At 43.8% G+C, this 72,089-nt stretch overlaps 1 protein-coding gene across 1 annotated transcript; it reads right to left on the reverse strand.

Moving 5' to 3' along the window:
* Positions 1–9,260: 9,260 nt before the first annotated feature.
* LOC122934342 (oocyte zinc finger protein XlCOF22-like) lies at positions 9,261–56,815 on the reverse strand. Its single transcript, XM_044289743.1, has 3 exons — positions 56,709–56,815; positions 55,538–55,640; positions 9,261–11,159 (listed from the first exon to the last, which is right to left on the reverse strand). The coding sequence occupies exon 3, from the start codon at positions 10,960–10,962 to the stop codon at positions 10,027–10,029; it is 936 nt and encodes a 311-aa protein (XP_044145678.1). The 5' UTR covers positions 10,963–11,159; positions 55,538–55,640; positions 56,709–56,815; the 3' UTR covers positions 9,261–10,026.
* Positions 56,816–72,089: the final 15,274 nt, after the last annotated feature.

The following is a 72,089-nucleotide window of genomic DNA, read 5'->3' on the forward strand; positions in this document are numbered from 1 at the left end:
GCGCCCTTAAGACAATAAACGATATAAAATAATCTTGCGCTGTGCTGTATCTCGATCCACGAATCCCACACGTCTGTGTCTCGGCATAACGTTATATGCTACTTGGGGTTGGTATCTGACCCGATATAACCCCGTTAACAGACCGGGCTTATATCTAATGAGGAACTGGTGGCGGTATAGGCTCTCTCAGCTTGTCAGGGTTGTGAGCAAGTGTTGTGTCATGCTCAAGGTAGCCTGGACCACCCTCTCTCACTGCCCATGCCTCCCTGTGCCCATGTGGACAGAAGGTGTCTGTATAAACTGTACCAAGCTGACCTTACGTACTCCCAGGGAGGGTGTAACGTCACGTCTTAGTAACCAGTGACATCAAGCTGGGCTGTGAGGTGCGGTACCGTCTCAGGTGGTCCCAAAACACCTTGCAATAAATTAAAGAACCAACTGGTCCTACCTCATCTTGGGTGTCACTGGATCTGGAAAAGGTGACTGCAGTAATAGAGAAAAAAAAGAATCACATAAGGAAGGGATGCTAACTGTCCATGTTAAATATCTATTATTATTATTATGATTATTATCTATTATATCTATTTTATTAAAATTACTCTGTCACGAGGCGCTGTCTTCCCGTTCCCCCTCCTCAGTGCTGCCGGCGCCTTGCGGCTAGTACAGAGCGAGGACGTGCGCTGCGTCCTCGTCTCAACAGCAACGGGGGCAGGGGAGTCGCCGTCCTCCACTCCCATGGCAACTGTAAGGAGTCCAAGCCCCGAGCTGAGCACTCAGCGCTCGGCTGGTTGCAGGGGAATGAGTCATGTGGCGCTGGCCACGTCACATGACTCCTCTTGCTGGGAATGAGTCATGTGGCGCTGGCCATGTCACATGACTCCTCTTCCCCAATATATTTACAGGAAACCTGCTGGCCACAGGTTGCCTGTGAATAAGGTCTTATCCAGTGTTCCTTGTGTAATTCCGTGGGTTTTGACTCCTGACTCGTTGATCGTCTCCGTCCTTGCTTGCTCATTGTGTCTGCTTCGGTTCTCCTGGTTTGACTTTGGCTTGTTTTTGATCTGTCTTTGCTAATCCTCTTGTACTATAGTTACTTCCTGGTTCTGACTCGGCTTGTTGACCATTCTTTGTTTGTTCGTCTTGTTTGTCCCTCCGCACTTACCAAGGCCGCTCAGTTGTGCTCCATTACCTAGGACAAATAGTGCAAGTAGGCAGGGACAGGGGTGTGGGTGGAGTCAGTGGTGCACCATCCCCCCCCCCTCTTTGTGACATACTCCGAACCTAAAAGCGTGTGAATTACATTTAGTGGACTCTAGAGCTCAGGTCCTGATTTTAGTGCTCATTCACACGAATGTATGGTTGCCATGCCCTGTTGTGGACTGCAAATAGCAGTCCGCAAAACATGGGTACCAGCCGTGTGAAGCCCATATGGCGGTTCGGACCCATTGACTTGTATGGGCCAGAGATCTACAAAATACATCAAAAGATAGGACATGTCCAATCTTTTACGGTGTGGAAGCACAGACCGCAAAGTCTTTGCATAGGCTTCTGAGTGTTTCCGTGGGCTTCCAATCCGTGACTCTGCTCCGCAAAAAATAGGACATGTCCTATCTTTTGACATATCTTACGGATTGCAGGCCTATTCAAGTCAATGTGTAACCCAAAAGGAAACCAACGAAAACTACAAGTCATTCAGCAAAAATCAAGCCTTCATACAGCTCCATGGAAAGAAAATAAAAAAAAAGTTGTGAGTCTTAGGATCTGGTAAGGCAAAAACATTTTCTACTTTAAAAAAAAAAAAAAAAGATTTTTATTGTGCAACAGTAGTAAAACTTCAAAAAAATAAAAACGATTTGGTATCACTATACATCCAATAATGAATAAAGTTATGTCATTTGTGCCAAAAAATGAACACTGCAAATTTGATAGCGTAAAAACAGTATTGATGTTATTCTTCATCTTTCTCCCAGAAAAAGTTAAAAAAAAAAGTTAATTAGGAGGTCATGTGTACCCCAAAATGGCACCATAAAAACTACAACTTGTAACGCAAGTTGACAAAAAAAAAATCCTTTGGTAGAATTTTTTTTTTCCTCTGTAAGCTCCCTGCGGTGCAATTACAGATGATATCCTGAACATGACCGGCATATTGTCGAGTCGCTTACCCCCCACCCCCCTCCCCACACACACACACACACACACAAAATTTTTGCTCCTAACTCAATAATGACAGACTCAGCAAGTGTATTTTAAGGCCACAGCAGCCTTTTATTAATAATATAAATACAAATAAATAACATATATAATACAGAAACCCAGGCCTTCCCATCTGAAGACCACGCCCAAGAACCGTACCAATAACCTAGGAAATAACACGGGGAGGGTCCTTGGAGCCCCATAAATGACGGATAACGGCCCACCCTCCGTTAAATTACCTCTAGCCGATGAACGCCAGCTCAGAGGCAGGAACCGGTAACCAAGGGCAACCAACATGGGAAGCTACCCGCTATATCCCACCTTAAACCAGTACCTGGGGAGTCCAGAGCCTCCTTTTGGCTCCCTCCCCACCACGCCAGAACCACCAACTCCAAGGACCACCCACCGCCCACGATCCAAGAAGGTGAACACCTCACCTCCTTGCGTCCCGCCACACCCGCAGCGCCAATTCAATACCGTCCTGTAAACCAGAACACAAAAGATAAATTCCCACCCCAATCAAGTGTACCCCATCACTACTCCAAAATGCCCCCTTACCCGACTCCAAGTCCCTATGCCGAACCACAACGCCACCGTTCCGTGCAACAAACCTACCAACAGCCCTGTTCACTTTTATCCTCGCCTTATTCAATCGCTCCACAGATCTCGCCTCCCTCCAGTGCTGACGCGGCACCATGTCCGACCAGTCACCAGCTGCGGATACAGCGCCCACAACCGTAGCAGATCAAACTTAATGTCCCTTACCAACTCCCTGAAGGCACGCTCCCCCAAATCATTCCCCCCGACATGCAACACCAAAACACCTGGGTGCCTATCCAACCGCGCAAACCTGTGAAACTCAGGGAGGACCCGACTCCACAGCATGCCCCGCATCCCCAGCTATCGGATTATGGCCACCTCTCTCGAGAACGACAACTGCCTTCCATCCGGCCTGACTGCCGCTCGCAACGCTCCCCAGAACACGTGGGAGTGCCCCATAATCCAAATCAAGCACAGTGGAACACCTACAAAAACAAAAATACATATCAACCAATGACCGCCACCTACACCCCCCCCCACTCCTACCAAGTTCACCACCATTATACCCACGCGGGCCTGGCGTATTACCAAAACCGAAGGGACTCCCAACGGCCTATGCGCCGAATGACATCCTCATCCAACCCCCTCCGAGCCGCTTCCGTGGCTGCGCCTATCCGAAACGAATGACCCCCATATAACGAGGGGTCCTTACCCAATACCGACAAGCACGATCTCATAACCGCAACAAACTATAAACGAGAGAGAAAAGACCCGTCAACGTGGACGAACAACGGGCCAGCCCCCTGACCTCGTCCCTTCCCCAAAACTCCCTAAGGCAACGAACCGGGCACGTGTACGACCCCTCCACCTTGTACACCACCACCCGGCAACCCCGACCCTGTTGGTCCGTTTTGGACCGTCTGATGCAGAATTCCTATCTATCCTCAAATAATTCCACATCCTGTCCGCGAAGGCCCCCGGCCCGACTCTTACTCGGACTAACCAACTTCCCAATCCGCAAGGCTCCAAAAAAGACGAGCGAAAAAGTCAACTTGAACAACCGGACTTCTCCTGCCGACACGCAAGTCCCCTCCAACTGTCCCAACATATCCAACAACAAAGCGAACGAAACTGGATTATTTAACCTGGAACATGACCACCCCTCCTCCCTGCAGTGCCCCACCCAAAGCAACATCAACACTCCGTCCTCCAAACCACAACCCCAAAAACGCTGCCTCCAAACCTCCCAAAGACCCCATGCCATCGTACGCCATCCATGTCCCTGCCGACAAGGAACCCCTCACCAGATCTTCAACCGACTGAAAGGCAGATTCCACAGCTCCGGGGGAAAGCTTCGTTCCTTCCGTCTCCGCATCCGGCACCAACTTCCGAAAACGCTCATACTGGAAACGAGACAAAGCATACGCAATTGAGTTACTAACCCCGGGGACATGAGACGCTACCACCCACACGTTCAACGACAGGCAACCCAACGTCAAATGCTGAAGCAATCTCACAACTGTCGGCGACAAAGCGGAATTGCGATTAATGGCCTCGACCACCCCAATATTGTCGCAATGAAAACAGATCGCGAATGAATCCACCCCAAATGGACATCACCACCACGATTGGAAACAACTCCAGCAACACCAAGTTCTTCACCAAACCTTCCTCCTTCCAGACCTCCGGCCACTCCCCCACACACCAACGGCCACCCAAATACGCCCCAAAGCTGTGACCCCCCCGCCGCGTCCGTAAACAAATCCTAATTCGCCGCCGACACCCCTTCTGCCATCCACAAAAACCGCCCATTGTAAGTCTCCAAAAAGGACGCCCACACCGTCAGGTCGTCCTGCAACTCACGGGTGATCCGAACGAAATGATGGGGAGACCGCGTCCCCGCCAGATTCCTACAAAAAATCTGCCCCATGGGCATTATGCGGCATGCAAAATTGAGCTTACCCAATAGGGACTGCAACTCGCGCAGCCGCATTTTTCGCCCTGCCGCAAACTGCTGACACCTCCCACCATAAGTCCCCAATTTTATCCTCAGGCAACCTACACTCCATAGCCACCGTGTCAATGATTATCCCCAAAAAGTTCAACTGCGTTGTCGGGCCCTCCATCTTCTCAGATGCCAAAGGAAGCCCCAAAAAGGCGGGACATGGCTTCAAACGAATTCAGCATTACAGAACAGCCATTAGAACTTGGCGGCCCGATAAACAAAAAATCATCCAGATAATGAATGCTAGAACCCCAACCTGACCGTTTATGTACCACCCACTCCAGAAAAGTACTGAACTTTTCAAAACAGACGCACGAAACTGAACAACCCATCGGCAAACACTGGTCAACAAAGTACCCCCCATCACAGAAACACCCCAACAAGTGCTGACATTTCGGGTGCACCGGCAGAAGACAAAACGCCGCCTCAATGTCTACCTTGGCCAATAAAGCCCCTCGCCCGTATAACCTCACCCAACGAACCACCTCATCAAACGACGCATATACAACCGAACACAACTCAGGCGCAACCCCGTCATTAACTGAACCCCTTTTGGGAACGAGAGGTGATGTATAAGGCAAAATTTATTAGGCTCTCTTTTTGGCACTACCCCTAATGGCGACACCCACAAGTCCTACATCGTCAAGTCCCGAAAAGGCCCTGCCATGAGATCTAACTCCACCTCTTTCCGCAGTTTTTCGGTCACCACGTCGGGAAGTTCCACCGCCGAACGCAAATTCTTCCCCCCTGCCCCCCTCAACAAACGGTATACGAAAACCCTCCTTAAGACCGGTTAACAAAAATTCCGCCACATCTGGGTAATTATTTGGAAAATGCGCCATCTCGGCTACCCGAATAGGGGTCTGCCCCTTTTACTGCCACATCACCCCAATTTTTTCCCCTTATGCCCCCTGAAGCACCAATGTGCTCCGTGGTTTCCACCGTAGGAGGAACATTCGTGCTTAAACTTGCACGTGTCCCCTTATTTGCATCCCCCCTCTTTAAACAAAAAACAGAGTCCCTTAACCGAGGCCGCTTAGCGCTCCGACTGCCTAGAACCCCCGACGCCCCCCTGAAAGGGCTGCCTGGCCCTGACCGGTGTCATAACCCTCATCTACAGGCCAATGTCCTTATGGTCCCAGCGCATACTAGGCCGGACCGCTTTCCGCTGACAAAACTGTTCATCGTTCCTCAACCACCCCAGCCCCCCATAGACGTGGGTGCATCTATGGCATCCAGATAACAGAAAAGGGGGGAACAATTTTCTGGCACCTTCTCCCCGATAACACTGGCCAGAATCACAAAGGCCTGCAAGTTTAAAAGATTGTCAGAATCAAACGCAAGCGCCGCTTATCCTCCTCCTTCTTATCATCCCGCCAATCCCTGTCTAAATTAAAACGCTCCAGGAGAAGCAGCGAAAATATATCCACGTACTCCCTTTTCCAAATTTTTTCCCTAACCTCGCGCTTTAAGTGCGCCCCCAGGGGGCCCTCAAAACACACGTAAACCTCCCCTTTTGCCGCGTCGTCCAAACGCGGCTCCTCCCCATCCTTCTCCTTGGCACTGTCCGCCTCCTTTCTCCCATCCTTATCCCCCCCTGCGGTGTCGCCCCAAGAATGCCCCAACACCGACCTCTACTGCTCCAAATTAATAGTAACCCAAGGGATTTACGTGCACATTAGAAAATAACTGACACACACACACTGGGGTCAAAGCAAATTGTGATTTATTAAAGGCAGTACAGCAGTGTATAAAGTCATCAGAGGGGCACTCCCCCTGAGGCATGTGGCATTGTTACATTGGCTAAAATATGAAAAGAGATAACACTTAGCATCTGCCCATTGTGCACTGTTTTACTAACTGTGGTATGTGAACTATGTAAATATCTAGCTGTAAGCGCCATCTTGTAATGGAGTTTTCACTAACAACAAAAAAAGCATAAATGACGTAGCAAGGCGTGTTCTCTTCGGTAGGATGAAACCTTTGTGCTCTGGAGAAGATAAGGTGTTGTATGAGAGCTAGAGTATGTGGGAGCTTTCTTAGCTGAATCAAAGAATGTAGTCCATATCTCTATCACTAGTGTTCAGTGAAGCGAACCATCAGAGGTTGAATTCAGTCTGAATTTTGGGAAAAATTTGATTTTAACCACTTCAACCCCGCTAGCTGAAACCCCCTTAATGACCAGGCCACTTTTTACACTTCTGCACTACACTACTTTCACTGTTTATTGCTCGGTCATGCAACTTACCAGCCAAATGAATTTTACCTCCTTTTCTTCTCACTAATAGAGCTTTCATTTGGTGGTATTTCATTGCTGCTGACATTTTAACTTTTTTTGTTATTAATCAAAATTGAACGATTTTTTTGCAAAAAAATGAAATTTTTCGCTTTCAGTTGTAAAATTTTGCAAAAAAAACGACATCCATATATAAGTTTTTCGCTAAATTTATTGTTCTACATGTCTTTGATAAAAAAAAAATGTTTGGGTAAAAGTTATAGCATTTACAAACTATGGTACAAAAATGTGAATTTCCGCTTTTTGAAGCAGCTCTGACTTTCTGAGCACCTGTCATGTTTCCTGAGGTTCTACAATGCCCAGACAGTAGAAAACCCCCACAAATGACCCCATTTCGGAAAGTAGACACCCTAAGGTATTCGCTGATGGGCATAGTGAGTTCATAGAACTTTTTATTTTTTGTCACAAGTTAGCGGAAAATGATGATTTTTTTTATTTTTATTTTTTTCTTACAAAGTCTCATATTCCACTAACTTGCGACAAAAAATAAAAAATTCTAGGAACTCGCCATGCCCCTCACGGAATACCTTGGGGTGTCTTCTTTCCAAAATGGGGTCACTTGTGGCGTAGTTATACTGCCCTGGCAATTTAGGGGCCCATATGTGTGAGAAGTAGTTTGCAATCAAAATCTGTAAAAAATGGCCGGTGAAATCCGAAAGGTGCTCTTTGGAATGTGGGTCCCTTTGCCCACCTTGGCTGCAAAAAAGTGTCACACATCTGGTATCGCTGTACTCAGGAGAAGTTGGGGAATGTGTTTTGGGGTGTCATTTTACATATACCCATGCTGGGTGAGATAAATATCTTGGCAAGAGACAACTTTTCCCATTTTTTTATACAAAGCATTTGACCAAGATATTTATCTCACCCAGCAAGGGTATATGTAAGATGACACCCCAAAACACATTGCCTAACTTCTCCTGAGTACGGCGATACCAGATGTGTGACACTTTTTTGCAGCCTAGATGCGCAAAGCGGCCCAAAATTCCTTTTAGGAGGGCATTTTTAGACATTTGGATCCCAGACTTCTTCTCACGCTTTCGGGCCCCTAAAAAGCCAGGGCAGTATAAATACCCCACATGTGACCCCATTTTGGAAAGAAGACACCCCAAGGTATTCAATGAGGGGCATGGCGAGTTCATATAATTTTTTTTTTTTTGGCACAAGTTAGCGGAAATTGTTTTTTTTTTTGTATTTTCTCACAAAGTCTCCCTTTCCGCTAACTTGGGACAAAAATTTAATCTTTCATGGACTCAATATGCCCCTCACAGAATACCTTGGGGTGTCTTCTTTCCGAAATGGGGTCACATGTGGGGTATTTATACTGCCCTGGCATTTTAGGGGCCCTAAAGCGTGAGAAGTCTGGAATATAAATGTCTAAAAAATTTTACGCATTTGGATTCCATGAGGGGTATGGTGAGTTCATGTGAGATTTTATTTTTTGACACAAGTTAGTGGAATATAAGTAAAAACAAAAACGAAAAAATTTCCGCTAACTTGGGCCCAAAAAAATGTCTGAATGGAGCCTTACAGGGGGTGATCAATGACAGGGGGGTGATCAGGGAGTCTATATGGGGTGATCACCCCCCTGTCATTGATCACCCTCCTGTAAGGCTCCATTCAGACGTCTGTATGATTTTTACGGATCCACGGATCGGATCCGCAAAACGCATACGGATGTCTGAATGGAGCATTACAGGGGGTGATCAATGACAGGGGGTGATCAGGGAATCTATATGGGTGATCACCCGCCTGTCATTGATCACCCCCCTGTAAGGCTGCATTCAGACGTCCGTATGCGTTTTGCGGATCCGATCCATGTATCCGTAAAAATCATACGGACATCTGAATGGAGCCTTACAGGGGGGTGATCAATGACAGGGGGGTGATCAGGGAGTTTATATGGGGTGATCAGGGGTTCATAAGGGGTTAATAAGTGACAGGAGGGGGGGGTGTAGTGTAGTGTTTTGTGGTACTTTACACAGCTACCTGTGTCCTCTGGTGGTCGATCCAAACAAAAGGGACCACCAGAGGACCAGGTAGCAGGTATATTAGACGCTGTTATCAAAACAGCATCTAATATACCTGTTAGGGGTTAAAAAAAAATCACATCTCCAGCCTGCCAGCGAGCAATCGCCGCTGGCAGGCTGGAGATCCACTCGCTTACCTTCAGTTCCTGTGAACGCGCGCGCGTTCACAGGAAATCTCGGCCCTCGCGAGATGACGCGTAGATGCGTGACTCTGCGCAGGGCTGCCGCCTCCGGACCGCACATCTGCGTTAGGCGGTCCAGAGGCAGTTAAATGAAGCCAAATTTCCTTGAGCTTCATGATTACGAAATATTTTTTCTAACCCACTTGCTCGCGCAGAGGCAGTCCGCTCCTCTCTTGACTAAAAAAGTCCTGTCGAAGGACCTGCGCTCAATGTGATGATGTCACCAAGCTCTCCCAGCATAATCACGTGGTGAAGTCATCATGCTAAGTGCAGATCCTTCAGCAGGTCTTTTTCAATCCAGAGAGGAGCGGATAGACCCTGTGTGAGCAAATGAATGAGGTGAGTGATTTTTATTTATTTTTTTTTTAACCCAGAAGGCCATATTGCACTAGCATATTACCGTTTTTAATGGCTCTTAGATGGGTGCACTTCGGTCTAAGGGGCCATTAAAAATGGTCTCATTGATTGATACGCTGAATTGGGTTTTAGCATAGTGATTTGTGACAAATTAGTTTGGAACAAATCAAATTTCTTGTTGAATTTTGACCAAGCTAAAGAATTTTTCAAAATTTCGCTCATCTCTAGTGATCACATTATGAACATTAAAATCACGTCTTTTCAGTGTGAATTCTCTCATATTTAACAAGATTTGATTTCTGTATGAAAGATTTCCCACATTGTAAACAAGAAAATGGCTTCTCCCCTGTGTGACTTCTCTCATGTATAACAAGACAAGATTTGTGTGGTGTAAGATTTCCCACATTGTAAACAAGAAAATGGCTTTTACTCTGTGTGAATTCTCTGATGTATAGTAAGACGTGATTTTTGTGAAAAAGATTTCCCACATTCTAAACAGGAAAATGGCTTTGCCCCTGTGTGAATTCTCTGATGCATAACAAGAATTGATTTACGAGTAAAACATTTCCCACATTCTAAACAAGAAAATGGCTTCTCCCCTGTGTGAGTTCTCTGATGGGAAAGAAGAAGTGATTTTTGCTGAAAACATTTCCCACATTCTGAACATGAAAATGCCTTCTCCCCTGTGTGAATTCTCTGATGCATAACAAGAATTGATTTACGAGTAAAACATTTCCCACATTCTAAACAAGAAAATGGCTTCTCCCCTGTGTGAATTCTCAGATGTTTTACAAGAGTTGATTTACGAGTAAAATATTTCCCACATTCTAAACAAGAAAATGGCTTCTCCCCTGTGTGACTTATCTGATGTTTAACAAGAGTAGATTTATCAGTAAAACTTTTACCACATTCTAAACAAGAAAACGGCTTCTCCCCTGTGTGAATTCTCTGATGGATAAGTAGATGTGCTTTATCAGTAAAACATTTCCCACATTCTAAACAGGAAAATTGCTTCGCCCCTGTGTGAATTCTCTGATGGATAAGAAGAAGTGATTTACGCTGAAAACATTTCTCACATTCTGAACATGAAAATGGCTTCTCTCCTGTGTGAATTCTCTGATGTCTAACAAGATGTGATTTACAGTTAAAATTTTTTTCACATTCTGAACATGAAAATGGCTTCTCTCCTGTGTGAATTCTCTGATGTCTAACAAGATGTGATTTACAGTTAAAATTTTTTTCACATTCTGAACATGAAAAGGGCTTCTCCCCTGTGTGAGTTCTCTCATGACTAATAAGATCTGATTTAGATGTACATTTCCCACATTCTGAACATGAAATGGTCTTCTCCCCTGTGTGCATTCTCTGATGTCTAACAAGATATGATTTATATTTATAACATTTCCCACATTCTGAGCATAAAAGAGCATTCTCCCCTGTATGACTTCTTTGATGATGAACACTTCTTCTGTGGCTTTTATTTTGCTTAACAGTCTGTGATGAATCAGATGATTGAAATCCATCCAAAGGATCAGATGATAGCTCTTTGCTGTGAAAGGCTGAGGATACATACACAATAATAAATCGGAGTTTAAATTTTTTGAAATAATAGAACCTTAAAATTATAAATATTTTCTAAGAGTTCTATATAAAGAAAATCCATGCAAATTACAAGTAATTGAACAAAATTCAAATATCAACTATGGGAAAACAGATAATCTGACAGTAGACCAGTAGATGATGTTAGGTCACCAGGCTGTTCACTTTTACTTTCCACTCTTGTGCTGAAGCCAGCATTAACAAGGGATCTGTCAGTCAGTGCTATAAGCTGGTGTCCGTCTCACACTGACCGCTAACTGCACTTAAGCACAAAACACACCAGAAATTGAAGATGAAAGCCCACCTTCTATCTACCACACAGATATAGTAAATATAATATTGCTTATATGCCACATACATATAAATAATGTCTGCATGTACTGTACATATAATACTCTGTTCATATCACATTTATGGGCTCTAACATAAACACCCAGGATGTATACATTGAATTGATGTGAATCAAGTGAGAATAAGGAAGAAAGGATGTGTGGTTGGCGATGATACATTTCATTTAATTGATTGCGATTCAGCAGAACCGCCTACATAATACTCTAATGGTTCCGGACATAACCTTCCTTGGAATGCCTTTGGGACTTAATCTCTCCTAACCACCTCCTACGTTCTGGACTAACTAAGGACTAACTCTCTGTACGTTAATCCTCTCCTACATTTGTTGCGCTATCGCAGTGTGGTGGACTTGTGGATTTGTGCTCTTTTTCTTTTTTCCCTTTTTTTTTTCCCTTCCCCCGTCTTGACTAATGTTAAGAAAAACTGTTCTGGACAGATCTTATTCTAATACCGGTGGATTGCAAGTTATTATTGAACTTTCCCTGACTAACCAGGATGAACGTTAAGGTTAATTTAGACCGCTGGATACTGCTGCACGGGATGTAATGTTTAAAATAATCGGACTCTTGATAATTGTTACAGCGGGTTAGTTGGAAGTTTCCCCCCCCCCTCTTTTCTTCTTTCCCCCTTCTTCCCCCCACTCGTTTACCCTTCAGGTATCGACGCACCTTTTCCTGAGGGGTTTACATTCTCTGCAAGGATAATTGGGGTTGCTGAAGTTGTTGGATACTGGAATTAGATTACTGTGTTTTCAGGATTTGATCCCATTGCTGTAGTTATAAGTAACGGCCGGGGGTGGCAGAGACCTGCTACTGATATTGTGGCGGGGTCAGAGTGGGGGAAACGGGGGGGGGGGGGGGAGTAGTAGAAGGTGAGGTCTGAAGTTGGAGGGAGGGGAATAATAGTAAGAGGGGAGGGAAAGGAGATGGAGGAAAGATGTCTCCAAAGAAAAAAAAGAGGAACAACGTGCCCCTACCGGTGCCAGTAGTAGGAGGTCAGGGACTGGACTAGAGACTGGGTTGAAACAACAGGGTTTAAGTAAATTTTTGGCCCCAAGTTCTCCAGGTTCTAGCCCCTTACAGAAGCAAAAAAATACAGTGGTAGAAACTCAAGTACTGACACACGAAAATGGATCTCCGGGTGCGGTAAGCGACCAGGGATCATCAGGGGTAAACACAGAGATAGTGCAAAATAGGTCATTCATCATTTTTATATCTGTCTCGAGGATGGAAAAACTAATGGGGAATATGGTAATACAGATCGGGGCTGTGCAAACTGATGTCAGTGTAATAAGGGATGAGATGGAGAAAATGAGGCAGAGATTGCATTAGATGGAAAAAAAGATCCCCGCCCTGGAGTTTACGGTTCAGGACTTAGAAAAACAGGTCGTATCTCTAAAACAGACGAACAGTAAGATGGAACAAAAACTTATAAATCAAGAAGATAGAGCAAGGAGAATGAATATAAGATGTGTCGGGATCCCAGAACAGGCAGAAGGGGACAATTGTACTGAATTTATGGAGAGATGGATAAAAGACAACTCTAGAGAGGGCACTCTTTCCCCCCTCTTCGCTATTGAGAGAGCACATCGGGTTCCCACAAAAAAAGGGGCCACCAGGAGGATATCCTAGACACATGCCGATAAAATGTTTGTTGGCTAAGGACAGGGATAGAATATTGTCGGATGCTCGAACGTCCGAAAAATATCAGATACATGGCGAAAAGATAAGATTCTTCCCGGATTACTCAGCCGATACGAACGCCCGTAGAAAAGAGTACATAACTGTCAAAAAGAGATTAAGGGAAGCAGGCCTGAAGTATAGTTTATTTGTCCCGGCAAAATTAAGGGTTAAATATAAAGGAAGGCTGGAATTTTTTCAGACGCCACTGGAGGCCAGTGAATGGGCGGATGGGTTGGGTCTTTGAGGGCAGGGTGTGGGGGTGGGGGATAAGGAGCAATATGCAAAGTAATGGAGTCGCCCCATTCGCTGACCAGCGGTTTGGGGGGCTATCTAAGGGAGGGGGGAGGCGGGAGAGAGAAGGCGGGAGAGAAAGGGATTTTTTTTTTCCTCCCTCTCTGCTAGATGGTTAGGATTCTTTCATTGAATGTGAGAGGCCTAAGAGATAGAGTAAATAGATATACTATCCTTGAGTGGATGAAGAGGTTTTTGCCAGCCATCGTGTGCCTCCAAGAAACACATTTGGACAAAGAATCTTTAAGGCGGTTAGATAAGAGATGGATAGTTGCAGGATATCACTCGGTATATACTACCTATTCTAGAGGGGGTCTCAATTTTGGTACATAGTGGGATTAGATTTGAGTGTGTTACACACGAGGCGGACGACTGTGGTAGATACCTCTTTTTGCAGTGTAATATAGAAGGGGTTAAAATAGTAATCACAAATATATACATTCCACCACCATATAAGTCAGATGTCCTGTATGAATTACATAGATTTATGATGAATAGACAAGACTGTATAATGGTAGCGATAGGAGACTATAACGCTGTAATGGATCCACTCAGGGATAGGTTTTCTAGCAGAGGGGGAAGAACACAAAACGTGGAATTTGGCTAAATTGGCCTTGGAATTTAACTGGATAGATGTGTGGCGTTATCAGAACCCGGAGGAAATTATGTACTCCTGTTATTCAAAAACCTATCAAACTTGGTCAAGGATAGATATGGTGTTGGGGAACAGAAATGTAATCCTTCAAAATAGGATCAAGATAAAGTATATACCTATGGTCGTATCGGACCACAGTGCAGTGGTAACTGAACTTGATTTGAGTAGGAAGAACAATCTTCCATTGTTCAAGTTCACTGCGCATTGGTTGTCATTTATCGCAGATTTAGATAATATAAATCGAGGAAATAAATTTTTTTTTCCAGGAGAATAATAATTCTGCCAATAGACTGATAGTCTGGGACACAGCCAAAGCAGTCTTGAGAAAACTTTTGTTTAACCCCTTAAGGACCGAGGACGTACCGGTACGCCCTATTTCCCGAGTCCTTAAGGACCGAGGACGTACCGGTACGTCCTGACTTAAAATCTGCATTCCGGCGCCGCAGGGGTTAATCGGAACGGGACGCCGGCTGAAATCATTCAGCCGGCATCCCGTAACAACGCAGGGGGGGTCATTTGACCCCCCGTGTCGGCGATCGCAGCAAACCGCAGGTCAATTCAGACCTGCGGTTTGCTGTGCTTTTTGCAGTTTCTGATCCGCGGGGATCAGAAACTTCAGAGTGCCTAAAATCAATATTGCGCACCCCCCCCTGCCCCCCTGCACGATTTGATGGCGGCGGGTGGTGCAGGGGGGGTGTCGCAGGCAGTGGGGGCGTTGCGGGAGGCGGGCGGTGCAGCAGGCGGGATCGCGATCCCCCGCCCGCCTCCCATTGCATAATCGTTGGTGTACAGTGGGTTATACCAGGGTGCCAGCACATTGCTGGCACCCTGGTATAAACGGCTGACATCGTTGATGCGATGTCAGCCGTTTAACCCTTTCCATACAGCGGTCCGTATGGACCGCTGTATGGAAAAGGTTAACAGCGCAAGGAGCTCCCTCCCTCTCCGATCGGGGGGCTGCTGTGCCTTTGCAGCCCCCCGATGGGAGAGGGAGAGAGCCCCCAGAGAGCCCCCCGAAGCCCCGTCCTCACCCTTCCCCCGTCTGCGAAGTTGTGGCAGACCGGGAAGGTTCCCATGGCAACGGGACGCCTGCTCAGGCGTCCTGCTGTCCATGGTGCTGAACAGATCTGTGCTGAAAGCATAGATCTGTTCAGTGTAAGTAAAATACAGTGCAGAAACCTATATAGGTTCTGTACTGTATTTTACAGACATCAGACCCACTGGATCTTCAAGAACCAAGTGGGTCTGGGTCCAATTTTTTTAAAAAAAGTGAAAAAAGTTAAGATAAATAAAAAAACATTTATCACTGAATAAAAAAATAAAAATAAAAATACACTACACATATTAGGTATCGCCGCGTCCGTAACGACCTGATCTATAAAACGGTCATGTTACTTTCCCCGCACGGTGAACGCCATAAAAATAAAAAATAAAAACTATGAGAAAATTGAAATTTTGCCCACCTTACTTCCCAAAAAAGGTAATAAAAGTGATCAAAAAAGTCGCATGTACGCCAAAATAGTACCAATAAAACCGTCATCTCATCCCACAAAAAATGAGACCCTACTCAAGATAATCGCCCAAAAACTGAAAAAACTATGGCTCTTAGACTATGGAAACACTAAAACATGATTTTTTTTGTTTCAAAAATAAAATAATTGTGTAAAACTTTTATAAATAAAAATAAAGTATACATATTAGGTATCGCCGCGTCCGTATCGACCGGCTCTATAAAATTATCACATGACCTAACCCCTCAGGTGACCACCGTAAAAAAAAAAAAAGAAAAAAAAAAGTGTAAAAAAAGCTATTTTTTGCCATCTTACGTCACAAAAAGTGTAATAGCAAGCGATCAAAAAGTCATATGCACCCCAAAATAGTGCCAATAAAACCGTCATCTCATCCCGCAAAAAATTAGACCCTACTCAAGATAATCGCCCAAAAACTGTAAAAACTATGGCTCTTAGACTATGGAGACACTAAACAATTTTTTGGTTTTAAAAATGAAGTTATTGTATAAAACTTACATAAATAAAAAAATTGTATACATATTAGGTATCGCCGCGTCCGTGACAACCTGCTCTATAAAATTACCACATGATCTAACCTGTCAGATGAATGTTGTAAATAACAAAAAAAAAACGTGCCAAAAAAGCTATTTCTTGTTACCTTGCCGCACAAAAAGTGTAATATAGAGCAACCAAAAATCATATGTACCCTAAACTAGTACCAACAATACTGCCACCCTATTCCGTACTTTCTAAAATGGGGTCACTTTTTTGGAGTTTCTACTCTAGGGGTGCAACAGGGGGGCTTCAAATGGGACATGGTATAAAAAAAAAACAGTCCAGCAAAATCTGCCTTCCAAAAACCGTATGGCATTCCTTTCCTTCTGCGCCCTGCCGTGTGCCCGTACAGCGGTTTACGACCACATATGGGGTGTTTCTGTAAACTACAGAATCAGGGCCATAAATAATGAGTTTTGTTTGGTTTTGCTGTTAACCCTTGCTTTGTAACTGGAAAAAAAAATATTAAAATGGAAAATCTGCCAAAAAAGTGAAATTTTGAAATTGTATCTCTATTTTCCATTAAATCTTGTGCAACACCTAAAGGGTTGACAAAGTTTGTAAAATCAGTTTTGAATACCTTGAGGGGTGTAGTTTCTTAGATGGGGTCACTTTTTTGGAGTTTCTACTCTAGGGGTGCATCAGGGGGGCTTCAAATGGGACATGGTGTCAAAAAAACTGTCCAGCAAAATCTGACTTCCAAAAACCATACGGCGCACCTTTCACTCTACGCCCCGCTGTGTGGCCGTACAGTAGTTTACGGCCACATTTGGGGTGTTTCTGTAAACAGCAGCCAGGGCAATAAAGATACAGTCTTGTTTGGCTGTTAACCCTTGCTTTGTTAGTGGAAAAAATGGGTTAAAATGGAAAATTAGGCAAAAAAATTAAATTCTCAAATTTCATCCCAATTTGCCAATAACTCTTGTGCAACACCTAAAGGGTTAACAGAGTTTGTAAAATCAGTTTTGAATACCTTGAGGGGTGTAGTTTATAGAATGGGGTCATTTTTGGGCGGTTTCTATTATGTAAGCCTCGCAAAGTGACTTCAGAGCTGTAGTGGTCCCTAAAAATTGGGTTTTTGTAAATTTCTGAAAAATTTCAAGATTTGCTTCTAAACTTCTAAGCCTTGTAACATCCCCAAAAAATAAAATATCATTCCCAAAATAATCCAAACATGAAGTAGACATATGGGGAATGTAAAGTCATCACAATTTTTGGGGGTATTACTATGTATTACAGAAGTAGAGAAACTGAAACTTTGAAATTTGCTAATTTTTCCAAATTTTTGGTAAATTAGGTATTTTATTATGCAAAAAAATTAAATTTTTTTGACTTTATTTTACCAGTGTCATGAAGTACAATATGTGACGAAAAAACAATCTCAGAATGGCCTGGATAAGTCAAAGTGTTTTAAAGTTATCAGCACTTAAAGTGACACTGGTCAGATTTGCAAAAAATGGCCTGGTCCTTAAGGTGAAAATGAGCCCGGTCCTTAAGGGGTTAAAAATGTAAATTATTGGAAAAAATGTAATAAGGAAAAGGGTAATTTATTGGAAAAGAAACTACAAGAACTAAGTTGGGCATATATGATCAATCCTACCGAACAAAACAGGAAGGAATGGGACGAAGAAAGGGAAAAACTAAAAATACATCAGCTTGAGAAAAGTAGGAAAGAATTGTTCTTCCAAGGGTTCAGACTGGCTTCAGAGGGAGAAAAAGTGGGAAAAATTTTGGCAGGTATTGTAAAAAAAAAATCAAAGAGGTAAATCTTGGATGGGGGTAAATAAAGATAATAAGGATAAAATAATTACCTCACCGGAAGGGAGTTAAAAATGTTTTTAGGGAGTATTTCAAGGATCTCTATGAAACTAGGGTACGATATTCAAGATTAGAGTTGGATTCATATTTAGATCAGGTTGCTTGGAGGAAGATATCCCAGTCCCAAAAGGAATATTTGGATAGAGAAATATCAATAGCCGAAATTAATGAAGTTCTGGGTAAAGTAAGACCTGTAAAAACGCCAGGGTGTGACGGTCTTCCCTTTGAAATATATAAGGTCTTTGCCCGGGTTTTAATACCTGAATTAGTAATAACACTGAAGGAGGCACAAAGGATAGGGGATCTACCAGATTCTATGAAAGAGGCAATTATTACCTTGATCCCAAAAAGGGTAAAGAACAACTAGATCCTGGATCTTACAGACCAATATCTTTGTTGAACACGGATGTCAAAATCCTGGCAAAGGTTCTGGCAGGGAGGCTCTCCAAAGTGATTAAAAAGTATAATCCACGAAGATCAGACCGATTTCATACCGGGTAGAACAATATATTCAAATATAAGAAGGTTGTACCTTAATATTGAGGCTAACAGAACAGAATAAGGTGACCAAGCAATACTTTCATTGGATGCTCAAAAGGCATTCGACTGTATTGAATGGGAGTACCTATGGGCAGTCTTAAAAAGGATTGGTATTGGCGAGGGGTTTATAAAATGGATTCCGCTTATATATTTCAATCCAAGAGCTAGAGTGATGGTGGATGGGAGCTTGTCCCTGCCGCTTGCCCTTCATCTCTCCATTATTATTCACAATTGCAATTAAGCCTCTCGCAAGAATAATAAGAGATGATGGGGAGATAAAAGGTTTTCATTATACGGAAGGAGATGAAAAAATATTAATGTACGCCGATGATATTTTGTTATTTATGCACAACACAGGAGAACAGTTTAGTAGAATATTAGATAAAATAAATAGGTTTGGCACTTTTTCTGGATTAAATATTAATTGGGTGAAATCCCACATGATGGTACTGGGTGATGGGCAGTTAGGGAGGGATTCAAGGGTTCAAGTACTTGAGAAACACGAAAAGTTTTAAATATTTAGGTATACAAATCTCCGGCAATATAGAAGACTATGAAAAACTGAATGTACTCCCGCTAATAAAAGAACTTAGAACTAAAATACATATTTGGAAAAGACTACCACTTTCTATTCAAGGTCGGGTAAATCTAATAAAAATGATTTTCTTACCAAAGGTACTCTACGTGTTACAAAATGCCCCAGTAAGTCTCCCGCAGAAGATATTTAAATTATTCGATCGCCTAATGGGGGAATTTATATGGAAGGGCTCTATTCCCAGTATAAAAAAAAGAAGTGCTTCAGCTACCAGTGAGAGAAGGTGGTTTGGTGGTTCCCAACTGGTTTATGTATTATTTGATAACACAATATACCGTATTTTTCGCTTGATAAGACGCACCTAGGTTTTTGAGGAGGAAAATAAGAAAAAATATTTTGAACCAAAAGGTGTGCTTTTGGTAGGTTTTGAACTAATGGTGGTCTGAGTGATGACGCACTGTTATGGGGGGGGGATCTGTGGATACGCACTGTTATGGGGGGGGGATCTGTGGATGATGCACTGTTATGGGGGGGGGATCTGTGGATGACGCACTGTTATGGGGGGGGGGATCTGTGGATGACGCACTGTTATGGGGGGGGATCTGTGGATGACGCACTGTTATGGGGGGGGGGATCTGTGGATGACGCACTGTTATGGGGGGGGGTCTGGGATGACGCACTGTATGGGGGGGGGGATCTGTGGATGACGCACTGTTATGGGGGGGGATCTGTGGATGACGCACTGTTATGGGGGGGGGGGGCTCTGTGGATGACACTGATGGGGGGGGGGCTCTGTGGATGACACTGATGGGGGGGGCTCTGTGGATGACACTGATGGGGGGGGCTCTGTGGATGACACTGATGGGGGGGGGCTCTGTGGATGACACTGATGGGGGGGGCTCTGTGGATGACACTGATGGGGGGGGGGCTCTGTGGATGACACTGATGGGGGGGGCTCTGTGGATGACACTGATGGGGGGGGGCTCTGTGGATGACACTGATGGGGGGGGCTCTGTGGATGACACTGATGGGGGGGCTCTGTGGATGACACTGATGGGGGGGCTCTGTGGATGACACTGATGGGGGGGCTCTGTGGATGACACTGATGGGGGGGGGCTCTGTGGATGACACTGATGGGGGGGGGCTCTGTGGATGACACTGATGGGGGGGGGCTCCTGTGGATGACACTGATGGGGGGGGCTCTGTGGATGACACTGATGGGGGGGCTCTGTGGATGACACTGATGGGGGGGCTCTGTGGATGACACTGATGGGGGGCCCTGTGGATGACACTGATGGGGGGCCCTGTGGATGACACTGATGGGGGGCCCTGTGGATGACACTGATGGGGGGCCCTGTGGATGACACTGATGGGGGCCCTGTGGATGACACTGATGGGGGGCCCTGTGGATGACACTGATGGGGGGCCCTGTGGATGACACTGATGGGGGGCTCTGTGGATGACACTGATGGGGGCTCTGTGGATGACACTGATGGGGGGCTCTGTGGATGACACCGATGGGGGGCTCTGTGGATGACACCGATGGGGGGCTCTGTGGATGACACCGATGGGGGGCTCTGTGGATGACACCGATGGGGGGCTCTGTGGATGACACCGATGGGGGGCTCTGTGGATGACACCGATGGGGGGCTCTGTGGATGACACCGATGGGGGGCTCTGTGGATGACACCGATGGGGGGCTCTGTGGATGACACCGATGGGGGGCTCTGTGGATGACACCGATGGGGGGCTCTGTGGATGACACCGATGGGGGCTCTGTGGATGACACCGATGGGGGGCTCTGTGGATGACACCGATGGGGGGCTCTGTGGATGACACCGATGGGGGGCTCTGTGGATGACACCGATGGGGGCTCTGTGGATGACACCGATGGGGGGCTCTGTGGATGACACCGATGGGGGGCTCTGTGGATGACACCGATGGGGGCTCTGTGGATGACACCGATGGGGGGCTCTGTGGATGACACCGATGGGGGGCTCTGTGGATGACACCGATGGGGGGCTCTGTGGATGACACCGATGGGGGGGCTCTGTGGATGACACTTATGTCATCCACAGATCCCCATAAGTGTCATCTACAGATCCCCCATCAGATGGATCAGTGTGGAGGGAGGAGGCGGGGACACTCATGGCGGGGCCCGGTGCAGTGACTCTACTCTAATACACCGGGCCCCGCAACTGTTAAATATTCAATTTGATCTCTATATCTAATTGTATACACGCTGTACGGTACTTACTGTAGTACCGGAGGTATAACATTAAGACAGCGCAGACCGGCATCTCCCTCGGTCATGCGCCGCCTGTCGCAGCTCCCTCCTGATGTGCCTGCCTGCTCTACTGCTATTAGAGTAGAGTCACTGCACGGGGACCTCTCCATAAGTGTCCCTGCCTCCTCCCTTCACGCTGATACTTCGCTGGCCACGCGGTGCAGCATAGCAGCCAGCGAAGTATTCGCTTTATAAGACGCACGGCCATTTCCCCCCCACTTTTTGGGGGAAAAAGTGCGTCTTATAAAGCGAATAATACAGTAGTCAGATAAGAGGAAGTTTGAATAGTTTAGTGGGAAGACAGGAACTAATAAAAAGGGGTTGGAGAGGGGAACACAATCACTTAGAGATAATGGAATTGGGTACATTTGATAAAAATAATATAGGAAATAGAATTATGAATGCAATGGATCACATATGGGGACAGATTAAAAAATTACTTGGGATAAAAGGTTTTCTTCAATATACACCTATTTGGAATAATTTTAAGTCGAGGGAACTTCAAACGATCAGGAGTTATATTGACTGAGAAAAAAAGGGGATAAAATATTTAGCTCAAATATTTGAAGATGATAAATTGAAGGATTTTAATACACTTGTTAGGGAGTTCGGGATCCCCCAAAAGGATATTTATAAATATTATCAGTTTAGGAACGCCTTGAGGTCAGGGGCAAAATTAGATAAATATAGAAAGGAACAATCAGATTGAATTAGATTGGATTACAATACTAGCTAAAAAAAGATGGGAAAAGGAACTCCAGCCTTTTTTTTCTGAAGAAAAATGGAAAGATGCCCTTAGAAGTTATCCAACGGTGTCGGATAGGGGTTCACATAAAATATCACAGTTCTTTATAATACATAGATACAAATAAATACATCGATCCCCTAAGATGTTAAAGAAAATGGGGGTTAGAATATTGGACAATTGCCCAAAATGTAGGGAAGGGGATGCAGATTTAATTCACTGTTTTTGGAGATGTCCCAGACTTTTTAGATATTGGAAGGAGATAGCAGAGATTATATCGGTATTTCTGGATGTTCAGGTGATTGAAGATCCAGTAGTTTGCATACTAGGAGCAACTGAACATCTGAAGTTAAAGAAGGAAGTACGAATGGTTTTGGGTATAATACAATTTCAAGCTAGACTCCTTATACTCAGGAAATGGATAAAAGGCGATCCGCCCACAGAGGGACAGTGGTGTGAAGCAATAGTTAATCTTTATTAAAATTCAACGGGTTTCTGAGTGCTATACTAAAAATCCAGTGGGATTTGACGAGATATGGAATAAATGGCCATATTAGGTGGATAGTAACTTTATTTTTTCCCTCCCCTTGCTCCTCTCTCCCCCCCCCCCCCTCTCCGCCCCAGGGGTGGTGGGTGGGAGGTTGGGTGAAAATTAATAATGTTTGTTATAGTTGTAATATAGAGTATGTTATACTATGTTAGTGATGTGACCAAAGATTGTATGTTTTAAGAAAGAAAAGAATAAAGTTTATATATAAAAAAAAAAAAAAAAAAAAAAAAAGAATTGATGTGCATGACAAAAAAAAAAAAAAGTTAAATGTTACTGTATGGTATATACAGTAACATTTTTTTTTTTTTTTTTACTGGATATAGTTGTATGGAATAATGATATATAGATGGAGACCAAAATTTACATTTTATGTTGGCAGTTTTGCCAATGTACAAACTAAACATATATCACAATCATGATATGATCCCAGCCTATATAATAAGATAGATTCACTCACACATATAAAGGTCCATCATTAAATTACACACATGTAAGTACTGTAAGGGATCACCTCTTATTTGGGGGTCATTCTCAAAGATATCTTCAGGACACCAAGTTTAAGTTCCAAACATGGTGCTTTATTGCGGCACATCCGCATAAACATAAATAATACAAAATAATAAACACTCGCCCGTCCAGCTTAAAATTAAATACATAGTGGTCTCTCAGCCCTCCTGGCTTGGACCACACAGAGCCTCCAGGCCTCTGTTCACAGGCAACACACTCCCCCCTTGCTGACACCCTGGGAGGTGCTTTGTGCCAGCCTGATTACTTTCAGCTGGTCTCGCCTGTGGTAGAATAGGGATGTGGACCGAACTATCCACCCTGCGTGAGACCTGTCACTGTCTCACAGTACATACAACATAGACACATACACAAATTACATGACTATACTGTACAGATGTTGAGCATTACTCATACACATTACATGCTTATACAGTGTGTATGTATATATGACTCTTCCATTTTCTAACAATTGCTCCAACAGTTGATCTATTTTCACCAAGCTGCTTGGCAATTGCTCCGTAGCCCTTTCCAGCCTTGTGGAGGAGCACCATTTTGTCTCTGGTGTCTTTTGACAGCTCTTTGGTCTTGTCCATGGTAGTAGATGGAGTCTGACTGACTGTGGGGTGGACAGGTGTCTTTAAAGAGCTCAGGCAGGTGATACTAAGTTAGATTAATGAGTGGAGTAGAGGTGGACTTTTTGAAAGGCACAGTAACAGGTCTTTGAGAGCCAGAATTCTTGCTGTTTCTCAGGTGTTCAAATACTTATGTTCCGCAGTGCAAGACAAATAAATTATTTTAAAATCATACAATGTGATTTCCTGAATTTTTTTATTTTTTATTCTCTCTCTCAGAGTGGGAATGCACCTACAATGTGAATTTTAGACCCCTCCATGATTTCTAAGGCTACTTTCACACTAGCGGCAGGCTGTTCCGTCGGGTGAACAGCCTGTCGGATCCGTCCTGCCGCTAGTGACAGTGTGCCTCTGGACTGCCGCTCCTATTCACCCTAATAGAGCTCAATTAGGGTGAATAGGAGAAGGGATCAAAACATACCATGTTCTAGCCCCCTGGCCGGTGGGGGTGGGGGGTAGTAATAGTTTTTTTATTTTATTTTTTAAAGAAAAAAAAATATATAAAAATAAAAAACCCACCAAAATAGTAAAAGTTTAAATTACTCCCCTTTCCCAATTTTAGATATAAAAATATACACAGATTAAATAAATAAAAAGATATGGTATCGCGCATTAAAATATGAAAAAAATTGCTTGTGGGCTGAACGCCGTAACGGAAAAATAAATTAAAATCATGCGATTCCCCCCACAAAACAATTTGAATAACAGTGATAAAAAAGTACATACCGCAAAAATGGTACCAATATAAACCCTCATACAGCTCTGTAGACCAAAATATAAAAAAGTTATAGCTGGCAGAATAAGGCGATGCAAAGAAAATGTTAATTTATTTCAAAGGTTTAAATTTTTTTTTAAGTAATTAAAATAAAAACTATACAAGTTTGGTATTGCTGCAATCATGTTGAGCCGCAGAATAAGGACGTCGGGTCGTTTTTAGCGCACAGGCAACGTCGGTTCAAAACCCCCAAAACCTTGGTGGAATTCTGTTGTTTTTCTTCTCAACTTCACCCCACAAATAATTTTTTTTCCCGTTTGCCAATACAACACATAGGTGGCATCAAAAAATGTATCTTGTCCCGCAAAAAATAGGCTGTGTGAATGAAAAAATAAAAAAGTTATGGCTATTGGAACTTTCAAAATGCAAAAATAAAAAAAGGACCGGACATGACTAGGAAAGGTTCAGATGTCTCAATTTGGCCTGATGAGGCATTACAAGCCTTTTCAGCAGTGAAGAAGTTTTTTTGCTTCTGCTCCTATACTGGTGCAGCTGGATGTGTCACAGCCATTTATTGCGGAGATTGACGCTTACTGGCTTACCTGGAGTCGGCTAAACGTCTGAACCGTAGGCAGGCCAGATGGTCATTGTTTTTACCAGATTTAAATTTCATTGTCACCTTTCGCCCTGGGATTAAAAACGTCAAGGCGGATGCCTTGTCACGTAGCTTTCCTGGGGTAAGGGGGGGGGGTGATTCGGAAGATCCCGGTTTTGTTTGAAGGGGTAGTAATTTCCGCTGTATATCCAGACCTTGACGCAGAGGTGTTGGAGGCCCAGGGAGATGCACTGGATTCTTGTCCTCCGGGGAAGTTGTTTGTTCAGTCTGAATTACGGCACAAGGTGTTCGAGGAACATCGCTGTACAGTTCTTATAGGACACCCTGTGAGCAGATCCACGGTCGATCTCATCTCTCGTAGATTCTGTTGTCCGGGGTTGCGTAAATATGTGGAGGGCTATGTGTCAGCCTGTAGTACTTGTGCACGTGCTAAGGTAACACATACTCGGCCTTCAGGATCTTTACTTCTGTTGTCCTTCCCATCCGACCTTGGACTCATTTGTCCATGGACTTGATCACAGATTTATCGAATTCCTCAAGAAAAACTGTGATTCTGGTAGTTGTTGATCGCTTCAGTAAGATGTCGCACTTTATAGCATTACCAGGACTACCTAATGCTAAAACTCACGCACAAGTGTTTGTTGACAACATCGTGAAGCTACACGGTAGTCCCTTTGAACTCACCTCTTCAGACAAGCCTACAACCAGTGACCCTGCTGCCTCTATACCGCCATGACCAGCTTCACCCTCACCTACCGTGTCCTTCTCCTATACCATGTAGCTTGTGGGTCCTTTCTCCTTCTGTACCAGTTTGTAACTCGTCTCGTTTATGATTAGTGCAATTGTCTGTATTATGTATGTATACCTCTTTTCATATGTACAGCGCTATGGAATGAATGGCGCTTTAATAATAAATAATACTAATAATAATAATAATAATAATAATAATAATGTGGTGTCTGACAGGGGGACTCAATTGGTTTCCAGATTCTGGAAGGCGTTCTGCACTCGCTTGGGGGTACAATTGTGCTTTCTCTTCGGCCTTTCACCCTCAGTCGAACGGACAGACTGAGCACACTAACCAGAATCTGGAGACTTATCTGAAATGTTTTGTCTCAGAGAATCAGGAGGAGTGGTCTTCTTTTTTGTCTTTGGCAGAGTTCACCATAAATAACAGTATGCAGGAGTCCACTGATAAGTCTCCATTTTTTGGGGCATATGGGTTCCATCTGCAGTTTAGCACATTTTCTGGTTCTGAATATTCTGGTATATCTGAAGAGGAAAGATTTGCCTCTTCTGTGTCATCTATGTATTTGGCGGAAAATTCAAAATAATCTGAAAAAGATGGGCAAGAAGTATAAACGAATGGCTGACAAGAGACGTGTGAGTGGTCCGTACCTGAGAGTGGGTGATTCAGTGTGCCTGTCCAGAAGAAACATTAAAGTAAATGTACCTGCTTGGAAGTTGGGCCCAAGGTTTATTGGTCCATATAAGATCTCTGCCATTATTAACCCGGTAGCCTTTCGTCTTGACCTTCCGCACCGAAGGTTTTTTCCACAAATCCTTACTGAAAAGATATATGTCGAACCTGCTGAACTTTCCTCCCTGCCAGTAAAATTCTGATATTGTATTCTTTAAGCAATAAACAGATTACTTAGTTCAGCTATCTTGTCTGTATCAGTTTTCTCTATGTGCACATACAACTTTCTTGGATTTGGACCCCGATAATCATAGAAGCAGGGTTAATTTCCCCAACAAAATTCTTGGCACCCAAGTGGGGCTGGACTAATCACCTCTCCTTTAACACCCCGATAACCATGGTCAGAGGATGTACAGATCCACTTAAAGCAGCGCTGCAAGGTAAGAGACTTTATCTTGCTAAAATCTGTGCCTCATCTCCTGTCTGTCCAAATCGGTGTGAAGTTGGAATCTAAAAAGCCAATTTACAGTCCAGCCTGTTTTTGGTAAAGAACTCTAAGGAGATAATATTCCTATGATTATTGGGTAAGGACAAAAATGACTGACAATGATAACTTGACTGGGACACATTTGGACAAGTTTTTGGAATGTTTTTGGTTTAACTCTTGGAGTACTGATCTATGTCTGTTTTGTTCTTTATGTCTTATGAAGAATTACTGTTAATGTCAGGGAGGGTAATCAAGAACCTTGGAACCCCATGTTAGGGTGTTGAATCTTGATTGTAGAACTTCAGTATAGAGTACACTAGGTAGATATAGTGAGGAAGCTCTAGGGAAACTGAAGGTTAAAATAGACGTCTGAACTAATTTTCTGGCATTGTTGTTATTATTTGACATAAAAACAGGATATAATAGACAATAGAAAATAACTTTAGTGTCTCAGAGGGTTACAAGACAGCAAAGACTCTAGTGGAGGTGTGGGAAAAGTTCAAACAAACTTATGGTGGATGGATTATGGATCATAGATGTGAACAAGTTGTTGATATATGTATAAAATTAGTTTGTGAGGTTGAAACTGGGTGCTTCAGAGAGAAAGAAGCATCGGTAGCTGACGTAGATGACCTCCGGGGCGTTACGAAAGGCACCTGAGGAGGGGATCGCGGCCCCATGAGAAGGTAAGCAATCTTGCCTGCCTCTAGTTGCTTTGTTTCATTATGTCACAGCTGTCTTTCTGCTGGACGATGATCACACTGTGAGTAGCAGTTGGTGTTGAAATCTTTGGTCCTTAGAACCTCAGACTGAGAAGGAAAGTTTTACTCTATTGTTTTTATTCTTCTCTGTGGTTTGTGTTATGTGTCAGGCGCCTCCCAGGTAGCAATTAACCAGGGCAAGAGAATTTCCCTGGCAGGAGTTTGCGCTCTGAGCGCAGGGACGAGACGGATGGAGACTACAAGAGATTTCTGTGTGCGAGAGTCTGGAGGAATTGCCAGATGAGGGGGCAGAAGGGGTGGTCCGACCAGCAGGCCAACCGTGGAAGCCGGGGAAAAATCCTGTCTGCCAGTGAGGTGAGCCCTGCTTGTTGTTAAAGAGGGCAGGTGCCACTTGTTTTGGTCTTGTTAGTGTTCAAGTGGGTAAATAAGAAGTTGAAAGTTTGTCTTTACCGTGTATACTTGTTGATTGTGTCTCCCCTCAGAAGAAGAAGAAAAAAAGAAAGATTAATGTAGTAGAGGAAATTCCTGCACTGATTCTTTGAAGTTGTGACTCATCGAGTCCGGTTGTGACTGCCATCCCTCTCAGGGAGCATTGTGTCTTGTCTTTCTGTGTATCTGTATGACCCGCACTATGGGAGGTACCATGTCTCTGTTGCCTGGTAAATATGTCTTCTAACGTCAAGGAGTGAGGGGTGTTTTGGTTAAATGTCCATGCAAGAATTACTGTTGCAGTACCCGTAGGAACTCTGTTCTCTGATATGGAGATGAAGAGCTGGATACTTGTAAGGGGCACCCCATTTTGAGGTTATTATAGACCTGGTGGGTCCCCAAGGTGGTCTGTGCGCAAGTCCTGACTAGGTGAACCAGAAGGACTGTCTGAGGAAGGAGGGCCTAGGGGAAGCCCCACAGGCAAATTATGTAATTCAGGATTTGGGGTGTTAAAGTGCCTTGTGAGCCGGACCAAAATCCTGGTATTGGATTAAGACAGAACATGGGGACCATACCAAATAAGTCCGGGGAGCAAAAAAGGAAAACTGCCAGACAAATAGTGAGAGAGAGTAGGAAAGAGTTTCTTGCAGCCTCATCAGTTAACCCCTTGTTATGTACCGGCTGTGGGATTTATGGGAGAAACTGTTTTTGTCCGTGAATCTGAGCCAGTTAAACCAAAGATAAAAGACAGTATGGTTGTTACCCAATTGTTAGTTGAAGAAGAAACCCAGTTAAGGGGCAGCCTGTCAGTTACAGAATGGTTCATGTTCTTAGAGAAGTTAACAAGGTGACAATTTTGAAAACCCCAGAAAGAAAGGAGGCTGTTGAAAGGATTCAAGTGCCCAAAGGAGCACAAAGCCTAAGGGTGATTTTGGGGCTGGTGTCATACTGTTGCCCCCGGATTAGACATGCCTCCATTTTAATGCAGCCTCTGCATGATTGTCATCTGACCCATTTCATCTGAAAGAAGAGGCAGTGAATAATTTTCATACATTGAAGCTGTGCATAACCTCAGTCCCAGCCCTGGGTATTCCAAAATATGATGAGGAATTTCAGTTGTTCTGTTCCAAAATTCAGGGTCACAGTACTACTGTACTGACTCAGAAATATGGTGACCGCCAGCGCCCAGTGGCATACTTTTCAGCCAGGTTAGACCCTGTTGCCTGCGGCGCCCCCTCCTGCGTCATGGCAGGCAATGATTGAAAAAGCCTCAGAAAGAGTGTTGGTCTACCGGTAGTTGTGCAAACATCCCATGACATACAGGGCATTCTCACACAGGTGCAACCAAAACATATTTCTATGGCTAGACAACTCAGACTCCAATGTGCCCTCCTCATGCCAGACAATATGTCTTTCAAAAGATGTACTACTCTGAATCCTGCTACTTTGTTACCAATCACAGATTCAGAAATGGGGGAGGGTAGCACAGGTAGCCTTTTGTCTGATTTAGCTGAAAATGATCCTCATAATTGTATACAGTTGATGAAACAAGAAACTTCTGGATTTTCTCATCTGCATGAAAAACCTCTTGATAACCCTGATCTTGAGTATTTTGTAGATGGGAGCAGGTTTATGGGATAGGATGGCTGGTTCCACACTCGATATGTAGTGGTCACACAGCATGATGAAGCTGTAGCTGAACCACTCCCTCCACACATGTCTGTGCAGGAGGCAGAGCTGAAGGCACTTACTGAGGCGTGTAAATTGGCCAAGGGGAAGGGGGGGCGTGGCCTTGTCAGGCATGTAGGAGGATGTGCTAGCGGGGAGCTCCGGACCTGCAGACCATTATCCTTATCCATCCGCCTTCTGCAGCGATCCCTGTGATAATTCATGAAGCAGCAGCCGGCTCACTGCGCACAGTGCTTCTACTTCCGGCGGTTGCTTCATGAATTATTATCGCAGGGATCGCAGGTCAGTGAATGTAATGGAGCATTAGATTGCATAGAAAGGGGGAATATAAATGTAATTTTAACTCCCAAGACTCCTGTGCCCAGCCTTCTGTCTCCCAGGGAAGCACAGGCGGCAGAAGCACAGCGTCTGAACAGCCTGTCTCCCCTTTTCTAACAGGAGACGGATGGCCCTTAGCAACGCTCATTTGAAGAGTGCTGCTAAGGGCCATTTCAGCCCCATTTTTCTACCAAAAATAAATGTTTTGGCTAAATAAAGTCTATTGCAAAATTGTTACCTATCACTTGCCCTACACGTTAGCAAAAAAAAAATAAAAAAAAAATGACAGTTATCCTTTAAATTAGGTGTCCGACGTCCCTTTAGAGTTGGTAAATGGAGTCTTAATCCTTTCTGGCTACAACTGGTAGATTGGGATACAGGTATTGAAGAGGAGATTAAGGAATTCTTCGCTAATAATAATGTGTCAGCGCCTGTTGGGGTAGTGTGGGATACGTGCAAGGCATTTATCCCGGGCCTTTGCATTCAAAGGATAAGTAGTCATAAAACAAAATCTAGGGACATTCAAAAAAGACTTCAGGCTCTAGTGGTAGAAACGGAGGGAAGGTATGTCAATCACCCCTCCACTGCTCATGAACAGTCATTTATAGCAGCTCAGGCAGACCTAAAAAAACATTTCCTGCACACCGCCAAATATAAACGTTTCTTTCTGAAACAAAGATATTTTGAAGCCGGAGAGAGTTCTGGGAGGTTATTAGCCAGAGTTGTCAGGGCGCAAGATGGGCAATTTAAAATACTGTCTATCCAAAGAATGGATGATACTGTGGTCACATCAGACGCTGATATCCTTGAGGTATTTCATACATATTTTTAATCCCTGTATAGAACAAAGCGTATGCGTGGCTTATCTAGACCGGCCCTTGACACTGCCCGAGTTAAAATTGGCACTCAAATCCTTCCCAGCTGAGTATTTTAAGAAATCTAGTAATGTCCTACTGCCCCAATTATTATCTGTATTTAATGATGCCTTGTCAATAGGTGAACTACCTGCTTCCATGAAGGAGGCCATAATTGTTGTACTGCCCAAGCCTGGAAAGGATCCAAACCAACCTGACTCGTATAGGCCAATCTCACTATTGACTTCTGATGTTATGTTTTTATCAAAAGTCCTAGCGAACCGGCTACAAACGGTCATCTTGAACATTATACATAGAGATCAAGCGGGATTCATGCCTGATCAATCTTAGAAGACTTTTTCTTAATATTCAAAGGAGGGCAGAATCGGATGGAGAAAGAGCCATACTTTCCCTAGATGCGGCCAAAGCCTTTGATAGTGTAGAATTGAACTATCTTTGGGCAGTGCCGCGAGTCATGGGCTTTGGGGAAACCTTTATATCTTGGGTTCAGTTACTATACCGAGGGCCCACAGCAAGGATTAGAGCTAATGGAGGGATATCAGAGGCATTTTAGCTAGGCAGGGGAACGTGTCAGGAGTGCCGGCTATCCCCTCTCTTATTGCGATTGAGCCCTTGGCATACATGCTCTGTACTTCAGACAAAATTATAGGATTTCCTATGGGAGCTGGGGAAGAGCGGGTGCCCCTGTATGCTGACGACATGCTTATATATGTTGGGAATGTTGAAAAGTCGCTAGGCCCTATTATGTCCCTCATAAAGGATTTTGGTGACAGGTCTGGTCTTCGCATTAATTGGGATAAATCTACTCTGTTGCCGTTAGATGTGTCCCCTGATAATTTCTCCCTTAGGTCCACTCAGCTGCAGATTGCTAAACAATTCAAATATCTGGGAATAGTAGTCTCGATGAATCTGGGGCAATACTTGAAAAATAATTAGAGCCGCTCCTGGGAATTATGTCTGAAAAAATTAAAGCGTGGTGTAAACTCCCAATGTCAGAAATAGGCAGGAGCAATCTCCTTAAAATGGTTCTTATGCCAAAACTCATTTATATCCTGCATAATTCCCCTATATGGATACCTCGCCGGATTTTCCTTAGAATAGATAGACTATTTAGAAGTCTAATTTGGCGCAAGAAAACTGCTAGAATACAACTGGATACAGGGGGGCTCTCTATCCCTAACCCATGGTTATATTATCTATCTTCACAGCTGCAGCAGCTGAGGGGGTGGGGAAGGATCCCTGGGGACGTGGCGCCTGCCCGACTGATCGCATATATCATAGGTCATGACTCACCGGTAGTTTTGCTGGAAAAAAGTGGGCTCTCTGATAAGATAGTGGAATACCCTACACTCAGTATGATATATAAAGTCTGGCAGAGGTGTCGTGTACTGTTGTCTGTACAGGGCTTCACCCAAGTCTCTCCTGTGTGGAAGAATCCCCAGTTACCTGAAATATTTCGCTTAGAAGGGTTTTCGCCTTGGGAACGTAGAGGCATGAAATTCTTACATCAGCTGCAAAAAGATTGCGAGTTCAAGTCTTTTGAGCAACTTAGATATGAGTTTGCCCTTCCTCACATAGCCTTTTATCAGTTTTTGCAGGTTCGACACGCCTTTCAGGTTCAGGCGAAATCTATGTCACTTAAGTGTACGACTGTCCCATTGTTACAACAAATCCTCAAGGGTCATTCCTCGAGTGGATTGATATCGTCCATTTATAGGAAGCTATTCTTGAAATCAGTGAAACAAGATACACTAGGGGTTAAGTATAAATGGGAGTGGGAGGTTGAATCAATATAAGAAGAGCAATGGAAGTCGATATTGGCACTGACACCTCAATTACATAGAAACATAGAATGTGTCGGCAGATAAGAACCATTTGGCCCATCTAGTCTGCCCAATATACTAAATACTATGGATAGCCCCTGGCCCTATCTTATAAGAAGGATGGCCTTATGCCTATCCCATGCATGCTTAAACTCCTCCACTGTATTTGCAGCTACCACTTCTGCAGGAAGGCTATTCCATGCATCCACTACTCGCTCAGTAAAGTAATACTTCCTGATATTACTTTTAAACCTTTGCCCCTCTAATTTAAAACTATGTCCTCTTGTAGCAGTTTTTCTTCTTTTAAATATTCTCTCCTCTTACCTTGTTGATTCCCTTTATGTATTTAAAAGTTTCTATCATATCCCCTCTGTCTCGTCTTTCTTCCAAGCTATACATGTTAAAGGTCCTTTAATCTTTCCTGGTAAGTTTTATCCTGCAATCCATGGACCAGTTTAGTAGCTCTTCTCTGAACTCTCTCCAAAGTATCAATATCCTTCTGGAGATATGGTCTCCAGTACTGAGCACAATACTCCAAATGAGGTCTCACTAGTGCTCTGTAGAGCGGCATGAGCACCTCCCTCTTTCTACTGGTAATTCCTCTCCCTATACACCCAAGCATTCTGCTAGCATTTCCTGCTGCTCTGTGACATTGTCTGCCTACCTTTAAGTCTTCTGAAATAATGATCCCTAAATCCCTTTCCTCAGATACTGAGGTTAGGACTGTATCACAGATTTTATATTCTGCTCTTGGGTTTTTACGTCCCAGGTGCATTATCTTGCACTTATCAACATTAAATTTTAGTTGCCAGATTTTTGACCATTCCTCTAGTTTTCCTAAGTCCTTTTCCATTTGGTGTATCCCTCCAGGAACATCAACCCTGTTACAAATCTTTGTGTCATCAGCAAAAAGACACACCTTACCATTGAGGCCTTCTGCAATTTCGCTGATAAAGATATTAAACAATATGGGTCCCAGAACAGATCCCTGAGGTACCCCACTGGTATCAAGACCTTGGTCTGAATATACACCATTGACTACAACCCTCTGTTGCCTGTCCCTCAGCTACTGCCTAATCCATTCAACAATATGGGAGCCCAAGCCCAAAGACTGCACTTTATTGATAAGCCTTCTATGTGGGACAGTATCAAAAGCCTTACTAAAGTCTAGATAAGCGATGTCTACTGCACCTCCTCCATCTATTATTTTAGTCACCCAATCAAAAAAATGAATAAGATTAGTTTGACATGATCTCCCTGAAGTAAACCCATGCTGTTTTTCATCTTTCAATCCATGGGATTTTAGATGTTCCACAATCCTCTCCTTAAGTATGGTTTCCATTAATTTCCCCACTATTGACGTCAGGCTTACTGGCCTATAGTTGCCCGATTCCTCCCTACTACCTTTCGTGTGAATGGGCACAACATTTGCTAATTTCCAATCTTCTGGGACGACTCCTGTTGCCAGTGATTGGTTAAATAAATCTGTTAATAGTTTTGCTAGTTCACCGCTGAGCTCTTTTGTTAGCTTTGGGTGTATCCCATCAGGCCCCTGTGACTTATTTGTATTAATTTTAGACAGTTGACTTAGAACCTCTTCCTCTGTAAAGACACATGCATCAAAAGATTCATTAGTCTTCTTTCCTAACTGAGGTCCTTCTCCTTCATTTTCCTTTGTAAAAACTGAACAGAAGTATTCATTGAGGCAGTCAGCTAGTTTATCTTCTTCCATATACCTTCCTTCTTTTGTTTTTAATTTGGCAATTCCTTGTTTTAGTTTCCTTTTTTCATTTATGTATCTGAAGAATGCCTTATTGCCTTTTTTCCCAAACTGAGCTAATTTCTCTTCTGCCTGTGCTTTAGAAGCTCTTATAACTTGTTTGGCCTCTCTCTGCCTAATCTTATAAATTTGTCTGTCATCCTCGTTTAGTTTTTTTTTTTATAATTCCTAAATGCTATCTTTTTGTTTTTAATGATTTTGGCCACTTCTGCTGAGTACCACAGTGGTCTCTTCCTTTTTTTGCTTTTACTGACAAGCCTAATGCAATTTTCTGTTGCCTTCAATAGTGCCACTTTTAAGTAGTCCCATTTCTCCTGGACTCCAATGAAACTGTTCCAGTCCGATAGGGACTCGTATACCACTAATCTAATTTTAGAAAAGTCAGTTTTTCTAAAATCTAAAACTTTTATCTTTCAGTCACTGTACTTATAGTAAACCACACTGACTGGTGATCACTAGATCCCAAGCTTTCCCCTACAGTAATATCAGATACCAAATTCCCATTTGTGAATACTAAATCTAAAATGGCCTCCTTCCGGGTTGGCTCCTCCACTACTTGCTTTAGAGATAATCCCAGTAGGGAATTTAGAATATCTGTACTCCTGGCAGTGCTAGCTATTTTGGTTTTCCAGTTTATATCAGGAAGATTAAAGTCTCCCATAATGATAACTTCCCCTTTCAATGTCATTTTAGCTATTTCCTCAACTAGTAGATCATCTAATTCTTTGACTTGGCTAGGTGGTCTATATATCACACCTACACGAGTTACCTTATGATTATCAAGCTGCAAGGTAACCCAAACTGACTCTAAATTGTTCTCGCTAACTTGTATCAAATTAGATTTTATGCTATCTTTCACATACAGGGCCACCCCTCCCCCTTCTTGCCTTCTGTCTTTCCTGTATAGAGAGAACCCTGGTATTGATATATCCCAGTCATTACTCCCCTTGAACCACGTCTCAGTAACAGCCACTACATCTATATTCTCAGATGCCATTATAGCCTCAAGTTCATTGATCTTATTCCCTAGACTGCAAGCATTTGTAGACAAGACTCTGTGCTTGTCATTTCTTAACCTTTGTGCTACTGGCCTCTTCTGGCATTGTTCCGGGGGGCAGTCTGACTGCTGGATTATCTCTCTTTTTCCCCCCTTTCCTAGTTTAAATGCTTCTTAGCAAATACTTGGAACCTTTCACCGAGGACATTCGTTCCCTTGAGAGAAAGATGCAAACCATCTTTCTTGTACAGTTCTTTTCCATTCCAACAAGAGCCAACATGAGACACAAAGCCAAACCCTTGGTTCAGACACCATTCACCAAGCCATACATTGAATTCCTTAATGCGTATCTACCTGTTATGCTGAAGATTCTGCACAGGCAAAACTGCAGAGAATGAAACAGTTGATGCAACCTCCCGTATATCCTTTCCAAGTGTGTGAAAAGCTTCTTTCACCTTTGAAACCTCATTGCAAGCCAGATCGTTTGTCCCAAGATGGAGAATAACATCCACTTCCCTTTCCTGCTTTGCTTGCTTAACAATATTAAGGATCTGTAGTCTATCCCTGCTAGCGGTAGCACCAGGGAGACATCTCACAACACCATTCTCCTCAAACTTATCGCTCTGTGAAGGTCAACGCATGTCCCAATTGTTCCTAGTTCACAGGGTATATAGGACTCCAGCCTTTCTGTTCAAGATAGGAGTTAGACCTGATGCATCCTGTCCTCGGTGTGGAGTGAGTCCTGCTTCTCAGCTGCACATCTTCTAGGATTGCGCAGTACTTAAGAACTTCTGGACTGATGTTCTGGCAATTATCAAAGACGCTTACAATTTTGAGATCTCGGCTAATCCGAGGACATGTGTACTGGGAATACTGGACATTAAAAACCGTCATTACCATCTGGGAGTGCAGTGTCTGCATGGCGGTATATTGTATTATAAAATAGAGATAAAATCGAGATAAATAAAATCACATAATATTTCGATCTTAGATAAATCGCATAAAGGACTGATGATGTCTTGATTATTTATAATCTTGTTATTATGTCCCAAACAAAAGGTTAGCAAGAAACAATCTGTAGGAGCTTAGATGATTTGGAGAGAAATAATAAAGAAAAAGTCAAAGAAATTAAAATATAACAAAGATGAGAGATTAACAATAAAAAAAACACAAATAATAGAGAAAGAACACCAATTAAACAATTAGACACTAGAGAAAGAAACACACAGGACAATAGAACAAAAAAATTGTATAATATACCCACAACAAACCGATATGAAGCTTTATCCACCCCTAATTTTTTAAGATTACACCCCACCCCACCACAGAATAGACAATCACCCCCACAGACCCAATACAGGAGACAAGAAAATCCCCAACACCAAGTGCACGATTACAATTTACGACAGAGACACCACAATTACCAACACATAGACAATCACTCCCAGGTTCGACACAATCACAAACAGAGATACACAAAGGATTATCACAGGGAACGATCACCACCGAGAACACGGTCCCACAAAGACACAAGAAGACACGGAGACAAAAGAGATAGAGAATACAGGACGCACAAATAGAACAGACTGCAAATGTTTATCTCAGCCAAACAAATCTCTCTGATGCACAGATACAAATTTTCCCCAACCACTAATTTAGACAAATTCTCTACATTTATTGGCATAGAGAAATTCATTAGAAAACTATGCCTAAAAAGGTATTATATGAAGAATCCTATGATCCAGACCAATACAGTGTCCAAATATGAGCATACAAATCTAAAACCTAAATCCAAGAAATTCCCGAGGCAAGAGATCAGCCATGAGATCGCGGCATTTAGAAAAAATATGGAAGTAGAGATAAGAAGATTGAACAATAAGCCAACATATAACAATCTAACAAAAGCAGAGATGAATGCGATTAAAGAACTGCAAACCATCAATAACATTACAATTAGACCAGCCGACAAGGGGGAAGGGCGGCAATTGTCATACTGGACACATCCTCGTACCATTCAGAATGCCAGAGACAATTATCAGACATCAGTACCTACAGAAAACTAAAAGCCGATCCAACACACACTTTTTATATTGATTTAACAAAATATTGTAATAAAGACCATGTGAACGGCATATTATTGGAACAGGAATACAAATTTATCATCAATACCCCAAAACGCCTACCAGTTTTTTATTGCTTACCAAAAATTCACAAAGACCCTCTGTTGCCACCAGGTAGACCCATAATATCGGGGATAGGTTCCATAACATCTAACCTTTCACAATATCTGGACAAACTACTCCAACCTGCAGTAAAGAAGATCCCCTCATATATAAAGGACACAACGGACATAATAAAAACATTAGAACAATTGGAATTCCGTGAACATTGGAATTTGGGCACCATGGACGTTAGCTCATTATATACTATTATAGATCATGAGCAGGGCCTAGAAGCGCTTAAACAACAATTGGAAATTGACTAGCTTTTGCAACTAGAGCAGATAGAATACATATTGGAAGAAGTTAAACATATTTTAAAAACACATAACTATTTCCATTATGATTCTAATTTTTATGTCCAAGAGAGGGGGACGGCCATGGGCACCAGATTTGCCCCCAGCTATGCTAACCTATTTATGACACATTGGGAACATGAGGTTATTACACCTCAGCTGGGGACAAGTCTGGTGCTCTGGCGTCGTTATATAGACGACATTATTTTTATTTGGCAGGATACTGAAGAACATTTAAATGAATTTTTAGCACATATTAATGTCAATGATAGGAACTTAAAGTTCACTACTAAGATTAGCAACTCTGAGATTGATTTCTATTTTGAGGTCAAGAAATTCAAAGGTACCAAACTTCTATGCAGTACATATCACAAACCAGGGATGAAGAATGGATATATACTATATACTAGTTGCCATCTCCCCCGCTGGCTAGTTAATATCCCTACGAGCCAATTCAGAAGGCTTAAGAGAAACTGCACTTTAGATGAAGACTTCGAAAGGGAAGTTAGAGTATTAAAAGAACAGTTTTTAATCAAGCAATATCCAGTACATACCCTAGATTCGGCCTTAACTAAGGTAAGAAGTATTGAAAGAAAAACCTTCTTTGATAGCAAAAAGAAACAGGAGGAATTGGGGACAAGATACAGATAATTCTGCCTTTCCATGGTCAATACAAGAAAATCAATTAATTAATACGCAAGCATTGGCATCACTTGCAAAGAGATAAAATCATAGGTCCTTCCCTGCCGAATAATCCTCTAATCTCTTACACTAAAGCACCTAATTTAGGTTTGAAGATTGCACCCACCATAAAAAAGCTAAAGAAAATTTGAACTGGCTCAACTTAAAAGGCTTCTATAGATGTGGAAGTTGCAACAACTGCAAACTAACACACTTCCAAAAAAAAAAACAAAAAAAAAAAAAAAAAAAAAAAAAACACACAGGTTCAGTCCAAACAAAATTCCTTTAGTCACACAATTAAGGATAGCCTATCCTGTAATTCTACAGACATTATCTATATTTTGGAATGTCCATGCCATAGACAGTACATAGGCCGCACTAAGACTATTCAAAAAAAGAATAGCTGAACATATAGGTAACATAAAAAAGGGCTATGAGAACCACACAGCGTCCCATCATTTTAAAACACATCACAATAAGGACCCCTCCGGCTTAACTTACATAGCGCTGGAGAAAATCCAGAAATCATGGAGGGGGCAATCATATCGAACATGTCCAGGGCCGAATCCCGTAAGATCTTCGAATTTGAGACTATTGCCCCTGCTGGCCTTAATGCAGAACTAGAATTGTTTGGATTTTATAGGGAGGTGTGCCCCTTGGGGACGGTCTGTCTGGCTGTTTATCTCCCTGTCGGGCCCCCCTTCCCACACACATTCTTAGCCAGTATATCTGCTATCAATATAGATATTTAATCAAGAACGTGAATAACACAAACTAAAAGGTTTTCTATCGACCAATATAATCTGATGGTCGATTTTATTCTTTTATCATCATTTATTTCAGTTATCAACAATAATGTACTACTAGAATTCGAGTATCATTTTTACGATGATTGTGGAGACAAATAGGAAACTACAAGCATCCTACCGATTAATGCAATCTGATGGTCGATTCTAGTGTCGATTATTCTAATCGGATGACCGATTTTATTGTCGATTATTATTATCATTTTATATTCTAATTGGGAGCCTATTTTGATAATGTTATTACTATAATATTTTTTAAATGTTATTACTATCACCGCTTTATTACTATCCTTTCATCATGGTTCCAATATTAGTACTGTGTCAATTTAATGCTATATATGGGTAAACTAGAGAGAATTCCTACATGATAAGACATCTACTGGATCCGTTTCATATCTTACTAGTGTTCCAGCTACTCTAATGATCCCTCCCCTATAAATAAGGAGATCAGTAATACTGTCCACCACTGATGAAGGTGCAAGTGTACACCGAAACGCGTTCGGTATAGGACAAACAGACAGCACAAGGACTTAGAACGATTTAATAAGTCGAAAATTGCCACAAAGGAAAAATCGCCATTTGATGTCTACAGAGCAGACAAACTCGCTGACGTCATTACCCAGCTGATCACAGTAATACAGCTACTCTTCCGGTCACGTGGGGCGCCATCATCTGAACCACGTGGGAACGTCGTACGAGAAGCTAGGACGCCGTAGTGGAGAGAGACGCCGAGGGAGCAACGAACCAAGTGCGCACCAACGCCATTTAGGATCGGATCAGTCCAGAGGTACTGTGAGTATAGAACCTGCCTACAGCCGCTTTCTGACAACAGATGGGGTAAGACTGTTCTTTATCTATTCGGCTGCTAACCTTTGTTTGGGACATAATAATAAGATTATAAATAATCAAGACATCATCAGTCCTTTATGCGATTTATCCAAGATCGAAATATTATGTGATTTTATTTATCTCTATTTTATAATACAATATTATATTTGTGTGCTGTGCGAATACCGCCATACAGATTGATCACCTGTATGAGTAGGCAATTTATAATCCTGCGGGATATACATAGTCTAATTGACTGCACTTAATTTTAATTTTGTGGCCAAGACACTGCTGCTATTGCAAGACGCAGTGGTGTTATATATATTTGATATATGCTAACCATAATAAATAATTCTCTATAATTCATATTTGCAATTGATTGGGTATATACCCAGTCATTTGAGTGCCCTCCACTTCCTGAACCTTCTATAGTATATCCAATATTTCTGGCAATAGGTACTGCCATTTGGAGAGAGCACCAATCCGTGGATTGCTGACAGTAGAGCCTCTGTATTCTTTTACTTGCCATTTAGAAAATTGATTGCTATACTGGCTTAGACCCCGGGCCCCATCGAGGCCAGAATTCTTGAACAGAATGACTGATATCCTTTGCCTAAAAAAAAGGGGTATATCTCAAGAGGCAATGCCTGGAAAAGTTTAACAAAATCTGGGACAAAGGGGTGGAATATAGGACTGATGCAATATAACTAAACCTCTCACTATGTAATTGACATATACGAAGGTAATACAGTGTTATGTGTACGCGTGCTCATGCATGTAAATGTAAGTTAACATAGGAGGGCTGACATGTTGGGTAAGCTGGTTTGACACTCAAGGAGTGATGGTTACCCTATATGGTTGATGCCGTGCCTGCCTCATCGCTGGGGGGATGTTGATGGGGTTGAGGGTCATGAGAGTAAATTGTTTATGATAAGCATCATCCTTCATTGATAGAAATATTATTAATATCTTGCTCTGCTGTCAGATGATATTCATAACGCAATATTGATTTGACAATATGCATCCATTAGTAGAGATTATGTGTGTGGCGAAACCAACCTCGCCACTGTGTTTTGGAGGGGGCTGTTTGCCAGCCTCCTGCCCTGGGATTATGGTCCCTTAAGTTATTGGGTCTTAAGGCACTTGGGACTGAGCCCTCTGTCCCTGGATTGCATCATTTGCCTTACTTGCTTGGATTTTACTATTCCCATGGTGAGAACAATGGATGAAGCACATGGTGAGAATAATAGATAGTGGCCATTTTAACTCACAGACCACTGCTTGACCCTCAACACAGAGCCTTGTCTCGTTATTGGGGGGATTCCCTGTATGCTGTTAGAGACTGATTGCCAGGAGTGTAAGCTGATTGTATGCTTTTCCTGTTTGTCTGCTAGCAGCTATTCGCGAGGTTCCAGTTTAGAGTGCTATTTTGTATCCAGTTCGGGAGTTTGGTGTTCTGCAGTAGCTGTGCCTGTTTCTCAGAAAGGGGCATAATCGCCTAAACGGATTTTAACCCCTTGTCTGCTGAAACGGTCCGTTACAATGTGTATCTCATATTGTAACATGTATGTGCAATAATGTTCATGTTCTATTTTTACCTCTGAAAAAAGAATAAAAACCTATCTGATGTAAAAAAAAAAAAAATTGGCCAAGGGGAAAAAGGTGAACATTATAGGTGAAGTGATGAGAGAGGTGATGCAAGCATTAGGGGGTGACCCAAGCCTTCAATACAGCTTACCATCCCCAGCAGTGGCCGAGTTGAGCGCCTGAATGGCATATTGAAACTAAAAATACAAAAGGCCATGTGGGAGATCCAGAGGCACTGGACAGAGTGCTTACCTCGGGCCCTGTATTCAGTAAAGACCACCTCAAACAAAAAGACAGCGTTATCCCCATTTGAGATCCTGTTTGGAAGTGCCCCTAGGCTAGGGTTGTACTTTCCCCAGCAGCTGCAGATGAATAATGAGCGTCTAACCAGTTACATGCGGGCCCTCACAAAAAGGTTGGAACACACTCATAAACAGGTGTTTGCTTCACTTCCAGATCCTGACAGTAGAAGGAACTCACAGTCTGCAACCAGGTGACTGGGTGGTGATAAAGAGGCATGTGAGAAAAGGCCTGGATCCCAGATTTGATGGTCCTTTCCAAGTTCTGCTGACTACACACACAGCGGTAAAAGTAGAAGGAAAACCCAACTGGATCTACGCCTCACACTGCAAGAAGGTGCCAAGTCCTGAAAATTAGGATCTTTGTACTGGTAGTCCTGGCTCTAAGCATTCAAGCTTTGCATGTGAACCTGAAAAATGACTGGGACAATGCCCTTATCAAGCATCATCAGGTCATGTTGAAGAACATGACAGATGCGGACAATTATAAAAACTGTTGGATCTGCATTCACAGCCCTGTGAGTTCCAAGACTATGCCCTACCTGGCCATACCCGTATCATGGTGAGAACTAGCGGATATGAGCTGTACTGACTTTGGTAAAAATCTGAGATCTACTGATGAAAGTCTCAATTTTAACTCTACAGCAGTCCCCATCCCAATTGCAGGGTAAGTAGAGGACCCTGGTGGCAGGCCCAACCGAAGACCCCACATTGTAGAAATGAGTATTGCAAACAAGTTCTTTAGTATTATCTATCCAATGGTAATGCAGATGTGGAATAAGTTGGTGGTAGCCACAGATTATCTAGATGATCAAGTATGGGATGTGTTAGGCCTCCTCAACCAGACAAATGATGTACAATCCCATCTAGTTATAGTAGCTAATCAACATACTCTGGATTTTGGATTATCTCACTGCTAAGGAGGGAGGAATGGGTCAAGTAATAGGACCAGGTTGTTGCCACTACATAGATCCACAGGGTAATCTCCAGGTGAGAGCAGGTATAGAAAAAAAATTTGGGAAACACGTGACAAATGGTTGAAAGCCCATAGTGCATAATTGACAGTTGGCAGAGTGACACCTTCTCTTTTCTAAATCCTGCCAACTGGTTCAAAGGGCTGGGTGGCTAGCTAATGGGACTCATACAAATGATAGCACAAGTGGTACTAACTATACTAGTTATTTACATTGTAATCAAGCTTACGCTTAAGTGTGTTAATAAAGTTTGTAAGAAGGGGAAACAATATCGAGATTATTGAGAGGATCTGTGGTACTGTTCCACCGTGAAGGGAATCCTGTTAAGGCAGAATAAGGTTAGCTTGTTCTGAAGTACCTTTGGGTGGTAACTGTTCACAGATTTCTAAAAATAGGGGAATTGTGGGAGAAAGGAATCCATTTTGTATCTTTAAACCAGAGTTGAATGAGAGGACAGCTACGTGCAGCTGGGGGGCGAGCAGTTGACCCCCACCTTCTCTATTCTCGGAATAGAGAAACTTCAGCTTTTTAGTTTCATATCCTTTTCTGATAAGAAACTGTCTTGCTTCTCTGTCTTTGTGGTTTTCGCTCAAGTTATGTGACCCCCACGGCTGTTGGACATCTGCCAGTAAAATTCTGATACAAGATTGTATTCTTCAAACAATAAACAGATTACTTGGTTCAGCTATCTTGTCTGTATCAGTTTTCTCTATGTGCACACACAACTTTCTTGGATTCGGACCCCGATAATCATAGAAGCAGGGGTAATTTCCCTAACAGAAAAGAGGGGAATAGAAACCCCTCCCTACTTCTCTTTTGGGAACTGGACAAACCACCCCTTTGCTTAAGGGAGTCACATCTTCCAATTCTAAAGTTTTTTTTTGGGAGATCCTTGAGGCATATTGATTTGAACAAAAAAGTCAAATGGGCAAGAAAGGAATTATATCCGATACCCAAGTTTTATAACCTCTAGAATCCATCTTTTCTGGGAAATGGAACCACAGTGAGGAAAAAACTGTGACAAACTTCCTCCCACCTGACTTCTGGCGTCATTGAGGTTTGTCCTTAGATCTACTTCCTTGGGGCTTGAACTAAAAAAAGCTAGATCTTTTAGGGAATCTCTCTCTTTTATTCACACTGCCTTCCCCTTTGTTTTCTAAAATTGGATTAGGGTTTACAAAAAAAGGTAGGCTTCTGGGGAACTGGGAACCCCTTCTTTTTATCAGAAGCTCTTTCCAGAATATCATCTAAGGAGGGGCCAAAAAGCCTAGAACCTACACAGGGGACTGCACAAAGTCTAGCCTTAATGCCCTGGTCTCCTTTCCTTGACTTTAACAAGATAGCGCAGCTGGCACAATTCGACATGGCCACCACTCTAGCAGAAAAACGCACTGCATCAGTGGATGCATCTGCTAGGAAATCAGCTGCTTTAAGGAAGGTAGGAAGAGAAGAAAGTAATTCTTCTCTAGGAGGCTTGTCCTTAATAGGCGACTCAAGCTGATCTAACCATAACCTTAAAGACCTAGAGACCCAGGAGGCGGCAATAGCAGGCCTAAGACTAGTGGATGCTGATTCCTAAGTTCTTTTAAGATAAATGTCAGCATTTTTATCCAACAGATCTCCCAGGCATCCCAGGTCTTCAAATGGAAGCGCCGATCTTAGCAACTGGTGTATCCACTGTGGGGGCCCTATCCCATACCTCAGATACAGATCCTTCAAAGATATACTTTCTCTTGATTGTAGTTGATATAAAAAAAATGTCCTATCGATTTTTCCACTCCATTCTAATAAGAGCTTTCATATTTTTTCATGCACTGAAAATACCCTATGATGTTTAGGACTCAGTCCCTCAAAAACATGGTCAGCTATAGATTTAGGCTGTTTTACGAAAAATCATCGGAGAATGGCTGGAATTTAAATTATCATCCTCCCCAGAGTTTTCAGATTCGGTCTCTATACTGTAACCGGCCCTTTCTGGTGACCGCGGCCGATTTAGTTTTCAGGGACTTAAGACTTGTGATCTCACCAAAGCCTTAATACTTTTGGATAAGGATTGTGACTCTTCCAGAACCAATTTATCCAAACATCCCTGACATAGTGGTCTAACATAACATGCTGGTAAAGCTACTCTACATCCACTATATTTCTTTATGCTTAGATTACATCTGGTGTTTTTGCTACCTATAACAACAAAAGCAAACAACAATCCATAAATATAAGGAGAGGATCTCTCTCACCATATGTAGAGAGAACTTCCCCACTCCTCAGGTCCAGTACCGGGTTTGTGGGCCTCGAGGATTTCAAGGAGTCGGCGCGTCGCAAATCACCCGAATCCAGCACAGCACTGTGTGCGCAAATATAGAGGTGGCTGCCTTCTCCTGCTACCATTTATAACACGCCTTGGCCTCCTATAAACACTAGGCCCAAATGCCTAATCCAGCACGCAAAAGGTTCCTCCTCCTCTGGCGTTGCATCACATGAAGTGACGTCATGACGCCGGAAGCTTACCGCCGCCCATCCCCAAGCACATGCTCAGAACGAGCATTGGCACTCAGCCTATATCTTTGCAAAGGGATGCCATGCACCCCACCAGACTGAATTGGAAGCCGCCTGAACATGGCCACTGCGTCTCCCCTAGATGCTGGGAGGAGGCAGGAGGAAGGTAGACTTGGCGAACTGCTCCCTGAGGAGACTAACGCCGCATGGGATAGGCCACTTAACAGTGATTAGACCCCGCCGTACCCCAGCCCCAGGGTGTGAACCCAAGCTGGGAGCAAGAGCTCTCTAGGTACTGTCACCGCCAGATATCTGAGAAGCTCTGACAGATGTCCTTCAGAACCTCTTGCTTGAGGTTCTTTTGTTTTGCTTTCGTTTTGTCATCTCGTTTCCCCTCTCAGCTGTCATCTAGTTGCACTGATTGCATCCCTTTAAATCCCCTCCCATACTGCATCACTTTGCGGTTTATACTACTTCCTGGATTGGAGTGGGCTGCTGGAGGCTTCAGTAGCTGCTTGTTCAGATAAGTCTTTTTCTTGTATTGTGTTACCTTGCTGGCTTGATTCTAGGTGACCCTGACTCCCTCCGTATTTAGAGCAGAGAGCTGGTGGTCGTGTCCCCTCACTATTATAGGGTTTTCAGGTGTCACTCAGTCTAGGTACGGGGGCATACAGTCGTCTACCTTCAAGACCCTTGTATGTGCTTAGCAGTCAGGGAGAGCTCTTAGGGATTTATAGGGCTCACCTACATGCTCCTTAGTTTGGGATCAAGCCAGTCGGATGTTTATTCATAACTTCCAGCTATCTGCAATATCACCCGTGACATTATAAACCGCCATAACCGTCTTAAGTATGGATCCGGTCTCAGCCTTGATTGACCGCATGCAAGGTCTTTCACTGGAGGTAGCAGATCTCCGTAAAACTGTGTCTCAGTTTCAGGTGACCGGTTCTGCTTGCGTTCATGGAGTTTATTCCGAGCCCAAGATCTTGCTTCCGGATACATTCTCCGGGGGCAGTGATAATTCTGTTCGCTTTAGAGAGGCTTGCAAACTCCATTTTCGCCTACTTCCCTATTCCTCTGGTGATGAGGAGCAGAGGGTGGGGATCATCATCTCGCTGCTCAGGGTCAACGCTCAGTCTTGGGCCTTTTCGCTCCGCAGAGAAAAATTACGATGTTGTTGGCCATCAAGTTAGGGAGTTGTTGGCCATCAAGTTAGCTTTTGAGGAATGGCGCCATTGGCTAGAGGGAGCCAGACACCCTATTACCGTGTTTACCAACCATAAGAAACTGGCCTACTTGGAATCAGCCAAGCGTCTGAACCCGAGACAGGCCAGATAATCTTTGTTCTTTTCAAGGTTTAATTTTGTTGTCACGTTCCGCCCTGGGGTTAAGAATGTGAAGGCGGATGCCCTGTCACGTTGTTTTCTGGGAGGGGGGAACTTTGAAGACCCGGGTCCCATTTTGGCTGAAGCGGTGGTTGTGTCTGCTCTTTATCCTGAATTGGAGGCAGAGGTTCAGGCAGCCCAGGCAGAGGCTCCTGATCTTTGTCCTCCTGGGAGGTTGTTTGTGCCTCTCGCTTTACGACACAAGGTTTTTAAGGATCACCACGATACGGTCCTTGCTGGGCACCCGGGGGGTGCTCGGAGATTCTGGTGGACGGCTCTTCGTAAGTCAGTTGAGGGTTTTGTGGCAGCTCGCGAGACCTGCGCTCGTGCCAAAGTCCCTCATTCACGGCCATCGGGTCCTCTCCTTCCGTGACCCATTCCTTCCTGTCCTTGGACACATCTGTCCATGGATTTCATTACGGACCTGCCTCGTTCCTCGGGGAAGACTGATTCTGGTGGTGGTGGACCGTTTTAGTAAAATGGCGCATTTCCTTCCTTTTCCTGGGTTGCCCAATACTAAAACGCTGGGGACACCGGGGATCCGCAAAACACATACGGACGTCTGAATGGAGCCTTACAGGGGGGTGAGCAATGACAGGGGGGTGATCACCCCATATACACTCCCTGATCACCCCCCTGTAAGGCTCCATTTAGACATTTGTTTGGCACAAGTTAGCAGAAATTGATTATTTATTTTTTTAGTTTTTTCTTACAAAGTCTCATATTCCACTAACTTGTGTCAAAAAATAAAATCTCACATGAACTCACCATACCCCTCACGGAATCAAAATACGTAAAAATTTTTAGACATTTATATTCCAGACTTCTTCTCATGCTTTAGGGCCCCTAAAATGCCAGGGCAGTATAAATACCCCCACGTGACCCCATTTCGGAAAGAAGACACCCCAAGGTATTCGCTGAGGGGCATATTGAGTCCATGAAAGATTTAACTTTTTGTCCCAAGTTAGCGGAAAGGGAAACTTTGTGAGAAAAAAAAACAAAAAAAAAAAACAAAAAAATCTATTTCCGCTAACTTGGGCCCAAAAAATAAATAAATAAAAAATAAAAAATCTTCCATGAACTTGCCATGCCCCTCATTGAATACCTTGGGGTGTCTTATTTCCAAAATGGGGTCACATGTGGGGTATTTATACTGCCCTGGCATTTTAGGGGCCCTAAAGCGTGAGAAGAAGTCTGGAATCCAAATGTCTAAAAACGCCCTCCTAAAAAGGAATTTGGGCCCCTTTGCGCATGTAGGCTGCAAAAAAGTGTCACACATGTGGTATCGCCGTACTCAGCAGAAGTAGGGCAATGTGTTTTGGGGTGTCTTTTTACATATACCCATGATGGGTGAGATAAATATCTTGGTCAAATGCCAACTTTGTATAAAAAAAAAACATATGGGAAAAGTTGTCTTTTGCCGAGATATTTTTCTCACCCAGCATGGGTATATGTGAAATGACACCCCAAAACACATTGCCCAACTTCTCCTGAGTACGGCGATACCACATGTGTGACAGTTTTTTGCAGCCTAGCAAAAATTTTAATCTTTCATGGACTCAATATGCCCCTCACGGAATACCTTGGGGTGTCTTCTTTCCGAAATGGGGTCACATGTGGGGTATTTATACTGCCCTGGCATTTTAGGGGCCCTAAAGTGTGAGAAGAAGTCTGGAATATAAATGTCAAAAAAATGTTACGCATTTGGATTCCGTGAGGGGTATGTTGAGTTCATGCGAGATTTTATTTTTTGACACAAGTTAGTGGAATATGAGACTTTGTAAGAAAAAAATAAATAAAAAATTTCCGCTAACTTGTGCCAAAAAAATGTCTGAATGGAACCTTACAGTGGGGTGATCAATGACAGGGGGGTGATCAGGGAGTGTATATGGGGTGATCACCCCCCTGTCATTGATCACCCCCCTGTAAGGCTCCATTCAGACATCCGTATGTGTTTTGTGGATCCCCGGTGTCCCCAGCGTTTTAGTATTGGGCAACCCAGGAAAAGGAAGGAAATGCGCCATTTTACTAAAACGGTCCACCACCACCAGAATCAGTCTTCCCCGAGGAACGAGGCAGGTCCGTAAAATCTCGCCTCTCACGAGATGACGCACGGATGCGTCCAGGAGGAATGAATCGACCGCCTCCAGGACGCATCCGTGCGTTAGGCGGTCCTGGAGCAGTTAAGCTAGGGGGCCTGAGGTGGTTAAATAACCGTCGTCAGGAGTCCTCTGATAAGTCGCCATTTTTTGGTGCATATGGGTTTCATCCGCAGTTTGGGACATTCTCTGGAGAGGGGGCTTCTGGTTTACCTGATGAGGAGAGATTCTCCTCATCTTTGTCATCCATTTGGCAAAAGATTCAGGATAATCTAAAGAGCATGAGTGAGAGATATAAGCGTATGGCGGATAAGAGACGTGTGCCTGTTCCGGACCTGAATGTTGGTGATCTGGTGTGGTTGTCTACTAAGAATATCAAATTGAAGGTTCCCTCCTGGAAGTTGGGTCCTAAGTTTATTGGGCCTTACAAAATCTTGTCTGTCATCAATCCCGTTGCCTACAGTCTTGATCTTCCTCAGACTTGAAAGATCCATAATGTTTTTCATAAGTCCCTATTAAAACCTTATGTCCAACCCACTGTACCCTCCTCTTTGCCTCCTCCTCCGATTGTGGTTGATGGTAATCTTGAATTTCAGGTCTCTAGGATTGTGGATTCTCGTATTGTCCGCGGTTCTCTCCAGTACCTCGTTCATTGGGAGGGTTATGGTCCTGAGGAGAGGATGTGGGTCCCAGTGACGGACATTAAGGCCACTCGTCTCATCAGGGCTTTCCATAGGTCCCATCCTGAGAAGGTGGGCTCTGAGTGTCCGGAGTCCACTCATAGAAGGAGGGGTACTGTCACCGCCAGATATCTGAGAAGCTCTGACAGACGTCCTTCAGAACCTCTTGCTTAAGGTTCTTTTGTTTTGCTTTCGTTTTGTCATCTCGTTTCCCCTCTCTCAGCTGTCATCTAGTTGCACTGATTGCATCCCTTTAAATCCCCTCCCATACTGCATCACTTTGCGGTTTATACTACTTCCTGGATTGGAGTGGGCTGCTGGAGGCTTCAGTAGCTGCTTGTTCAGATAAGTCTTTTTCTTGTATTGTGTTACCTTGCTGGCTTGATTCTAGGTGACCCTGACTCCCTCCTTATTTAGAGCAGGGAGACGGTGGTCGTGTCCCCTCACTATTATAGGGTTTTCAGGTGTCACTCAGTCTAGGTACGGGGGCATACAGTCGTCTACCTTCAAGACCCTTGTATGTGCTTAGCAGTCAGGGAGAGCTCTTAGGGATTTATAGGGCTCACCTACATGCTCCTTAGTTTGGGATCAAGCCAGTCAGATGTTTATTCATAACTTCCAGCTATCTGCAACATCACCCGTGATAGGTACATCCTACCTGGAGGACAGGAAACCTAAACTGAGGTGTGGTGGGGGTGTGAACCATTTTCTCTCTTCCCTGTCCTGAATGGGAGGACCTAGTCGCATGGGTACTGTCATGGTAAAAAGTACTCGGGGCACCATCAAGTGTCACAAAACCTCCCCCCCCCCCCTTCGCACACACTCAAGAGAAAGAGCAAAGGTACAAAAGCCGCTAACCATGATGATCTAAAGGGATATAAAGGCAGATGAGGAGGCGCCGCCCCCCCCCCGAGTTAAGTCAGAGGGACCCTCACTCCTAGTGAGGGGAAGAGGAATCCGGCACACAGATCGCGTTTCATGAATCCTCATCCCAAATCTCGGGACATATTTAGTCCACTGTTATCAACACAAAATGGTGACTACTATAGGGGAAAGGGGACAGCAGAGAAAGGACAGATGATCACTCCCCCCACCATGCCCATGAAAAGGGAGGGCAGAGGAAGGAGCAAGCACGATGTCCACCTCGGCTATCACCATCATATTATCAACTTAGAATACCAGATGCAGTCCTCTGATGAGGTCCTCCACTAGACAAAGAAAAATAAAACCCAACAAACAGGGGGCCAAAAAATGAACAAACATTACAAAATTGCATAATCCAGGAGTCCAGAGATTGGTGAAGCCGTCATGTCCACATTCAAGTAATTTGTTTAATTCACATTCTTCCTTATGTGTTATCAGGGTTCTAGAACTAAATCCTACACCGGTGGTGTCCTGGGTTTCACACCCAATCAGGGAGAGGGAAATTGTGTAATGAATATTGCAGCCACCTATAGACAGCATCCAGTAGTAATTCTTCTCTGAATGTTGGTTTGCATGAAAACAGAACTTTTATTATTCCAGTGAAAATGGTTATAAAAAAATCCATTAAAGGGAACCTGTCATTAGAAGTGGCCTATGGAGCTCTTTACATGTCCCCAATGTACAAGCTGCCAACTTTCAGAAACTGAATTTGACAATCAGGTTGTTTGTAGGAAAGACACACTTTTAAAATGTACCTGATGTCATCAAACATAGCTCAGGGAGTCACTGGTGTGTACCGCTGGATGAGGCGAGTAACGGAGTCATCTCCTCTATCCTGCCCAGGTTGCAGACCTCCGCTGGCTTCCTGATTTCAGCTCCTGGCAGTGAGAAATCTCATGCAGACACAGAAGACCTCGTTCCGGCACCAGGATCCTGACATGTGAAGCGTGCAGATATGTATACACCCCGACTTCAAGCACTCACTTTGTTTGCCCAGGAGATGCTGGGACCACAGTCAGCAGATGTCAAGATCCCTGCCAATGTCTTCTGCTGTGCGAGATTTCACATTGCCAGGAGCTGAAATCAAGAAGCCAGCAGAGCTCTGTGAGACTAAGTTGGGCAGGATAGAGGAGATGACGCTGTGTCTCGCCTCATCCAGTGGTACGCCCCAGTGACTCCAGGTACACATTAATAGTGGATTTTTCCTACAAACAACCCAATTGTCAAATTTAACAAAACCAGTTTCTGAAAGCTGGCAAGCTTGAACAATGGGGACATGTAAATAGGTCAATAACACTCTCCAAAAGACATACTGATAGGGAACTTAGATTGCGAGCACCATTGGGGACAGTGTGATCCTAATCTCTGTATAGCCCGGCTGACTATAGTAGCGCTATATAAATGTATAACATACGTACAATAAATAAATAGGCCACCTATGATGACAGGTTCCAGTTAACAGATTTTTAACCCCTCAAGAACCCTGCCATTTTAAGGAAATCTGAGATGTGTCACTTTATGTGGTAATAACTTTAAAACGCTTTTACTTATCCAAGTCATTCTGACTGACATTTTTTCACTTTGAAAGAGAAAAATTGTCAATTCTAAAAAAAAAAAAAAATAAACTATTTCCAAATTTCAATTTCTCTACATCCCTCAAGGTATTTAAAACTGATTTTACAAACTTTGTTAACCCTTTAAGTGTTCCACAAAAATTTATGGAAAATGGAGATGAAATGTCAGAATTTCTCTTTTTGGGCAGATTTTCCATTTTAATCAATTTTTTCCCACTAACAAAGTAAGGATTAACAGCCAAACAAAACTCAATATTTATTGCACTGATTCAGTAGTTTACAGAAACACCCCATATGTGGTTGTAAACTGCTGTATGGGCACAGGGCAGGACGCAGAAGGAAAGGAACGCCATATGGTTTTTGGAAAGCAGATTTCACTGGGATAATTTTAAGCTGCCATGTCACATTTGAAGACCCCCCTGATGCAACCCTACAGTAGAAACTGCAAAAAAAAAAAAAGGTTACCCCATTTTGGAAACTACAAAATAAGTTGGCAGTTTTGTTGGTACTAGTTTAGGGTACATATGATTTTTAATTGCTCTATATTACACTTTTTGTGAGGCAAGGTAACAAAAAAATAGCTGTTTTGGCACCATTTTTATTTTTTGTTATGTACGATGTTCAGCTGACAGGTTAGATCATGTGGTATTTTTATAGAGCAGGTTGTTACGGATGCGACAATACCAAATATGACTATATCTTGGTTGTTTGTTTCAGTTTTACATAATAAAGCATTAAAAAAAAAAAAAAAAAAATAGTATTTTTTTTTGGGGTGACTTTATGGTGCTTATGACTTTTTGATTGCTAGGTATTACACTTTTTCTGATGTAAGGTGACAAAAAAATGGTTTTTTTTTTTTACGGTGTTTACCTGAGGGGGTTTGGTTCACAGTGATATTTTTATACAGCATGTTCTCATGGACGCGGCGATACCCAATATGTATTTTTTTTTTATTGAAGTTTTACACAATAACAGCATTTTTTTATTTAAAAAAATCATGTTTTAGTGTCTCCATAGTCTGAGAGCCATAGTTTTTTTCTTTTTTGAGCGATTGTCTTAGGCAGGTTATCATTTTTGCGAGATGAGATGACGGTTTGATTGGCACTATTTTAGGATGCATATGACTTTTTTATCGTTTGCCATTACACTTTAATATAAGGTGGCAAAAAATGGCTTTTTTGACACTGTTTTTATTTTATTTTTTGTTCACCTGAGAGGTTAAGGTCATGTAGTATTTTTATAGAGCAGGTTGTTACGGATGTTACGATACCTAATATGTAAAAATTTTTTACATTTAACACAATAAAAGCATTTTTGAAAAAAAAGTATCATGTTTTAGTGTCTCCATATTCTGAGCCCAAAAATTTTTTGGCCGATTGTCTTAGGTAGGAGCTCATTTTTTGCGGGATGAGATTAGATTGGTACAATTTTAGGGGACACACGCCTTTTTGATCGCTTGGTGTTGCACTTTTAGTGATTTAAGGTGACAAAAGATTTTATTTTTTAGCACAGTTTTTATTTTATGTTGTTGAAGGTGTTCACCTGAGGAATTAGGTCATGTGATATTTTTATAGAGCCGGTCGATACGGACGCGGCAATACTTAATATGTCTACTTTTCTTTTTTACCCTATTTTTTTTTTTTTTTTTTTTTCCTTGAAACTTTAATTTTTATTATTATAAAATAACAATTTATTTTTTACTTGTTATATTTGTCCCACTGTGGGACTTCACTTTGACAGTTGCCTAGGAGACCCAGCTCTTAGGCTGGATCTTCTGGGCTTCCGTAGCTGACAGGCCCTGATGCCTGTGTAAGGCATTGGGGCTGCCATGGCAACCATCGGGTCCCCGCCACCGCAGCTCAGGGACCCAATGGCTAATGAGAGGGAGTGCAAAAACCTCCCATATGCCGCGGTCAGCGCTGACCGAGGCATATGAGGGGTTACTCCACCGGCATCGGCGTTATCACCGAATCCGTGCTGTTGATCGCGGCACCGGACATGGGAGGGGAGGAGAAGGATTGCGCAAAGTACCGCCCATTTTGTCCTGGGTCCTTAAGGTGTTAATAATGGTCGCTCTGTATTTGCATCGCAACAGTTATAAAAAATACTTTTATTATTCCAGTGAAAATGAAGTTTTCCTGCAAACCAACATTCAGAGAAGAATTTATTACTTTTTGAACTACTAGATACAGTCTATAGGTGGCTCCAATATTGATTACACTATTCCCCCCCCTCTCCGTTTGGGTGTGATACTAGGACACCACCGGGTTTACAATTTATGTCTAGAACCCGATAACACACGGTGTAAGGAAAATAGAGAACTGCTCCCCTATAAAACCCCTCTGCACATACAATAATCCTATATGTTGTCAAACCAGGACTGTGACTGTGTTCTCTGAGGTGTCAACAAGGGGACAATTTAACAGCTGCCATGAGATATTTTGGGGCCCCATATACTGGGATTGGTCAGAGCCCCTGGGAAGAGTGGGTTATAGCATTGAAGTCTTCAGCAGGAAGGGGTGAGCAGAATGGCCGGCAAGCTGTCACTGACCACTGGGGATTTGTCCTCCTATGATTACTTCTTTAGGGCAGAACATTGTGAGATCTTTATGGTCAGACAGGCAGCTGCTACTGTTCATTGGTGGCTCCTTTTAGTTCAGCTCTTTTTATTTCGGCTCTACCATAAGGCTTTTCCCATTTCCAAAAATTCTGAAGTGTCAGTAAAACCTCTAAATACTACGGAAAGAGAAGAATGGGTGATAACCCCAACCTTCTGATCAATACTGTGGGACACCTGGTATCGGTAACAATTGTGTGCTAATAAAGGAAAACCTGTCAGAAAGTACAATATGTGACCCCCAAACTGCCACCACTACCTGACTATACAATGAGTCATCAGTAGCCAGTGAAGGAGCAGAATCTGTGAGTCTTCTCTGCTTTATGTAGTGGTTACTACTCACCTGGGTGGTTATCTGTGGGAATGTCCTCTATGATCTGCTTATCACTCCTCACATACGTATCTTTAGCCTTAATATTGGTCAGATCTTTACCCAGATTTAAAAGCTGCGAAACAGAAATTGTAAAAGTCAGCAGACTGATGGAGAAGTCGTGTGGAAGGTTTGATGTGACCAGAAAAGATCATTAATTACAATGACAAAAAGTGATGAAATGGCAGCAGAGTTATCTGCTATGGCAGCGGTCCATGCCTATAGCTCCTCTCCTTCCTGCTGGTGGGCACGTCTGCTGCCTGGTTTACCTGCTCCATAGCTTTAGGGCTCCAGTGGTCCAGTCCCACAGACATCCCTCTCTCCCTTCCCAGTGGTCCCGGCTGCTGGAATAACGCTGTCCTCCCACACAAGCTGAGGCCTGCTTCCTGCCGATAATGACCTTCTCTGCCCATAGGTCATGTGTGCACACACTATCTCTGGCTCTTATAGGGCCGGCATGCACGCACTCTGATCTCTACAAGCCATGGAAAGGAGCCTGATCAATAGGTTCTAGTATGCTAGTTTCATGCAAAGCTTGTCTGTTCTGTGTACAGACTTCTGCCTGACTTCTAGATTGGACCCTTTGCTGTCTGACCTGATCCTTGCCTGATCTCCGTTCTGATCCTGAGCTGCTTGCCCTGACTACGGACCATTTATCGGACTGCATGTATTCTGCCTTTCCTGACTACGTGGGTCACCAGTCACTTGTACAAAAAACTAAAACTACTTCAAGTGCAGCAGCCTAGTGGTTCCCCTGCAACAAAGTCCAGATCCCTGTACAGTGGATAAAGTGGAGGAAAGGGGTCACTTATATAACACACTTCGGAGCAGAACCTTGTTAAAATCTGTTCACAAGACACAGTGGATCTACATGTGCGATGTTTCATTGTCTGACCTAAAAATATCTGCAGGTCTCCTGTATATATGCATCTAGTTGGTTCCTTATTCCAACCAGCAGTCTCTACTGACCAGAAAACTGTGAGAAGATCCAGACGACATGCAAGGTCTATAGTTTGCTGTAATCCTGCCATCTCTACCTTTCTCATTATACAAGGACATAACATATAATACTGGTTTATAAAACAAGACTGAACACAAGATCTTCACAGCACTTCTACAGATCATAGGGAACCTTTCATGAGACCTTATTTCCATCTTTCTGATCATCATATGGAATGCTTTGATGTTTTTCTGAACCATCCTGTAGTAGAAGAGAACTAGGACATCTCTCATCCTGTAGAGGAAGAGGACTGGGACATCTCTCATCCTGTAGAGGAAGAGGACTGGGAGTTGTTTTCTCTTCTTTAACTGTAGGAAAAACATACAGTGAATTAATTTCTTACATATAACTAGTGAGAGGATGTGTGTATTTAGTCATGTCTTTTACTTGGTGGCTGGTGATCCTCCATCATAATGTTCTTGTACAGATCTTTGTGTCCTTCTAAATACTCAGACTCCTCCATGGAGAAATAGACGGCGACATCCTGACACCTTATAGGAACCTGACAACAGAATGATACAGTCATCACCCAGATCCCTTCATAGCGTTAATGTATAATGTCCTGGCATTCCCAGCGATGTCACCTCTCCAGTCAGCAGCTCAATGATCTTGTTGGTGAGCTCTAGGACCTTCTCTCTGTTGACTTTCTCATGTATCAGGATGTGAGGTGTCGGCCTGGACATTGGGCTCAGGATTCCTCCCCGTCCTTCAGATACCGGGGCCTGACAATGCTCACTAGAGGTCTTCTTCACTACTGTGTATTCCTGGTTATGGCGAGACGCAGTAATAAATATCACTCCATACATCGAGACATAGAGAAAATGATGTAATGTGATATCATCAGAATCTCTCACCTCTCCAGTAAGCCGGAGGAGGATCTCTAGGCTGAGATTTATTATACTCTCTGCCATCTTGTCCCCATCTCTATCCATTCTTAATAGGTCAATCAGGAGAATGATCTTATATAGGAGATATACGCTGAACGGATCTTATATTGTAGGAACCTGAATGGAAAGAAGATGAACTGATGTAAAATCATAGAAAATCCCATGTAAAATACAATTACTGGAGATAAGAAGAGGAAACACTGGAGGAGATAATAATGTGCATCAAGGCAGTTCCTCCATGTTTCAGGTCAAAAGCATGTCACACCTTCATATTACCACTGTGAGGAATACCACACCTTGTGCCCGCTTGACGTCAACTACGCGGTATGGTCACTGGTTTACCAAGACGTGACGTTACGCCCTCCCATAGGAACATGTAAGGTCAGCTTGGTACAGTTTACACACATTCCTGTCCACACGGGCACAAAGAGGCAACAAGCTGAGGGTGCCTGGTCACTGACCCAGTGAAACAGCGCTTCCTCAGCCCAGGAAATCTGCCACCAGCTTCTCGTTTGATATAAGCCCAGTCTGCTAACAGGGGAATCGTGATCGAGATACAAGACAGCACAAGATTAAATTATATATTTAATCGCCTTAAGGGCTCACTAGATATAACACTATACACAGAATATATACAGTGGTCTGAGGTTACGAATACAGGTAGTATGGTACAAACAGGATTACAGAGAGTACAAGTCAGTTACTGGGTAGATGAATGTACCTTTGAGTTATTATGGTGTAATAGTCAGTGCTCCAGACTAAAAAAAAAAAATACCTAGTAGCCATTGGCTCCTGAACTGAAAAATGTAGTCGCCAAATCAAAACCGAATCGAAATTTGGGTATCGTAGGGCTGTTTCGATACCAAAATTTTGATTCACTTTCGTCACCATAAAAAAAGTATTGCGATACTCAATACCACGCAAAAAAAAACAAAAAACACACACACACAACAAAAAAAAGCTGCGTGCATTTCGCATTTTATGAATCGTTCGGCCCATAATAAAATAGTCCTATCCTATTTTTTGGGGTGACAAGGTATTTATTTATTTTATTTTGTTGGGGAAAGGGGGGATTTAAACTTAATATTTTAGGGTACTTTCACACTAGAGTTTTTCTTTTCCGGCATAAAGTTCTGTCGAAGGGGCTCTATACCGGAAAAGAACGGATCAGTTTTATCCCCATGCATTCTGAATGGAAAGAAATCCGTTCAGGATGCATCAGGATGTCTTCAGTTCAGTCATTTTGACTGATCAGGCAAAAGATAAAACCGCAGCATGCTAGTTTTATCTCTGGCGAAAAAAAACAGAAGACTTGCCGGAATGCCAGAATTTTTTCCCATAGGAATGTACTAGTGCCGGACGCGGCATTCAAAATACCGGAATGCCGGATCAGTCCTTCCGGTCTGCGCATGCGCAAACCGGTAAAAGTGTGTAAAAAGATAGAAGAAGGATCTGTCTGTACGCATGACAAGCGGAGAGACGGATTCGTTCTTGCAATGCATTTGTGAGATGGATCCGCATCCGGATGCGCCTCACAAATGCTTTCAGTCACATCCAGATCGGCGGAGACGGCAGGCAGTTCCGACGACGGAACTGCTTGCCGGATCACACTGCCGCAAGTGTGAAAGTAGCCTTAGGCCTCTTAGAGACGGGCGTCACGTTTTGGCTCCGGATGAGTCCCGGGTGCATTGCGGCAAACCCGCAGTTTTGACTGCGATTGCGTTCCGTTGTTCAGTTTTTATCGCGCGGGTGCAATGTGTTTTGCACGTGCGTGATAAAAAACTGACTGTGGTACCCAGCCCAGAACTTCTTCACTGAAGTTCAGGTTTGGGTTCAAGATTGTGTAGATGTAATTACTTTCCCTTATAACATGGTTATAAGGGAAAATAATAGCATTCTTAAAACAGAATGCTAAGTAAAATAGGGCTGGAGGGGTTAAAAATAAATAATTTACCTCACCTTAATCCACTTGTTCGCGCAGCCCGGCTTCTCTTCTGTCTTCATCTGTGAGGAAAAGGACCTGTGGTGACGTCACTGCACTCATCACATGATCCATCACCATGGTAATGTTTTTTTTTAACCCTCATTGGCACTGCGCCACCAATGTTTATTATACTGGGGTGTTGGGGGGGGCGCACTGCGCTACCAATGAAGATAACTGACCTGTTAATACAAATACAGGAGGCGGGTGCCGGAATCAAATAGCCGACACATGACAGGGAGCTGCGATCGTCTACAGTTAAACCCACAGGTACCGCACCTGAGGGGTTAACTGCAGCGGATCGCAGCTCCCTGTCATAGAGGTCGGGTGCCGGCTATTTGATTCCGACACCCGCCTCCTGTAATTGTATTAACAGGTCAGCCCCTCTCCTCCTTCTCCTGTCTCTCCTTATTGGCGGCGGCGGCAGCAGCACAGGAGGGGGGGGGGGGGGGGGGGGAGGAGACTCCTTCTCCACTGCGCTGCTGAGAAGAACATCGGCGGCGGGGCAGAGAACTATCGTCTCCTGTGCCCAGCCGCTGTATTCAACTGCAGAGCTGTGGCGGCGGGTCTAATCGCAAATGGCGACAAGTCTAAAAATTCTTGTCGCCATTTGTAAATTCTAAGTCGCATGGAGTGGAGCTCTGATAGTCCTTGGCTGCGGTCACGTGAGGGCAGTGATGTCAGCAGTTTCCAGGTCTCTCCAAACACATGGCACGATGTGACCTCCTTTCAGAGAAAGACGCCGCTCACTGGCTTGCATGGGCTTTTGACCTGTAGCCGGTCCCTCCCCTCCCCGCCTCTGGGAAAGGTCCCCTCCTCCTCTTCTGAGCTGGCAGCCAAGGACCCACAAAACCCATTAGGGCCCATAGCTCCAGACCAGGAGGTCAACGGGAGATGGTTCTAGGACCAACAGACCCGCCTGGGTTCCGGCTACAATAAGAGGCCAAGCATGGTACCGTTATTGGGTTTCTGTGGGGGGATATATATATCTCCCTTCCCTGGCCTCCCACCACCACACTAAGACCACGGGCCTGTTCATCGTGGCCACAGGGACACAAATATGTATCCGGTTTATGCCTGTGATGGCCGGGCGATTTATCATTTCTTATAAATTGCCAGTTCCATGCTGTCTGCTAGATTTGATTGACCTGGGGAATGGACTAGACCTCATGCTGAGAGATTCTTCCTGTCACATCATCTTGGTTCCTTGCTGACTGGGTGAGGTGTGAATTTGTACGCAAGTCGCCTCCTTGAAGCCAGAACCCCTGTGGAGTTCACTACCTCCGCTATGACAAGCAGAGGGTTGAAGTGAGAACTTATTTTGCATGTACACTGGCAAAGGTGAATCAGATGAAAATAATGGCTGCCAGTAAATAATGACCCATATTCCTCACAACCACTATAGACAATTACAGGTCACAGCGGTAATACCAGTATAAGGCTACTTTTACACTAGTGTTTTTGTGGATCCGTCATGGATCTGCAAAAACGCTTCTGTTACAATACTACAACTGTTTTTAGGGTTCAGATAGCCAAACAGCTAATGGTTTCCCGTTTAAGGTCAAATATAACATTTATTAAGTATTCTTTAAAATGAACGGGAAGATAGAAAAGAAAAGGTATCTAAAATTTAAGTGCTCTAGTGCTTGGTGACAGTAAACACTTCTTTTGTTAATGGTTACTGCTTTTATTTATAGTCTTTCCCATGGTGTATTTCAGTCCTGAGGAGTAGATCCTATTATGTTTCCCTCCTCCGGTCTAATAGGATTGTGACGAGATGTGAACTCTCTGTCCGCCCTGCACCGGGGTGAATAGAGTACATGTAGCTCTATCCCTAAGTTCCTCATTAAGGACTGAGTGTAACTGTTCAAATCGGTTAACCCAGTGTCTGCAGCGCACCAGGGGCCGATCACCATGCACTCTACACCAATCTAAAACCTAGACTTGCAGCTCCCCCGACATGTTTCACCGCGGATGTGGCGTCTTCAGGGGCTATGGAGCTACTATCAACAAGATCGCCCTGCAATTCGGCCTTTATATATCGTCTGGGTGGTTCTTTCCTGTCCCTTATTGCCAATGAATTGCCGGCGATCGATTGATAGTCACATGATTTGGCCAATTACAATCTATTGCTTGTCAGTCACGGATTTGCCGGTATTTATGACGAGTATATACCTAGATGTGGGCCTGTAACTTTGTTCCGCCTACCTTTTCGGGTTCCAATGGGTGTCTAACTGGGGTGATTTCTCCGTACCGATGCTAAGTCCAGACGCATGCGCTCAACTCTCCACATCGCTTCCTTCCAGATACCAAGTCTGGGCGCATGCGCTCCAATCTTCACATCGCTCTCTCATAAATTCTCCCTACTGCGCATGCCCACACACTTAGTTAACAAGTCTCCAGAAATACATAATCAAGGTATCAGTGCGCGTGCGTCCACACTTAGAAATCCCTGGCATCCATTTTTACTTTCGGCTTCTTCCTTCAATTTAAAGTCGGGGCGCATGCGTCCACACTAATAGTATTTCGTGAGTGGTTCCTTCTGCGCATATTCAGCCACTTAGGCTCACAATTATCAGAACTCTCCCAAATCCACACAGATATACTTCATATCCCCTTTCTTAGAGATTTCCAGTTCATGCTTCCCATCCCCTCAACCCATAATTATCTCCACATATATTAGGTGGATTTAGAGATTTGTTATACTTGTTCTCCCTTACTACAACTGCATGCATCAGTCATGAACGGATCCAGTTGTATTATGTCTTATATAGCCATGACGAAATCAGTCATGAACACCATTGAAAATCAATGGGGGACGAATCAGTTTTCTATTGTGTAAGCGAAAACGGATCCATCCCCATTGACTTACATTGTGTGCCAGGACGGATCCGTTTTCTCTGACAATAGAAAACGTCTTGGCTTTGTTACAGATAATACAAACGGATCCGTTCATGACGGATGCATACGGTTGTATTATTGGAACGGATCCACCCAAAACGCGAGTGTGAAAGTAGCCTTACTCCGCACCACATCGCTGACAGAAAAATGCTGCTTGCTGTGTTATTCTGTTCGCGATGGGAGCGCAACCAAATGGAACAGAAATCATTTTGGTGCGTTTGGTTTTGTTTAGTTCAGTTTTGTCCCCATTGACAATGAATGGAGACAAAACTAAGAGTTTTCATCCTATGACGGATCTTAATAGCGGAATTGAAAACGCTGGTATGAAAGCAGCCTAAAGCTGTAATCTGGTAGATCACTTCATAGATCTAGAGCTCAGACTGCCCTCGTCCTATTTACCTAGAGGCTCCTCCTTTCTGCACCTGCCACGCCCCTTTTCACTTTGATTGACAGGACCAGGCAGTGAAAACGCAATCACACCTGACACTGTCAATGACAGTGAAATGGGCGTGGCAGGTGCAGAAAGAGAGGAGCCTCTAGGTGTAAGGGCAACACCCCTGTTGCTCCCAGAGGCTTATTTGCATATATTAACCCTTTCTACCCCAGGCCAGTTTTCACCTTCTTGCCCGGGCCCATTTTTGCAAATCGCGCTACTGTCACTTTATGTGGTAATAACTTTGGAATAGTTTTACTTATCTAACCGATTCTGAGATTGTACTTCATGTTAGCGGCAAAATTGGGTCAATATTTTCTTCCTTAACTTATAAAAGAATTCAAAATTTACAGATTTTTTTTTTTTATAGGACGTTAGAAGGTTTAAAATAGTAATTTTTAAAATTTCAAAGAAAATTTCCAAAATAGCTTTTTTTAAGCACCAATGCAGTTATAAAGTGATTTTGAGGGGCTTACATAGTAGAAATAACCCATAAATGACCTCATTTTAGAAACTAAAACTCTCAAATTATTCAAAACTTATGTTACAAACTTTGCTAACCCTTGAGGTTTTCCACAACAGTTTAAAAGAAAATGAAGGTAATTTAAAAATTTAAATTTTTTTGGCAGATTTTTTTTTTTTATGTTAAAGGACTTCTGTCACCCCACTAAGTGCGCCTGCGCCGATGACATCTTCTCTTTCGGTGACGTCATCGGCACAGGCGCACTGAGGGAGTGCTGAGGAGGCGAGCCTCCTTCTCTCAGAGCACCTGCACAGAATCAAGACAGGCGCGCGATTTTTGAAATGCAGACAGGGCCAGCCGGAGGAGGAGATCGCTGCTGGCCCTGTCAATCAACAGGAGGAGGGGGCGGTTTAATGCGGCTGCTACCAGCAAGTAGCCGCCCTACTTGCTGGTAGACAGGTAATTTGCATATTATAAAAGTTTTTTGCATTATCTACTGAACGAAAATGATTAATAACAAAATGTATAGATATATCGCAGTATAGGGATTATAAGTACCCCAAAAAAAAAAAAAAGTTTAGTGGGGTGACAGAAGCCCTTTAAACCATTTCTTCCTGCAACACAGCAAGGGTTAACAGCAAAATGAACCTTAATATTTTTTATTGGTCGTAAACTGCTGTATGGGCACATGGCAGGGCGCAAAAGGGAAGGAGCAACATAATTTTGGAGGGCAAATTTCACTGGGACAATTTTAAGTTTCCATGTAACATTTGAAGTCCCCCTGATGCACACCTACAGTAAAAAAAAAAAAAAAAAAACACAACGTGACAATACCGCACGGTTTGGCCACTAGTTTCCAAGATGAGACGTTACACCCTCCCTGTGAGAACATAAGGTCAGCTTGGCACAGTTTACACAGACACCTCCTGTCCGCACAGGCGCAGGAAGGCACCGGGAAGTGATAGAGGGTGGTCCATGCAACCTCCGGAGTGACACAAGACTCACTCACAACCCTGACAAGCTGAGAGAGCTTTTCACTGCCCGATTAAAGCAGAGCTCTGCCAGCCCGGTGCACTGCCAGCAGTTCCTTGTTAGCTATAAGCCCGGTCTGTTAACGGGATTAGATCGGGTCGGAACCAACCCCAGGTAGCTTATAGCGTTATGCTGAAACACGGATGTGGGGATTCGTGATCAAGATACAGAACAGCGCAAGATTCATTTATATATTTAATTGCCTTAAGGGCGCACTAGACACAGCGCTATATACACACAGATATATACAGAGGTCAGATGTGCAAATACAGATGATATGGTACAAACAGAGTTACAGATGAAAAGTCAGTTCCCGGGTAGATGAGTAATCCTCTGGGTTATGATGATGAATGCTATAGCCACACGGGAGCAGTGACATCAGCAGGTTGTCCACGGTCCCTCCAAACACATTACACAATGTGACCCCCTTTAGAGAAAGTCCATGGCCGCTGCTCGCACAGGCAGTGTAATCCTTAGTGGGTCGCGCCCCTCACTCCCCCGGGAGGATCCCCCTCCCCCTCCCTGGTCCTAGTAGCCAAATATCCACAAAACCCATTATGGCTCATAGCTCCATACCGGAAGGTCACAGGGAGATGGTCCTGATCAGAGGTCGCAGTAACGCCTGTACAAGCGTCAGACGCCGGTTTAGGAAATTTTAAGCTTTAAAAAAAGGCTAATGCGTATGAATATACATTAAAGGCTTTCATGTAGTTAACCAGCGCACTGCACCCTGTGCATCTCATGGGCAGCACAGCAATACTGCTGTTGCCCAAAGCATCCAATAGCAAAGCTCCTTACTGGCAGGTGTAGGGTAGGCCGCGAGGAAGGAGCTTTTTATTAGGGAGGGAGGCTGCTCATTGGCCAATTTCGGGCGCTGCTTCTCCATGCCGCTCCAGATCCCTGACTGTGTAGGCCAAGTAGTGTCTGGCCGAGGAAAGATCCATGGAGACGGGAGAGCAGCCGGTGAGGAGGCAAACTGATGTCTGGGGACAAGCTGATAAGGAGCGGCGGACGGACAGCAGAGCTCTGATCCCTGCACCGGGCTAATGGCATCACTTACAGAGCAGCGTGGCGGCATTCTTCTCACTGCGGATCCGACTGCCGACATGAGAGGTGAGGAGGTGACTGCCGGACAAGAGGTCACAATACGGTGTCAGGACTCCGAGAGGTATGATGAAGTACAAGGCCAAACTCTGTGTTCTCCCTGTGTTTGGTGCTCAGCCAGATCCTGCAGGTGCAGTGATCAGGAAGTCAGTGTATTTGCCTCATATCAGTCTATATCACGTTTAGGCTACTTTCACACTAGCGTTCGGGGCTCCGCTTGTGAGTACCGTTTGAAGGCTCTCACAAGCGGCCCCGAACACATCCGTACGGCCCCAATGCTTTCTGAGTGGATGCGGATCCGCTCAGAATGCCTCAGTCTGGCACTGTTTGGCCCCTGCTCCGCTCAGCAGGCGGACACCCGAACGCTGCTTGCAGGTGTCCGCCTGGCCGTGCGGAGCCAAACGGATCCGTCCAGACTTACAATGTAAGTCAATGGGGACGGATCCGTTTTAACCACCTCCGGACCGCCTAACGCAGATGTGCGGTCCGGAGGCGGCAGCGCTGCGCAGAGTCACGCATATACGCGTCATCTCGCGAGACGCGAGATGACGCGCTTTGCTGGCCCGCGCATTAGCAGTTCGGGCCGGCATTTCGTACAGGAGTATTTCGTCAGCAACCTGCCAGCCAATGATCGCGGCTGGCAGGTTGCTGATTTTTAAAAAATCCAATCACAGTGCCAGATAACAGATCATATATGTAAATATGATGTGTTAAATGGCTTCCCTGCTCCTCTGCTGGTTCTTTTCGTCGGTTGGATCCAGCAGAGGACCAGGCTACACAGTGAGTACACCAAACACCTCATACTAGCCCCAGATCACCCCCCTGAACCCCAATTAACCCTTTGATCACCCCTTTGATCGCCCCTGTCAATCACAAGTGAAAAGAAAAAAGTGATCAGTGCAAACTGTTAGGTTTCAGTATAGTTTAGGCCCCTTGGTTAGGTAGTTTAGGGATCGGTTAGCGCCCAGCCCACCGCAGTCCGTTATTCGCTGATTAGCGTATCGCTAATCAGCATTTGTACTTTTATAGTATCTGGAAGTGATCAAAACTGATCACGGTCAGATCTATAATTGTATTAGTGTCACTTTAGTTCTCCCTCCACCCAAAACGCAGTGTTTGCCCGATCAGGCCTGATCGCTCGCCCACACGTGCGTTCGCCCACGCCCGCCCCACCGCAGTGACAAAAAAAAAAAAATTTTTTTTTTGATCGCTGCACATTCACTTTACACGCACTGCGGCGATAAAAAAAAAATCAGTTTTGATATTTTTTATCAACCGCAGCGGCCTCCAGTACTTCGCTAGCCTCCCATTTGTAAGACAGGCTTGCTTTTTTTTCTTGGGTAGTCTCAGGGAATACCCCTAAATTTAGTTGCCCACATGTCAAACAGGGGGTATTCCTCTGAAGAGGCCTACAGGCTTCTGACCCAGTCGGATGAGGAGTGGGAACCCTCATCTGATGAATCCAGCGGGTCAGAATACGAACCTGTAGAAAGCAGTGGCTCTCTGACCCAAAAATCGGACGAGGAGGCTGAGGTCCCTGATAGCACCAGGCGTACCCGGCCCCGTGTCGCTAGACCGCAGGTTGCGCAGGATCCGCTTCAAGAGCAGCAGAGTGGGGCTGGCGCTGTCGGATTACGTGGTGAGGCATACACCAGCAGCCCAGCCCTCCCTGGACCTAGTACCAGCACTGCCATACAACCTGGTGAAGTAGCGAGCACCAGAAGGGCAGTTGAAGCTGGTACGGTGGCACGTGCAGTAGTGACCCCGTCGCAGCCACCGCAAAGACGTGCCCGTAGAGCCCCTAGAGTCCCTGAGGTGCTGGCAAACCCTGATTGGCAGTCCCCAACTTCAGCCGCACCTGTAGTTTTCCCTTTCACCGCCCAGTCTGGAGTTCGGGTTGAGACAGCTCAGATCGGTTCGGCCCTGGGATTTTTTGAGCTGTTCTTGACTGCGGAGCTCTTAGACTTAGTTGTGGCAGAAACAAATCGGTATGCAACACAATTTATAACCGCCAACCCGGGAAGCTATTATGCCCAGCCTTTCCGGTGGAAACCAGTCCAAGTTCCCGAAATTAAAACTTTTCTGGGCCTCCTCCTCAACATGGGCCTGACAAAAAAGCATGAATTGCGGTCATATTGGTCCACGAACCCAATTCATCACATGCCCATGTTCTCTGCTGCTATGTCCAGGACACGATTTGAGACCATCCTGCGTTTCCTGCACTTTAGTGATAACAGCACCTCCCGTCCCGGCTCCACAAAATTTGGCCCCTCATAGACCACTTTAAACACCAAATTTGCAGATTTGTATACCCCTGAGCAAAACATCTGCGTAGACGAGTCCCTTATACATTTTACCGGACGCCTTGGCTTCAAACAATACATCCCAAGCAAGCGCGCCCGGTATGGGGTCAAATTGTATAAGCTCTGTGAAGGGCCACAGGCTATACCCACAAATTTCGTGTCTATGAGGGTAAAGATCAGACCCTGGAGCCGGTCGGTTGCCCTGACTACCTGGGGAGCAGTGGGAAGACAGTCTGGGACTTGGTGTCACCCTTATTTGGCAAGGGGTACCATCTATATGTGGACAATTTCTACACAAAAGTGTGCCCCTCTTCAGGCATTTGTTCCTAGAACAGATTGGCTGCTGTGGCACCGCGCGACCTAGTCGCCGGGGCTTCCCCCAACGGCTCGTTACCACCTGTCTTGCAAGGGGGGAGAGGGCTGCCTTGTGTAACCAAGAACTGCTCGCGGTGAAATGGAGAGACAAGCGTGACGTTTACATGCTCTCCTCCATTCACGCAGACACGACAATCGAAATTGAACGAGCAACCAGGGTTCATTGAAAAGCCCCTCTCAGTCCACGACTATAACCTTCACATGGGAGGGGTGGACTTCAATGACCAGATGTTGTCTCCGTATTTAGTTTCCCGCAGAACCAGACGCTGGTATAAGAAGGTGTCTGTATATTTAATTCAATTGGCTCTGTATAATAGTTTTGTTCTCTACAGTAAGGCTGGGAGAACTGGATCCTTCCTCAAATTTCAGGAAGAGATCATCGAGAACCTCCTGTACCCAGGAGGTTCCGTGGCCCCATCCACCAGTGTAGTTAGCCGTCTACACGAGCGACATTTCCCCAATGTCGTTCCTGGTACCTCAACCCAACCGTCCACCCCGAAAAAAGATGACGTGTCTGTAGCAGGAGTGGAATAAGGCGTGACACCCGCTATTTCTGTCCTGACTGTCCCTGACCACCCTGCCCTATGCTTTGGAGAGTGTTTCCGGAAGTACCACTCACAGGTACACTATTAGCATAGGGATCATCTCACCAGGATAGGCACACAGGGCTATTAGGGCCCATTCACACACAGCTGCTGCAAACCTCTCCTTTCACCTGGGACAAAGTGCATAATGTACTTCGCCACATCTCTGGGCGATTTGCGCTTTGCACATTGTCCCATGTGGAAGGAGAGGTTTGTCCTATAAAAGGTAATAAAAAATCAAAAAAATCACCAGTAAGCAAAACAGTTAACGTTCAGTTCAAAAAGTTAAAGTTTATAATATAACTATAATATAAGTTAATGTTCCGTTCAAATGTTATAAAAACTTAATGTTAATAAATTTATTGCGTTGCGGCCTCTTTTTTTCTTTAGTTTTCTTTACCTTCCAGGTGGACCAACCGATCGACTAGCTGCAGCACTGATGTGCATTCTGACAGAAGCATTGCGCTGCTGTCGGATTACACAAAAGTCGGTGTATGCGGCGCTGCAAGACGAGATTTCTCCTCTGCCGTAAAAGATATGTTTGCCGAGGCATATGAGCTGAGGAGGTGGCGGTGTTCATATGCTTTGGCAAACACTTTGTATATAAAAAATTAAAATAAATAAATCCCGGCAATGATTTATTCATCCACATCGATTGATGTGAATGGAGAAATCTGGTTTGCCAGGGCATACGAGCCTAAGTGGGTTTGGATGTTGGGCGGAGCTCCCATGTCCTGGCAGACGCATTTCCCCTCCATTTTTTTTTTTTGGCAGAGATTTTTTCATCCACATTGATCGATGCGAATGAAGAAATCTGTGCCGTTCATTTTTTTCTTTCAGCCCAGAGGCTGAACGGTAAAAAAAAATCTCATTAACCTGTATGCTCAATATAAGGAGAATAGCAGAAACTCCTAATGCTGGCCATACATGTAATGATTGCGGAGACCCTCAAATGCCAGGGCAGTACAAACACCCCACAACTGAACCCCATTTTGGAAAGAAGACACCCCAAGGTATTTGCTGAGGGGCATATTGAGTCCATGAAAGATTTAACTTTTTGTCCCTAAGTTAAGCGTAAAGTGAGACTTTGTGAGAAAAAAAAAAAAAAAAAAAAAATAAATTTCCGCTAACTTATGCGAAAAAAAAAATAAAAATTCTATGAACTTGCCAGGCCTCTCATTGGATACCTTGGGGTGTCTTCTTTCCAAAGTGGGGTATTTATACTGCCCTGGCTTTTTAGGGGCCCTAAAGCGAGAGAAGAAGTCTGGGATCCAAATGTCTAAAAATGCCCTCCTAAAAGGAATTTGGGCACCTTTGCGCATCTAGGCTGCAAAAAAGTGTCACACATCTGGTATCGCCGTACTCAGGAGAAGTTGGGGAATGTGTTTTGGGGTGTCATTTTACATATACCCATGCTCGGTGAGAAAAATATCTTGGTCAAATGCCAACTTTGTATAAAAAAAAAAAAAAAAAAAAATTTGAAAAGTTGTCTTTTGCCAAGATATTTCTCTCACCCAGCATGGGTATATGTAAAATGACACCCCAAAACACATTCCCCAACTTCTCCTGAGTACGGCGATACCAGATGTGTGACACTTTTTTGCTGCCAAGGTGGGCAAAGGGGCACATATTCCAAAGTGCACCTTTCGGATTTCACCGGTCATTTTTTACACATTTTGATTTCAAACTACTTCTCACGCATTAGGGCCCCTAGAATGCCAGGGCAGTATAACTACCCCACAAGTGACCCCATTTTAGAAAGAAGACACCCCAAGGTATTCGCTGATGGGCATAGTGAGTTCATGGAAGTTTTTATTTTTTGTCACAAGTTAGTGGAATATGAAACTTTGTAAGAAAAAAAAAAAAAAAGAAATCATAATTTTCCGCTAACTTGTGACAAAAAATAAAAACTTCTATGAACTCACTATACCCATCAGCGAATACCTTAGGGTGTCTACTTTCCGAAATGGGGTCATTTGTGGGGTGTTTGTACTGTCTGGGCATTGTAGAACCTCAGGAAACATGACAGGTGCTCAGAAAGTCAGAGCTGCTTCAAAATGCGGAAATTCACATTTTTGTATCATAGTTTGTAAACGCTATAACTTTTACCCAAACCAATAAATATACACTTATTGCATTTTTTTTTATCAAAGACATGTAGAACAAACAATTTAGAGAAAAATTTATATAGAAATGTAGTTTTATTAGAAAAATTTTACAGCCGAAAGTGAAAAATGTCATTTTTTTGCAAAAAAATTATTACATTTTGATTAATAACAAAAAATGTAAAAATGTCAGCAGCAATGAAATACCACCAAATGAAAGCTCTATTAGTGAGAAGAAAAGGAGGTAAAATTAATTTGGGTGGTAAGTTGCATGACCGAGCGATAAACGGTGAAAGGAGTGTAGTGCCGAAGTGTAAAAAGTGTTCTGGTCATGAAGGGGGTTTCAGCTAGCGGGGCTGAAGTGGTTAAGTTGACACAATATGGCTCAATTTCAAACTGATCCTTCCCCTATTGACTTTCAATGTAAAGTCTGGACGGATCCGTCTAACTAACTTTCACACTTGGAATTTTTTCTTAAATATAATGCAGACTGATCCGTTCTGAATTGATCCCATCGTCTGCATTATAGGAGCGGATCCGTCTGTGCAGACACCAGACGGATCCGCTCCGAACGCAAGTGTGAAAGTAGCCTTATCAGGGCTCTGTGTATCCTGGATTGTTTGCCCCCTCAGCACTATCCCAGCAGATATTCCTGCGCTGCTCTGTTATCTCCTATGTGGGCCCTGGATCTATCAGCAGAACATTGTGCTGATAATCATGGTGCTGATCGGCCAATGAAATACTGGAGATGCAGAGCGCTGATAATGCACCATTTTGGCTAAGTTATATTTTAAATATGACAGAAAACATGCGTTTTTATAAAAGATAGAAATTTTAAATTGTGTAAATTTGCTATTTATGTATAGAATAAATACCAATTCTAGAGTCGACTGGACACGGTTTCCTGCATAAACAGCAAACTCTTACCCTGGGTTCACACCTGAGCGTTTCTGAGACACGCGTAAAACGCGCGTACTTGTCGCACGTTTTTATGCGCGTTTCTTGCAATAGTAAACGCGCGTTTGACGCGCGTTTGTGTGATTGACTGCAGTGTTGTCCAATGAGTCTATGGCCAAAACGCGCGACTAACGCCCCCAAAAAAGCTCAAGAACTTGTTTATGCGTCTGGCGTTTTACAGCGCGTTCAAACGCACTGTAAAACGCTCAAGTGTGAACCAGGGCCATAGGGAAGCATTGGTTTTCACGTGTTGAGCGTTTTACAGCGCGTTTGAACGCGCTGTAAAACGCTCAGGTGTGAACTTAGGGTTACAGGCCGTCTGTCACCAGCCTCAGTCCTGTCTCGCTGTTATATCGTCTTGTAGGTCACACACATAACACCCAGCCACCTTTTTTTGCCA

This window comes from Bufo gargarizans, chromosome 4 (genome assembly GCF_014858855.1).
Source record: "Bufo gargarizans isolate SCDJY-AF-19 chromosome 4, ASM1485885v1, whole genome shotgun sequence".
NCBI lineage: Eukaryota > Metazoa > Chordata > Amphibia > Anura > Bufonidae > Bufo > Bufo gargarizans.

Excerpts from the sequence above, each read along its gene's own strand:
- LOC122934342 (XM_044289743.1), bottom strand. The coding sequence starts at position 10,962 with ATGCACACAGGGGAGAAGACCATTTCATGTTCAGAATGTGGGAAATGT.